The sequence below is a fragment of the Phyllobates terribilis genome, unplaced genomic scaffold (genome assembly GCF_046119375.1).
Source record: "Phyllobates terribilis strain yellow unplaced genomic scaffold, ASM4611937v1 Scaffold_4__5_contigs__length_816908805, whole genome shotgun sequence".
Lineage (NCBI taxonomy): Eukaryota > Metazoa > Chordata > Amphibia > Anura > Dendrobatidae > Phyllobates > Phyllobates terribilis.
Window position 1 is genome coordinate 586,629,453 of NW_027362764.1, and position 72,089 is coordinate 586,701,541.

Here is a 72,089-nt window from a genome sequence, read left to right on the forward strand (position 1 = left end):
TGCAACCTGATGGAGGTCAGTATAGATGGACTAATAGAGAAAGTCCCACACACTGCTAGAAGGCCAAATATTTTTTCAGAGCTAGATGCAGACAAAAAATTATTTTGAATGTGCAACCTGATGGAGGTCAGTATAGATGGACTAATAGAGAAAGTCCCACACACTGCTAGAAGGCCAAATATTTTTTCAGAGCTAGATGCAGATAAAAATTATTTTTAATTTGCAACCTGATGGAGGTCAGTATAGATGGACTAATAGAGAAAGTCCCACACACTGCTAGAAGGCCAAATATTTTTTCAGAGCTAGATGTAGAAAAAAATTATATTCAATTTGCAACCTGATGGAGGTCAGTATAGATGGACTAATAGAACAAGTCGCACACACTGCTAGAAGGCCAAATATTTTTTCAGAGCTAGATGTGACTCGCCCCCTGGGCCATGGGGCACTCGGATCCGGGCAATAGGGGGACGATGGGAGTAGTAGTGGCAACCCGGTTCCGTGGCTCAGGGTGGTCAGACCAGTGGTAGTCCGTTATGTGCTATTGATAATGTCCGACTACGCCACCCGTGGATTTGCGGTCATTAGGTCCCGCCGCTGCAAGGCAGACCGCTGGGGCTGATGAGGTGTGCAGCTGGGATGGTGTGACTCCCCACGGGAAGAGTGCGGCCCCAGGGCAGTGTAGTGGATGGTGGGAGTGATGGTGGTGAGAGTCCCGGTACCGGTAGTGCTGGAGGCGCGAAGGAGCACACAGACAATAGGTTGCAGTCCAGGGTCTTTACTGAAACAGGTAAACTGACCCATAAACAGTCCCAGCTAGGAGGGGACCTGGATGTCTGAGAGCAATGGGGAAATTGGCCCTGGTCAGGGTGAGGGTGTAGGCCTACCGTGCTTTCTGCGCTCCTTCTGGCTATCTCCTCGTTATAGGGTAACAGCCCACGCTTCCAAGCTTTCCGTGGCTTCTCGCCTGTATGGCCTGCGACGTGGGTTCCTTTCTGCTCCCAGCCTTGTACGGCTTTACTGGTCCCTTCGGTTGTGGCAGGGCCTCCAGGCTTCTTAGGCCAAGGAATATACAGTCCCTTGCGGACTGGTTCTCTGCTGGAGGATGTAGAATCCTCCCAGCCTCAGACACCAAAGTCTGGTAAAGTCAGTCTCTTATCTGCCAAGACAGCCTTGCTTCGCCTCTTGTCTCTGGCTTGTGGCTCTCCTCCTGCCACACTTCCTCTTAGGTGCAGTGCAACTGTCTGTCCCTGCTCCGCTCTGGGACAAGTCTCAGTGCTGAGACAGGCCATCAAGTTCTCTCTAACCCTGCCCGCAGCACCAGCTTTTATAGGGGCAGCCAGCTCTCCCTACTGGCCTGAGACAGGAGGATTGCATGCTAATGTTCCCCTGACTAGAGAACCTCCCCCTTGCTCTCAGACACAGCTTTAATTACACTTGTGGCATCCAGGCGCGCGCTCGGGACTTGGCGGCTGTGATGCGTGCGGCGGGGGGCGCGGCTCTGGGTACACGCGCCGCTCCACACCAATGAACTGCGTCCCTACCCACCATGTGACTAGCGGTGGGCGTATATATTCAGGTCCTGTTAGGTACACTTCACAGCGCCTCTTGAAAAAGAAGAGCGAAACGCGCGTCGGGGCGCGCTTCCACTTGTAAGCACTCCTTGTGATTCCCCTGGCATCCTGCGGGCTTTCTGTCACCCGGTGATTTGTATCGGGGTGAGTGATTTTTTCTACTTCTTGGGTATTCCTTGTGTACTTATGCATTTCACTCTATGGGCATATGGCAGCTAGTATTTTCTATTCTGGCTTTGCATTTCCTCCTCATGTTACCATTTTACATTTTGCGATTTTTGCACATTATGTTGTCCATTTTGTCTATCAAAATGACTTGCGCCCTATAAAGGGTGATTCTTTATAATCATGTACTGCTATAATGTGGGGCTATACATGTATGGAGTGTCCTTTTGCATGTACAGTTGATTATGCCCTTTTCTTTTAGATTGTCCCGCATTTTTGTTGCCATGGGTCACTCTGTTTTCTGGCACTACCTTCCTAGATCCTCTTGCCTTGTCATTATTATTTTTGTATAACCCTCTATCATTATGGTGATGAATTACAAATAAAAATATACTTTTTCTTTTGCTATACTACTCTTGTTTTCTCCTGTTTTTTCATATTGAATGTGAGTAGGCAATTTGAACCTGGTGCCGGACAATATGTCATAGCACCATGTTCCATACCATAGTATTTATTTGGCCAGCCTTGTTCTTATGTATGTCTTTCTGTATTTTTACAGTTCCCATTTGGCCTACAATGGATTTTCGTGCGCGAGATACCACGTGGCTCGCGCAGTTAGATGAGTTATCTGGCAATGGGGGTTTGGTGGTGCCGGATACAGATCGGACGCTGAGGGAGAGCATTGCCAATTTTAAGGCCCTAATTAAACGGAGATGTCGCACCTGGTGGAACCACGCTTTCCTTACCAAATACATTGAGAAATCTCTGATTCCTAGAGGTTTAAGGATACAGATTTTTCCTTCTTTTAAAATAGAAGATGAACACTTTAAAAATAACTGGGAATCCCTGGCAAACGAGTGTTCACTTGGCTTCTTGGGTCTTCTTAGGGAGCAAAGTGACAAACCCCTTAGGGATTTGGAATCAGAGATTGATCTTCTACAGGTACAACTGAAGAAGGACTTACCCAGTGATGATCTTAAGAAACTGCAGGAGGAAATTGACCTTGATTGTCAGAAACTTGTCAAAGAGATTCAAGTTCTGAAAACAAAAAAATTTCAACGTGATACACTGGATAAGTCCAACCATAGAGTGTACCGGTGGAGATCACCGGTTGCTAATGTAAGACCGAGATCTCGTAATAATTCCTTTGCACGATCTAGGTCCACCTCGATTGCCTCGGGAACCTCGAGTGAGGGCCAACTACCTGCTACTAGCGTGGATTCTCAGGGGGGCTCCGCTATTCAATCTACTGTTCAAACGAGACCGAATAATAGGAGGAAACAGACGGTCCCGTTTCAGGTTGGTGATCCCTGTGGGGGGCTCCGTGTCATGAACCTTACCAATCATATCCTGACCGGGACACAGATGGAGGTCCTTGGTATGGGCCTGTCATTTTCTCCTACTAGTTCATTTGACTACTTTACGGCCCTCAAGGACCTCCACCTGTTTGCTCGGAAATTGATTTTAAAAAAACTCCATTTCAGGTCGGATGGTGATCAGGCCCCAGCGGTGACGGAGGAGGAGGCTTTGCAACATCTGGAGGATCTCTTAGCTGAACAAACAACTCCTCCCTCAGGTGGGTTACCACAGGCTAGGCATCCTAAGTCAACGAGGTTCCCTCCCTTGTCTATTTGTCCGGCAGTGGAGATTTTTGTGAAATTAGTGGCGGAGGATTTCAAGAAACTTTCCACACGAAGAAGGTTAGATAATCTAACCTCCGCCCAACGTTTGGCGATTCAACAACTACAAACACTTAAGGATACAGTCATTAAGCCGGCTGACAAGGGAGGAAACATCGTCCTGTGGCCCCACCACAAATATGAGAGGGAGGCCCTGAGACAGTTGAGAGATAAGGACACTTATTCTAAGTTGTCATATAATCCCACTGCCTCCTTCTCTGCCACCCTGCAGGGTATTTTGGCCCGGGCCTGTGAGAGGGGTATCATAGACAAGAAGACTGTGGGGGCTTTGACTGTACGGTCTCCCAAAACAGCTACTTTTTATCTACTCCCCAAAGTACATAAGGATGCCACTAACCCTCCTGGACGTCCGATCGTGTCCGGTTTGGGAGGTCTTTGTGGTCCAATTTCTCAATATGTTGACAGTCATCTTAGACCACTTGTAGGGACTCTCCCCTCTTATGTGCGGGACACGACGGACGTCCTTACTAGGGTTGATGGCATCTCTTTGGAACCAGGCACTATTATGGTCACGGCCTATGTTGAGAGTCTGTACACCTGTATTGATCATAATCTTGGTCTGACCTCCGTCGAGCTCTTTCTTGGGGGTTCTGACCTGGACGGCCCTTCACGGGAATTTATCCTCGAGCTCCTCCGCTTCATCCTCTGCCATAATTATTTTTTTTTTAAAGACACGGTGTACCTGCAGCGTCGTGGCACGGCCATGGGGGCGGCCTGTGCACCATCGTATGCAAACCTCTTCCTTGGTGCCTGGGAGAGGGTAATTTTTGGGGACGATGGTGTCCGGGGCGCCGACCGGGTCGTGGCATGGCTCAGGTACATCGATGATGTCCTATTTTTTTGGCGGGGGTCGGCGGAGGAGCTTGATGACTTCATGAGGCGGCTTAACATCAATGAGTGGGGTATTAAACTAACGTATACCCATAGCCTTACACGCCTGGACTTCCTGGACGTCACTCTGGTGGTGGACTCACACTCCCTCATTCAGACTGACGTCTACAGGAAGCCCACGGCTGTGAACTCTTTGGTGCACGCTGCCTCTGGTCATACTCCTTCTACAATTAGGGCCGTTCCGGTCGGACAATTCCTCAGGATTAAGCGCATCTGCTCGACGGAGGCCAATTTTGAAAAGCAGGCGGCAGTTTTGACTCAACGCTTCAAACAGAGAGGCTATAGTAACCGTTGCATCGGCCGTGGCTATGGTAGGGCCCGTAGCACCCCCCGCAGCAGTCTACTATACCCCCCTCCAGGATCGCCACCGTCTGAGTATCCTGGGAGGACCCGCTTCATTTCCACTTATAATCATGAGTGGGATTCTATGAGGCGGGTCCTCTCACGACATTGGAGTGTTCTTGGGGCGGAGCCATCTCTGAGGGATGTGGTGGGACAATTTCCACTTATGACTGCCAGACGAGCCAGGAATCTGGGTGATCTGGTTACTTCAAGTCATTATGTCCCACCAGCACCTAACCCTTTTGGGTCGCGCGGTCCCAGGGTTGGATCCTATCCATGTGGCCACTGTGTAGCTTGCGCTAACGTGCTTCGTTGTTCTACCTTTATGAACTCAGATGGCTCCCGGACATACCGAATTCTCAGATATATTTCCTGTAGTACAACACACGTGGTTTATTATGCCACGTGTGGGTGTCAAAAGATTTACGTGGGTCTTACTACAAGGGAATTGAGGATTCGGGTGCGGGAGCATGTTCGGGACATTAGCGCGGCTAGATCTGTGTCGGATCCCCGGGTGCTCAGAACTTTACCACGACATTTTAAACAAGTTCATGATTGTGATCCACACAGCTTGATGGTGCGTGGAATAGATGTGGTGCATCTGGGCTCTCGGGGTGGTGACTATAAATTGTGCCTTGCACAAAAAGAGGCCAGATGGATCAGCACCCTGGATACCCTGGTACCGCGCGGCCTTAATGAAAATTTGAATTTTTCCTCATTTTTATGATTGGGTCCTTTTGCTTGGTGATGCTCTCCCTCAGCGCTTACTTCTTCTGATCTTTAGTCCGTGCTTCAGTTTTTAGCCTATTTTTAATTGTGTGTTCTTTACTTTTTCTTTTTCTTACTTTTTTAGATCCGTGGCTATGAACCCCTTACTATTGTGCACCTTATGGACCCTTTTTTATCTACTGTTCAAGATATCCTACAGCCGATAACCCGGATCATTTCCCAAGAGCCTTTAGATGATTATCACCTTTCCTGTTTATGTGGGAAATGGTTCTATGTTGACTTGTATCCATGTATTTATCTTGTGATTTATATCCACTTTGGGAATTTATCTTAATTATTTATGTGACTGTTTTTGGATCCTTGTCGTATTGATGCCCCATTAGGTTATCATATTTATTGTTCTGTGACAGAGAGTATTTGATCTCATTTGATGTTTTTTATTATATGCTCTCTGTCCCTTGTGCATATTTCTATCCATTACCTTTATTCATACATTGGTGGTGCGCGTGTCCTCCGGTCCTGGGCTGGCCCGCGCCCGTGTCCGGCTGCCTCCTGCCCCCGGCGCGCTCCTGGGGGCGTTTCCTAGGCACGCCCCCGGGCGCGCGCTCGGGACTTGGCGGCTGTGATGCGTGCGGCGGGGGGCGCGGCTCTGGGTACACGCGCCGCTCCACACCAATGAACTGCGTCCCTACCCACCATGTGACTAGCGGTGGGCGTATATATTCAGGTCCTGTTAGGTACACTTCACAGCGCCTCTTGAAAAAGAAGAGCGAAACGCGCGTCGGGGCGCGCTTCCACTTGTAAGCACTCCTTGTGATTCCCCTGGCATCCTGCGGGCTTTCTGTCACCCGGTGATTTGTATCGGGGTGAGTGATTTTTTCTACTTCTTGGGTATTCCTTGCGTACTTATGCATTTCACTCTATGGGCATATGGCAGCTAGTATTTTCTATTCTGGCTTTGCATTTCCTCCTCATGTTACCATTTTACATTTTGCGATTTTTGCACATTATGTTGTCCATTTTGTCTATCAAAATGACTTGCGCCCTATAAAGGGTGATTCTTTATAATCATGTACTGCTATAATGTGGGGCTATACATGTATGGAGTGTCCTTTTGCATGTACAGTTGATTATGCCCTTTTCTTTTAGATTGTCCCGCATTTTTGTTGCCATGGGTCACTCTGTTTTCTGGCACTACCTTCCTAGATCCTCTTGCCTTGTCATTATTATTTTTGTATAACCCTCTATCATTATGGTGATGAATTACAAATAAAAATATACTTTTTCTTTTGCTATACTACTCTTGTTTTCTCCTGTTTTTTCATATTGAATGTGAGTAGGCAATTTGAACCTGGTGCCGGACAATATGTCATAGCACCATGTTCCATACCATAGTATTTATTTGGCCAGCCTTGTTCTTATTCAGGGTGACACAGATGCAGATAAAAATTATTTTTAATTTGCAACCTGATGGAGGTCAGTATAAATGGACTAATAGAGAAAGTACCACACACTGCTAGAAGGCCAAATATTTTTTCAGAGCTAGATGCAGATAAAAATTATTTTTCATTTGCAACCTGATGGAGGTCAGTATAGATGGACTAATAGAGAAAGTCCCACACACTGCTTGAAGGCCAAATATTTTTTCAGAGCTAGATGCAGACAAAAAATTATTTTGAATTTGCAACCTGATGGAGGTCAGTATAGATGGACTAATAGAGAAAGTCCCACACACTGCTAGAAGGCCAAATATTTTTTCAGAGCTAGATGTAGAAAAAAATTATATTCAGTTTGCAACCTGATGGAGGTCAGTATAGATGGACTAATAGAACAAGTCCCACACACTGCTAGAAGGCCAAATATTTTTTCAGAGCTAGATGCAGATAAAAAATATTTTGAATTTGCAACCTGATGGAGGTCAGTATAGATGGACTAATAGAGAAAGTCCCACACACTACTAGAAGGCCAAATATTTTTTCAGAGCTAGATGCAGACAAAAAATTATTTTGAATTTGCAACCTGATGGAGGTCAGTATAGATGGACTAATAGAGAAAGTCCTACACACTGCTACAAGGCCAAATATTTTTTCAGAGCTAGATGCAGATAAAAATTATTTTTCATTTGCAACCTGATGGAGGTCAGTATAGATGGACTAATAGAGAAAGTCCCACACACTGCTAGAAGGCCAAATATTTTTTCAGAGCTAGATGCAGACAAAAAATAATTTTTAATTTGCAACCTGATGGAGGTCAGTATAGATGGACTAATAGAGAAAGTCCCACACACTGCTAGAAGGCCAAATATTTTTTCAGAGCTAGATGCAGATAAAAATTATTTTTCATTTGCAACCTGATGGAGGTCAGTATAGATGGACTAATAGAGAAAGTCCCACACACTGCTAGAAGGCCAAATATTTTTTCAGAGCTAGATGCAGACAAAAAATTATTTTGAATTTGCAACCTGATGGAGGTCAGTATAGATGGACTAATAGAGAAAGTCCCACACACTGCTAGAAGGCCAAATATTTTTTCAGAGCTAGATGTAGAAAAAAATTATATTCAGTTTGCAACCTGATGGAGGTCAGTATAGATGGACTAATAGAACAAGTCCCACACACTGCTAGAAGGCCAAATATTTTTTCAGAGCTAGATGCAGATAAAAATTATTTTGAATTTGCAACCTGATGGAGGTCAGTATAGTTGGACTAATAGAGAAAGTCCCACACACTACTAGAAGGCCAAATATTTTTTCAGAGCTAGATGCAGACAAAAAATTATTTTGAATTTGCAACCTGATGGAGGTCAGTATAGATGGACTAATAGAGAAAGTCCTACACACTGCTACAAGGCCAAATATTTTTTCAGAGCTAGATGCAGATAAAAATTATTTTTAATTTGCAACCTGATGGAGGTCAGTATTGATGGACTAATAGAGAAAGTCCCACACACTGCTGGAAGGCCAAATATTTTTTCAGAGGTAGATGCAGAAAAAAATTATATTCAGTTTGCAACCTGATGGAGGTCAGTATAGATAGACTAATAGAACAAGTCCCACACACAGCTAGAAGGCCAAATATTTTTTCAGAGCTAGATGCAGAAAAAAATTATATTCAATTTGCAACCTTATGGAGGTCAATATAGATGGACTAATAGAATGATGCTTTGCCCAAAAGGCTCTACTTCACTAGGTGCAGTAAAAAAATTGGTATTCTATACACAGGTGGTGTATCTTGCAACACAGATAGGCTACTCCACTGACTAACACACTCTGCAATAGGCCAAAAAGGATTAGCTTTGCTAGATTCAGCCAAATGCTGTGAAAAAAACTTGCACAGCACTGGCACAGACCTGCCTGGCAAAAAGTGATAGGAACTGATGTAACCTAGCCCTGAAAAGGACTGCAATTACAATTAGTCTTTACTCCCAACCTATCTATTTAAGAGCACAGACCTGCCTGATAAAAGTCGTAAGAAATGATGTAACGTAGTCCTTAAAAGGACTGCAATCACAACTATTCCCTACTCCCAAGCTATCTGTATATTTGTGCGAAAATTGGCTTGAAATTAACAAGGTATAGCGCACACAGCAACAGCGGTGCTGTCTATCACGCAGCTGCAGCAGTGAGAAAATGGTGGCGACGGGGAAAATGGCTGGGTCTTATAGGGCAAGGACATGTGACATACACTGCCAATGACACATGCCCTTGCTTGTGTGAAAAAAAGCACTTCGCTCCGTGTGTGCGCTGCTGATAGGCTGACAGATTGCACCTCCCCACTGTAAATGCGGGAAAGAGAAAAAAAAATGGACATCTTCATTATTCCTGCAGAGATCCATCCCCTGCCCCTCCCCCCGCCCCGCTGTACACTCAAACTGCGTATTAACATTAATTTTCATCATTACTGAGAAAAAATCCAGTTATGATTTTGGTGCACGAACAGTTATCGAACATAACCTCGAACAGCCGAATTTTTCTCAAATCGTTCGTGTTCGCCGAACGGCTCGAACACCGCCCAAAACAGCTAGAATTTGAGATTGGCAAACAGTTCGAGTCGAACAACGCTCATCTCTACTCAAGAGCCCCATAGCAGCTGCAAAGTTAGCGCTATTATGAACTCTCCTGAGGTATAAGCCAAGGCACACCAGAGGATTCTCTGGTGGGACCGTCCAACCCTGCCAAGAAGCAGTCCTGGCTAAGAAAAGTGTGTGGAAAGGTTGCCGAACACTCTATGGCTGCTTTTTTACTGAGGAGGAAACACACGCAAACACGGGGAGAACATACAAAGTCCTTGCAGATGTTGTCCTTGCTGGGATTTGAACCCAGGATCCCAGCGCTGCAAGGCTTCAGTGCTATCCACTGATCTAACAGGCAGGAGAAACATGCACCTACTGCCACTCTATCTTCATCTCCTTTGTGAGAAAATGTATTTGGGCAGCCACTCAGTCTACCAAATTAAATTCCTGAGAAGGAAATTGGGGATGGCTTCGCTACTGGTACTGGGGGTAGCGCTAATACCATGGCGTCGTACCATAGTTTTCTGGAAATATTCCAGGCTGGTAGGAGGCAAGCAAATTCCCACAGAAAAGTACCAGCAGTAATGCTCAGGGACCCGCACTTGTAGAAGACGGAGACAACACCGGGAGAAATAGTGACGGCTGGGGACCGAGTATGGACACGAGGCATGAGGCATGTGGTTGTGAATAGCTTCCGCCTCCACATGCCTAAAAGGCCACATTTCAAGTGAAAGCAGCTTTACAGGACTTCCTCTGAGAAATGACATGCAGGGTAGATAGGGGTTCCCTCTATGCCAGTCCTTTCACTGAGCTAAATACAACTGTCAGCAAAAAAAGTTGTGGACTGTCTCCGTACTGTCCCTGGCCACATTCACCACGTGTTTGTGGTTAGGCGGTCCTTCCCAGTAAGTGCGCTGGGGAGGACACGGGTAATGTTGTGGGACCTCCGCTTGTGGAAGGCAGAGGCGATACCGGGAAACATAGTGGCGGCTGGGGACCGAGTGTGGACACCCAGCTGCCACCGGCATGAGGTTGTGAAAAGCTTCCGCCTCCACGAGCTTAAAAATCCATATTTCAAGTTCAAAAAGCTGCCCAGAAATCTGGCAGTTTAGTGTTGCGGCCTGTGGGTGGGTGCCTGTCTGCATACTTGCACTTGCATTCCAAGTAACAGAAAACTAAGCAGATTGTGGCCTCTATCATCATCATGGCCTCATCTCGGCACTATGAACTCTCCTGAACGAGAAGCCAGGGCCCGCCGGAGGAGTCTCCGGTTCTGTGGTGGGCTCGTGCAACCCTGCCGAAAAGCAGCCCTGGCTAAGAAAAGTGTGGGGGAAGGTTCCTGGACACTCTATGGCTGCTTTTTTAATGTGGATCGGCCATGCTTATGCATGTTATTTCTCAAACCGCATTACAGATCAGGCCATTGTCTAACTCTGTATTCAAGAAATTAAATGCGCAAAGAAAGATGTGTGTGTGTCAAAGCACCACCGACAAGGGCTAATTGATGGTGGACGGGCTGCCATTGCTTCTGCAACAAGCTCAATTACAGGACTTCCTGTGAGAAATGACATGCAGGGTAGATAGGGTTTCCCTCTATGCCAGTCCTTTCACCGAGCTAAATACAACTGTCAGCAAAAAAATTTGTGGACTGGCTCCGTACCGTCCCTGGCCACATTCACCTGTCCACGTGTTTGTGGTTAGGCGGTCCTTCCCAGTAAGTGCACTGGGGAGGGCACGGGTAATGTTGTGGGACCCGTGCTTGTGGAAGGCGGAGGCGATACCGGGAAATATAGTGGCGGCTGCGGACCGAGTATGGACACCCGGCATGAGGTTATGAAAAGCTTCCGCCTCCACGAGCCTAAAAGGCCACATTTCAAGTGCATTGCATTGCAAGGAATGGGGTAAGGACAACTGAACGCTGCAGTGGGACAAGGACGTGGACGGTGATTGTTGCAAGTCTGCAACGACAGGTTCATGGCGGAGGCATCTTCGCATGCGCCATGGATCACTTATGATGGGCACACTTTTAGGCAGTGACCTGGGAGTGAGAGATGCTTCCAGAGGTCTTCCCCATGCTGTTCCCATGACTTTTCAGCACTGTATGCACGTGTCTGATGATGTGTCCCACACCACATGGCCAGATAAGGTTGTAAAATGTTAAAATGAAATTTCCTGGTGAATGCATTTGTCTTGGTTGAAAGCAATGCAAAAGTGCAAAAACGCCTCAAAAGCGCTACGTGTGAACATAGCCCATGGTGTGGAGGAGTATTTTTGTTTTTGGTTATTTATTTTGCTTTATATACAGTACAGACCAAAAGTTTGGACACACCTTCTCATTTAAAGATTTTTCTGTATTTTTATGACTATGAAAATTGTACGTTCACACTGAAGGCATCAAAACTATGAATTAACATATGTGGAATTATATACTTAACAAAAAAGTGTGAAACAACTGAAAATTTGTCTTATATTCTAGGTTCTTCAAAGTAGCCACCTTTTGCTTTGATGACTGCTTTGCATACTCTTGGAATTCTCTTGATGAGCTTCAAGAAGTAATCACAGGAAATGGTTTTCACTTCACAGGTGTGCCCTGTCAGGTTTAATAAGTGGGATTTCTTGCCTTTTAAATGGGGTTGGGACCATCAGTTGTGTTGTGCAGAAGTCAGGTGGATAACAGCTGATAGTCCTACTGAATAGACTGTTAGAATTTGTATTATGGCAAGAAATAAGCAGCTAAGTAAAGAAAAATGAGTGGCCATCATTACTTTAAGAAATGAAGGTCAGTCAGTCCGAAAAATTGGGCAAACTTTGAATGTGTCCCCAAGTGCAGTTGAAAAAACCATCAAGCGCTACAAAGAAACTGACTCACATGAGGACCGCCCCAGGAAAGGAAGACCAAGAGTCACCTCTGCTTCTGAGGATAAGTTTATCCGAGTCACCAGCCTCAGAAATCGCAGGTTAACAGCAGCTCAGATTAGAGACCAGGTCAATGCCACACAGAGTTCTAGCAGCAGACACACCTCTTCAACAACTGTTAAGAGGAGACTTTGTGCAGCAGGCCTTCATGGTAAAATAGCTGCTAGTAAACCACTGCTAAGGACAGGCAACAAGCAGAAGAGACTTGTTTGGGCTAAAGAACACAAGGAATGGACATTAGACCAGTGGAAATCTGTGCTTTGGTCTGATGAGTCCAAATTTGAGACCTTTGGTTCCAACCACCGTGTCTTTTGCGACGCAGAAAAGGTGAACGGATGGACTTTACATGCATGGTTTGCACCGTGAAGCATGGAGGAAGAGGTGTGATGGTGTGGGGGTGCTTTGCTGGTGACACTGTTGGGGATTTATTCAAAATTGAAGGCATACTGAACCAGCATGGCTACCACAGCATCTTGCAGCGACATGCTATTCCATCCAGTTTGCGTTTAATTGGACCATCATTTATTTTTCAACAGGACAATGACCCCAAACACACCTCCAGGCTGTGTAAGGGCTATTTGACCAAGAAGGAGAGTGATGGGGTCACAGTCACCAGACCTGAACCCAATCGAGATGGTTTGGGGTGAGCTGGACTGTAGATTGAAGGCAAAAGGGCCAACAAGTGCTAAGCATCTCTGGGAACTCCTTCAAGATTGTTGGAAGACCATTTCTGGTGACTACCTCTTGAAGCTCATCAAGAGAATGCCAAGAGTGTGCAAAGCAGTCATCAAAGCAAAATGTGGCTACTTTGAAGAACCAAGAATATAAGACATATTTTCAGTTGCTTCACACTTTTCTGTTAAGTATATAATTCCACATGTGTTAATTCATAGTTTTGATGCCTTCAGTGTGAATGTACAATTTTCAAAGTCATGAAAATACAGAAAAATCTTTAATTGAGAAGGTGTGTCCAAACTTTTGGTCTGTACTGTACATTGTACATGTCATGGAAAGGATGTTCCTTAACATATTTCCCAGGAAAATCCATTTTGGTTTTGTTTTGGTATGTTTTATTGTGAGTCCATAAAAGTGGCGTAATACCGCTGACAACGTTGTTGACAGAAGTGACCTGGGAGTCAGAAATGCTTCCAGGGTCTTCCCCATGCTGTCCCCATGTCATGTCAGCACGGTTTCCATCGATTTGAGCAATTTTTAGGCCCTCTGCACCCCGCCGGGGTGAGCCGCCTGAAAAATGCTCGAGTTTCCCATAGACTTACAATGGGCTCTTTGCTTGGGTCGAGCACCCGAGTATTGCAATTTGCTCGATCCGATCAACGAGTACCCGAGCATTTTAATGCTCGCTCATCACTACTCATCACTAATGTACAGCAGTATGTGAAACAGATTAATTTTTGTGATTTTCCCAAGTTTAAATCATAATGTCTTGGTATGGTCACCTGAGATGGCTGTTAGGATTAGTACAGTTTAATTAAATTAGTGATGTGTGGAAAGTAAACATTGGATGAGCAAGGCGTGAAATTAAACAATGCCTGAGCAACTCAATGGCTAACCAATGTGTGAAAGTGTCCTACAAACTCAATGCTCTGCCAATGTCTTAAGTAAACTATTCCTGACCAATTCACCTTCCCCCGCTGTAACATTTGTAATATTTATTTTTTATGAACATACAGTACAGACCAAAAGTTTGGACACACCTTCTCATTTAAAGATTTTTCTGTATTTTCATGACTATGAAAATTGTACATTCACACTGAAGGCATCAAAACTATGAATTAACATATGTGGAATTATATACTTAACAAAAAAGTGTGAAACAACTGAAAATTTGTCTTATATTCTAGGTTCTTCAAAGTAGCCACCTTTTGCTTTTATGACTGCTTTGCATACTCTTGGAATTCTCTTGATGAGCTTCAAGAAGTAGTCACAGGAAATGGTTTTCACTTCACAGGTGTCCCCTATCAGGTTTAATAAGTGGGATTTCTTGCCTTGTAAATGGTGTTGGGACCATCAGTTGTGTTGTGCAGAAGTCAGGTGGATACACAGCTGATAGTCCTACTGAATAGACTGTTAGAATTTGTTTTATCACAAGAAAAAAGCAGCTAAGTAAAGAAAAACAAGTGGCCATCATTACTTTAAGAAATGAAGGTCAGTCCGATAAAGTGGGCAAACTTTGAAAGTGTCCCCAAGTGCAGTTGCAAAAACCATCAAGCGCTACAAAGAAACTGGCTCACATGAGGACCGCCCTAGGAAAGGAAGACCAAGAGTCACCTCTGCTTCTGAGGATAAGTTTATCCGAGTCACCAGCCTCAGAAATCGCAGGTTAACAGCAGCTCAGATTAGAGACCAGGTCAATGCCACACAGAGTTCTAGCAGCAGACACACCTCTTCAACAACTGTTAAGAGGAGACTTTGTGCAGTAGGCCTTCATGGTAAAATAGCTGCTAGTAAACCACTGCTAAGGACAGGCAACAAGCAGAAGAGACTTGTTTGGGCTAAAGAACACAAGGAATGGACATTAGACGAGTGGAAATCTGTGCTTTGGTCTGATGAGTCCAAATTTGAGACCTTTGGTTCCAACCACCGTGTCTTTTGCGACGCAGAAAAGGTGAACGGATGGACTTTACATGCATGGTTTCCACCGTGAAGCATGGAGGAGGAGGTGTGATGGTGTGGGGGTGCTTTGCTGGTGACACTGTTGGGGATTTATTCAAAATTGAAGGCATACTGAACCAGCATGGCTACCACAGCATCTTGCAGCGACATGCTATTCCATCCAGTTTGCGTTTAATTGGACCATCATTTATTTTTCAACAGGACAATGACCCCAAACACACCTCCAGGCTGTGTAAGGGCTATTTGACCAAGAAGGAGAGTGATGGGGTCACAGTCACCAGACCTGAACCCAATCGAGATGGTTTGGGGTGAGCTGGACTGCAGAGTGAAGGCAAAAGGGCCAACAAGTGCTAAGCATATATGGGAACTCCTTCAAGATTGTTGGAAGACCATTTCTGGTGACTACCTCTTGAAGCTCATCAAGAGAATGCCAAGAGTGTGCAAAGCAGTCATCAAAGCAAAAGGTGGCTACTTTGAAGAACCAAGAATATAAGACATATTTTCAGTTGCTTCACACTTTTTTGTTAAGTATATAATTCCACATGTGTTAATTCATAGTTTTGATGCCTTCAGTGTGAATGTACAATTTTCAAAGTCATGAAAATACAGAAAAATCTTTAATTGAGAAGGTGTGTCCAAACTTTTGGTCTGTACTGTACATTGTACATGTCATGGAAAGGATGTTCCTTAACATATTTCCCAGGAAAATCTATTTTGGTTTTGTTTTGGTATGTTTTATTGTGAGTCCATAAAAGTGGCGTAATACCGCTGACAACGTTGTTGACAGAAGTGACCTGGGTGTCAGAAATGCTTCCAGGGTCTTCCCTATGCTGTCCCCATGTCATTTCAGCACGGTTTCCATCGATTTGAGCAATTTTTAGGCCCTCTGCACCCCGCCGGGGGGAGCCGCCTGAAAAATGCTCGAGTTTCCCATAGACTTACATTGGGCTCTTTGCTTGGGTCGAGCACCCGAGTATTGCAATTTGCTCGATCCGAGCAACGAGTACCCGAGCATTTTAGTGCTCGCTCATCACTACTCATCACTAATGTACAGCAGTATGTGAAACAGATTTATTTTTGTGATTTTCCCAAGTTTAAATCATAATGTCTTGGTATGGTCACCTGAGATGGCAGTTAGGATTAGTACAGTTTAATTAAATTAGTGATGTGTGGAAAGTAAACATTGGATGAGCACGGCGTGAAATTAAACAATGCCTGAGCAACTCAATGGCTAACCAATGTGTGAAAGTGTCCTACAAACTCAATGCTCTGCCAATGTCTTAAGTAAACTATTCCTGACCAATTCACCTTCCCCCGCTGTAACATTTGTAATATTTATTTTTTATGAACATACAGTACAGACCAAAAGTTTGGACGCACCTTCTCGTTTAAAGATTTTTCTGTATTTTCATGACTCTGAAAATTGTACATTCACACTGAAGGCATCAAAACTATGAATTAACATATGTGGAATTATATACTTAACAAAAAAGTGTGAAACAAACTGAAAATTTGTCTTATATTCTAGGTTCTTCAAAGTAGCCACCTTTTGCTTTGATGACTGCTTTGCATACTCTTGGAATTCTCTTGATGAGCTTCAAGAAGTAGTCACAGGAAATGGTTTTCACTTCACAGGTGTCCCCTATCAGGTTTAATAAGTAGGATTTCTTGCCTTCTAAATGGTGTTGGGACCATCAGTTGTGTTGTGCAGAAGTCAGGTGGATACACAGCTGATAGTCCTACTGAATAGACTGTTAGAATTTGTTTTATGGCAAGAAAAAAGCAGCTAAGTAAAGAAAAACAAGTGGCCATCATTACTTTAAGAAATGAAGGTCAGTCCGATAAATTGGGCAAACTTTGAAAGTGTCCCCAAGTGCAGTTGCAAAAACCATCAAGTGCTACAAAGAAACTGGCTCACATGAGGACCGCCCTAGGAAAGGAAGACCAAGAGTCACCTCTGCTTCTGAGGATAAGTTTATCTGAGTCACCAGCCTCAGAAATCGCAGGTTAACAGCAGCTCAGATTAGAGACCAGGTCAATGCCACACAGAGTTCTAGCAGCAGACACACCTCTTCAACAACTGTTAAGAGGAGACTTTGTGCAGCAGGCCTTCATGGTAAAATAGCTGCTAGTAAACCACTGCTAAGGACAGGCAACAAGCAGAAGAGACTTGTTTGGGCTAAAGAACACAAGGAATGGACATTAGATGAGTGGAAATCTGTGCTTTGGTCTGATGAGTCCAAATTTGAGACCTTTGGTTCCAACCACCGTGTCTTTTGCGACGCAGAAAAGGTGAACGGATGGACTTTACATGCATGGTTTCCACCGTGAAGCATGGAGGAGGAGGTGTGATGGTGTGGGGGTGCTTTGCTGGTGACACTGTTGGGGATTTATTCAAAATTGAAGGCATACTGAACCAGCATGGCTACCACAGCATCTTGCAGCGACATGCTATTCCATCCAGTTTGCGTTTAATTGGACCATCATTTATTTTTCAACAGGACAATGACCCCAAACACACCTCCAGGCTGTGTAAGGGCTATTTGACCAAGAAGGAGAGTGATGGGGTCACAGTCACCAGACCTGAACCCAATCGAGATGGTTTGGGGTGAGCTGGACTGTAGATTGAAGGCAAAAGGGCCAACAAGTGCTAAGCATCTCTGGGAACTCCTTCAAGATTGTTGGAAGACCATTTCTGGTGACTACCTCTTGAAGCTCATCAAGAGAATGCCAAGAGTGTGCAAAGCAGTCATCAAAGCAAAATGTGGCTACTTTGAAGAACCAAGAATATAAGACATATTTTCAGTTGCTTCACACTTTTCTGTTAAGTATATAATTCCACATGTGTTAATTCATAGTTTTGATGCCTTCAGTGTGAATGTACAATTTTCAAAGTCATGAAAATACAGAAAAATCTTTAATTGAGAAGGTGTGTCCAAACTTTTGGTCTGTACTGTACATTGTACATGTCATGGAAAGGATGTTCCTTAACATATTTCCCAGGAAAATCCATTTTGGTTTTGTTTTGGTATGTTTTATTGTGAGTCCATAAAAGTGGCGTAATACCGCTGACAACGTTGTTGACAGAAGTGACCTGGGAGTCAGAAATGCTTCCAGGGTCTTCCCCATGCTGTCCCCATGTCATGTCAGCACGGTTTCCATCGATTTGAGCAATTTTTAGGCCCTCTGCACCCCGCTGGGGGGAGCCGCCTGAAAAATGCTCGAGTTTCCCATAGACTTACATTGGGCTCTTTGCTTGGGTCGAGCACCCGAGTATTGCAATTTGCTCGATCCGATCAACGAGTACCCGAGCATTTTAATGCTCGCTCATCACTACTCATCACTAATGTACAGCAGTATGTGAAACAGATTAATTTTTGTGATTTTCCCAAGTTTAAATCATAATGTCTTGGTATGGTCACCTGAGATGGCTGTTAGGATTAGTACAGTTTAATTAAATTAGTGATGTGTGGAAAGTAAACATTGGATGAGCAAGGCGTGAAATTAAACAATGCCTGAGCAACTCAATGGCTAACCAATGTGTGAAAGTGTCCTACAAACTCAATGCTCTGCCAATGTCTTAAGTAAACTATTCCTGACCAATTCACCTTCCCCCGCTGTAACATTTGTAATATTTATTTTTTATGAACATACAGTACAGACCAAAAGTTTGGACACACCTTCTCATTTAAAGATTTTTCTGTATTTTCATGACTATGAAAATTGTACATTCACACTGAAGGCATCAAAACTATGAATTAACATATGTGGAATTATATACTTAACAAAAAAGTGTGAAACAACTGAAAATTTGTCTTATATTCTAGGTTCTTCAAAGTAGCCACCTTTTGCTTTGATGACTGCTTTGCATACTCTTGGAATTCTCTTGATGAGCTTCAAGAAGTAGTCACAGGAAATGGTTTTCACTTCACAGGTGTCCCCTATCAGGTTTAATAAGTGGGATTTCTTGCCTTGTAAATGGTGTTGGGACCATCAGTTGTGTTGTGCAGAAGTCAGGTGGATACACAGCTGATAGTCATACTGAATAGACTGTTAGAATTTGTTTTATCACAATCAAAAAGCAGCTAAGTAAAGAAAAACAAGTGGCCATCATTACTTTAAGAAATGAAGGTCAGTCCGATAAAGTGGGCAAACTTTGAAAGTGTCCCCAAGTGCAGTTGCAAAAACCATCAAGCGCTACAAAGAAACTGGCTCACATGAGGACCGCCCTAGGAAAGGAAGACCAAGAGTCACCTCTGCTTCTGAGGATAAGTTTATCCGAGTCACCAGCCTCAGAAATCGCAGGTTAACAGCAGCTCAGATTAGAGACCAGGTCAATGCCACACAGAGTTCTAGCAGCAGACACACCTCTTCAACAACTGTTAAGAGGAGACTTTGTGCAGTAGGCCTTCATGGTAAAATAGCTGCTAGTAAACCACTGCTAAGGACAGGCAACAAGCAGAAGAGACTTGTTTGGGCTAAAGAACACAAGGAATGGACATTAGACGAGTGGAAATCTGTGCTTTGGTCTGATGAGTCCAAATTTGAGACCTTTGGTTCCAACCACCGTGTCTTTTGCGACTCAGAAAAGGTGAACGGATGGACTTTACATGCATGGTTTCCACCGTGAAGCATGGAGGAGGAGGTGTGATGGTGTGGGGGTGCTTTGCTGGTGACACTGTTGGGGATTTATTCAAAATTGAAGGCATACTGAACCAGCATGGCTACCACAGCATCTTGCAGCGACATGCTATTCCATCCAGTTTGCGTTTAATTGGACCATCATTTATTTTTCAACAGGACAATGACCCCAAACACACCTCCAGGCTGTGTAAGGGCTATTTGACCAAGAAGGAGAGTGATGGGGTCACAGTCACCAGACCTGAACCCAATCGAGATGGTTTGGGGTGAGCTGGACTGCAGAGTGAAGGCAAAAGGGCCAACAAGTGCTAAGCATATATGGGAACTCCTTCAAGATTGTTGGAAGACCATTTCTGGTGACTACCTCTTGAAGCTCATCAAGAGAATGCCAAGAGTGTGCAAAGCAGTCATCAAAGCAAAAGGTGGCTACTTTGAAGAACCAAGAATATAAGACATATTTTCAGTTGCTTCACACTTTTTTGTTAAGTATATAATTCCACATGTGTTAATTCATAGTTTTGATGCCTTCAGTGTGAATGTACAATTTTCAAAGTCATGAAAATACAGAAAAATCTTTAATTGAGAAGGTGTGTCCAAACTTTTGGTCTGTACTGTACATTGTACATGTCATGGAAAGGATGTTCCTTAACATATTTCCCAGGAAAATCTATTTTGGTTTTGTTTTGGTATGTTTTATTGTGAGTCCATAAAAGTGGCGTAATACCGCTGACAACGTTGTTGACAGAAGTGACCTGGGTGTCAGAAATGCTTCCAGGGTCTTCCCTATGCTGTCCCCATGTCATTTCAGCACGGTTTCCATCGATTTGAGCAATTTTTAGGCCCTCTGCACCCCGCCGGGGGGAGCCGCCTGAAAAATGCTCGAGTTTCCCATAGACTTACATTGGGCTCTTTGCTTGGGTCGAGCACCCGAGTATTGCAATTTGCTCGATCCGAGCAACGAGTACCCGAGCATTTTAGTGCTCGCTCATCACTACTCATCACTAATGTACAGCAGTATGTGAAACAGATTTATTTTTGTGATTTTCCCAAGTTTAAATCATAATGTCTTGGTATGGTCACCTGAGATGGCAGTTAGGATTAGTACAGTTTAATTAAATTAGTGATGTGTGGAAAGTAAACATTGGATGAGCACGGCGTGAAATTAAACAATGCCTGAGCAACTCAATGGCTAACCAATGTGTGAAAGTGTCCTACAAACTCAATGCTCTGCCAATGTCTTAAGTAAACTATTCCTGACCAATTCACCTTCCCCCGCTGTAACATTTGTAATATTTATTTTTTATGAACATACAGTACAGACCAAAAGTTTGGACGCACCTTCTCGTTTAAAGATTTTTCTGTATTTTCATGACTCTGAAAATTGTACATTCACACTGAAGGCATCAAAACTATGAATTAACATATGTGGAATTATATACTTAACAAAAAAGTGTGAAACAAACTGAAAATTTGTCTTATATTCTAGGTTCTTCAAAGTAGCCACCTTTTGCTTTGATGACTGCTTTGCATACTCTTGGAATTCTCTTGATGAGCTTCAAGAAGTAGTCACAGGAAATGGTTTTCACTTCACAGGTGTCCCCTATCAGGTTTAATAAGTAGGATTTCTTGCCTTCTAAATGGTGTTGGGACCATCAGTTGTGTTGTGCAGAAGTCAGGTGGATACACAGCTGATAGTCCTACTGAATAGACTGTTAGAATTTGTTTTATGGCAAGAAAAAAGCAGCTAAGTAAAGAAAAACAAGTGGCCATCATTACTTTAAGAAATGAAGGTCAGTCCGATAAATTGGGCAAACTTTGAAAGTGTCCCCAAGTGCAGTTGCAAAAACCATCAAGTGCTACAAAGAAACTGGCTCACATGAGGACCGCCCTAGGAAAGGAAGACCAAGAGTCACCTCTGCTTCTGAGGATAAGTTTATCTGAGTCACCAGCCTCAGAAATCGCAGGTTAACAGCAGCTCAGATTAGAGACCAGGTCAATGCCACACAGAGTTCTAGCAGCAGACACACCTCTTCAACAACTGTTAAGAGGAGACTTTGTGCAGCAGGCCTTCATGGTAAAATAGCTGCTAGTAAACCACTGCTAAGGACAGGCAACAAGCAGAAGAGACTTGTTTGGGCTAAAGAACACAAGGAATGGACATTAGATGAGTGGAAATCTGTGCTTTGGTCTGATGAGTCCAAATTTGAGACCTTTGGTTCCAACCACCGTGTCTTTTGCGACGCAGAAAAGGTGAACGGATGGACTTTACATGCATGGTTTCCACCGTGAAGCATGGAGGAGGAGGTGTGATGGTGTGGGGGTGCTTTGCTGGTGACACTGTTGGGGATTTATTCAAAATTGAAGGCATACTGAACCAGCATGGCTACCACAGCATCTTGCAGCGACATGCTATTCCATCCAGTTTGCGTTTAATTGGACCATCATTTATTTTTCAACAGGACAATGACCCCAAACACACCTCCAGGCTGTGTAAGGGCTATTTGACCAAGAAGGAGAGTGATGGGGTCACAGTCACCAGACCTGAACCCAATCGAGATGGTTTGGGGTGAGCTGGACTGTAGATTGAAGGCAAAAGGGCCAACAAGTGCTAAGCATCTCTGGGAACTCCTTCAAGATTGTTGGAAGACCATTTCTGGTGACTACCTCTTGAAGCTCATCAAGAGAATGCCAAGAGTGTGCAAAGCAGTCATCAAAGCAAAATGTGGCTACTTTGAAGAACCAAGAATATAAGACATATTTTCAGTTGCTTCACACTTTTCTGTTAAGTATATAATTCCACATGTGTTAATTCATAGTTTTGATGCCTTCAGTGTGAATGTACAATTTTCAAAGTCATGAAAATACAGAAAAATCTTTAATTGAGAAGGTGTGTCCAAACTTTTGGTCTGTACTGTACATTGTACATGTCATGGAAAGGATGTTCCTTAACATATTTCCCAGGAAAATCCATTTTGGTTTTGTTTTGGTATGTTTTATTGTGAGTCCATAAAAGTGGCGTAATACCGCTGACAACGTTGTTGACAGAAGTGACCTGGGAGTCAGAAATGCTTCCAGGGTCTTCCCCATGCTGTCCCCATGTCATGTCAGCACGGTTTCCATCGATTTGAGCAATTTTTAGGCCCTCTGCACCCCGCTGGGGGGAGCCGCCTGAAAAATGCTCGAGTTTCCCATAGACTTACATTGGGCTCTTTGCTTGGGTCGAGCACCCGAGTATTGCAATTTGCTCGATCCGATCAACGAGTACCCGAGCATTTTAATGCTCGCTCATCACTACTCATCACTAATGTACAGCAGTATGTGAAACAGATTAATTTTTGTGATTTTCCCAAGTTTAAATCATAATGTCTTGGTATGGTCACCTGAGATGGCTGTTAGGATTAGTACAGTTTAATTAAATTAGTGATGTGTGGAAAGTAAACATTGGATGAGCAAGGCGTGAAATTAAACAATGCCTGAGCAACTCAATGGCTAACCAATGTGTGAAAGTGTCCTACAAACTCAATGCTCTGCCAATGTCTTAAGTAAACTATTCCTGACCAATTCACCTTCCCCCGCTGTAACATTTGTAATATTTATTTTTTATGAACATACAGTACAGACCAAAAGTTTGGACACACCTTCTCATTTAAAGATTTTTCTGTATTTTCATGACTATGAAAATTGTACATTCACACTGAAGGCATCAAAACTATGAATTAACATATGTGGAATTATATACTTAACAAAAAAGTGTGAAACAACTGAAAATTTGTCTTATATTCTAGGTTCTTCAAAGTAGCCACCTTTTGCTTTGATGACTGCTTTGCATACTCTTGGAATTCTCTTGATGAGCTTCAAGAAGTAGTCACAGGAAATGGTTTTCACTTCACAGGTGTCCCCTATCAGGTTTAATAAGTGGGATTTCTTGCCTTGTAAATGGTGTTGGGACCATCAGTTGTGTTGTGCAGAAGTCAGGTGGATACACAGCTGATAGTCATACTGAATAGACTGTTAGAATTTGTTTTATCACAATCAAAAAGCAGCTAAGTAAAGAAAAACAAGTGGCCATCATTACTTTAAGAAATGAAGGTCAGTCCGATAAAGTGGGCAAACTTTGAAAGTGTCCCCAAGTGCAGTTGCAAAAACCATCAAGCGCTACAAAGAAACTGGCTCACATGAGGACCGCCCTAGGAAAGGAAGACCAAGAGTCACCTCTGCTTCTGAGGATAAGTTTATCCGAGTCACCAGCCTCAGAAATCGCAGGTTAACAGCAGCTCAGATTAGAGACCAGGTCAATGCCACACAGAGTTCTAGCAGCAGACACACCTCTTCAACAACTGTTAAGAGGAGACTTTGTGCAGTAGGCCTTCATGGTAAAATAGCTGCTAGTAAACCACTGCTAAGGACAGGCAACAAGCAGAAGAGACTTGTTTGGGCTAAAGAACACAAGGAATGGACATTAGACGAGTGGAAATCTGTGCTTTGGTCTGATGAGTCCAAATTTGAGACCTTTGGTTCCAACCACCGTGTCTTTTGCGACGCAGAAAAGGTGAACGGATGGACTTTACATGCATGGTTTCCACCGTGAAGCATGGAGGAGGAGGTGTGATGGTGTGGGGGTGCTTTGCTGGTGACACTGTTGGGGATTTATTCAAAATTGAAGGCATACTGAACCAGCATGGCTACCACAGCATCTTGCAGCGACATGCTATTCCATCCAGTTTGCGTTTAATTGGACCATCATTTATTTTTCAACAGGACAATGACCCCAAACACACCTCCAGGCTGTGTAAGGGCTATTTGACCAAGAAGGAGAGTGATGGGGTCACAGTCACCAGACCTGAACCCAATCGAGATGGTTTGGGGTGAGCTGGACTGTAGATTGAAGGCAAAAGGGCCAACAAGTGCTAAGCATCTCTGGGAACTCCTTCAAGATTGTTGGAAGACCATTTCTGGTGACTACCTCTTGAAGCTCATCAAGAGAATGCCAAGAGTGTGCAAAGCAGTCATCAAAGCAAAATGTGGCTACTTTGAAGAACCAAGAATATAAGACATATTTTCAGTTGCTTCACACTTTTCTGTTAAGTATATAATTCCACATGTGTTAATTCATAGTTTTGATGCCTTCAGTGTGAATGTACAATTTTCAAAGTCATGAAAATACAGAAAAATCTTTAATTGAGAAGGTGTGTCCAAACTTTTGGTCTGTACTGTACATTGTACATGTCATGGAAAGGATGTTCCTTAACATATTTCCCAGGAAAATCCATTTTGGTTTTGTTTTGGTATGTTTTATTGTGAGTCCATAAAAGTGGCGTAATAACGCTGACAACGTTGTTGACAGAAGTGACCTGGGAGTCAGAAATGCTTCCAGGGTCTTCCCCATGCTGTCCCCATGTCATGTCAGCACGGTTTCCATCGATTTGAGCAATTTTTAGGCCCTCTGCACCCCGCCGGGGGGAGCCGCCTGAAAAATGCTCGAGTTTCCCATAGACTTACAATGGGCTCTTTGCTTGGGTCGAGCACCCGAGTATTGCAATTTGCTCGATCCGATCAACAAGTACCCGAGCATTTTAATGCTCGCTCATCACTACTCATCACTAATGTACAGCAGTATGTGAAACAGATTAATTTTTGTGATTTTCCCAAGTTTAAATCATAATGTCTTGGTATGGTCACCTGAGATGGCTGTTAGGATTAGTACAGTTTAATTAAATTAGTGATGTGTGGAAAGTAAACATTGGATGAGCAAGGCGTGAAATTAAACAATGCCTGAGCAAGTCAATGGCTAACCAATGTGTGAAAGTGTCCTACAAACTCAATGCACTGCCAATGTCTTAAGTAAACTATTCCTGACCAATTCACCTTCCCCCGCTGTAACATTTGTAATATTTATTTTTTATGAACATACAGTACAGACCAAAAGTTTGGACACACCTTCTCATTTAAAGATTTTTCTGTATTTTCATGACTATGAAAATTGTACATTCACACTGAAGGCATCAAAACTATGAATTAACATATGTGGAATTATATACTTAACAAAAAAGTGTGAAACAACTGAAAATTTGTCTTATATTCTAGGTTCTTCAAAGTAACCACCTTTTGCTTTGATGACTGCTTTGCATACTCTTGGAATTCTCTTGATGAGCTTCAAGAAGTAGTCACAGTAAATGGTTTTCACTTCACAGGTGTCCCCTATCAGGTTTAATAAGTGGGATTTCTTGCCTTGTAAATGGTGTTGGGACCATCAGTTGTGTTGTGCAGAAGTCAGGTGGATACACAGCTGATAGTCCTACTGAATAGACTGTTAGAATTTGTTTTATCACAAGAAAAAAGCAGCTAAGTAAAGAAAAACAAGTGGCCATCATTACTTTAAGAAATGAAGGTCAGTCCGATAAAGTGGGCAAACTTTGAAAGTGTCCCCAAGTGCAGTTGCAAAAACCATCAAGCGCTACAAAGAAACTGGCTCACATGAGGACCGCCCTAGGAAAGGAAGACCAAGAGTCACCTCTGCTTCTGAGGATAAGTTTATCAGAGTCACCAGCCTCAGAAATCGCAGGTTAACAGCAGCTCAGATTAGAGACCAGGTCAATGCCACACAGAGTTCTAGCAGCAGACACACCTCTTCAACAACTGTTAAGAGGAGACTTTGTGCAGTAGGCCTTCATGGTAAAATAGCTGCTAGTAAACCACTGCTAAGGACAGGCAACAAGCAGAAGAGACTTGTTTGGGCTAAAGAACACAAGGAATGGACATTAGACGAGTGGAAATCTGTGCTTTGGTCTGATGAGTCCAAATTTGAGACCTTTGGTTCCAACCACCGTGTCTTTTGCGACGCAGAAAAGGTGAACGGATGGACTTTACATGCATGGTTTCCACCGTGAAGCATGGAGGAGGAGGTGTGATGGTGTGGGGGTGCTTTGCTGGTGACACTGTTGGGGATTTATTCAAAATTGAAGGCATACTGAACCAGCATGGCTACCACAGCATCTTGCAGCGACATGCTATTCCATCCAGTTTGCGTTTAATTGGACCATCATTTATTTTTCAACAGGACAATGACCCCAAACACACCTCCAGGCTGTGTAAGGGCTATTTGATCAAGAAGGAGAGTGATGGGGTCACAGTCACCAGACCTGAACCCAATCGAGATGGTTTGGGGTGAGCTGGACTGCAGAGTGAAGGCAAAAGGGCCAACAAGTGCTAAGCATCTCTGGGAACTCCTTCAAGATTGTTGGAAGACCATTTCTGGTGACTACCTCTTGAAGCTCATCAAGAGAATGCCAAGAGTGTGCAAAGCAGTCATCAAAGCAAAAGGTGGCTAATTTGAAGAACGAAGAATATAAGACATACTTTCAGTTGTTTCACACTTTTTTGTTAAGTATATAATTCCACATGTGTTAATTCATAGTTTTGATGCCTTCAGTGTGAATGTACAATTTTCAAAGTCATGAAAATACAGAAAAATCTTTAAATGAGAAGGTGTGTCCAAACTTTTGGTCTGTACTGTACATTGTACATGTCATGGAAAGGATGTTCCTTAAGATATTTCCCAGGAAAATCCATTTTGGTTTTGTTTTGGTATGTTTTATTGTGAGTCCGTAAAAGTGGCGTAATACCGCTGGCAACGTTGTTGACAGAAGTGACCTGGGAGTCAGAAATGCTTCCAGGGTCTTCCCCATGCTGTCCCCATGTCATTTCAGCACTGTTTCCATCGATTTGAGCAAATTTTAGGCCCTCTGCACCCCGCCGGGGGGAGCCGCCTGAAAAATGCTCGAGTTTCCCATAGACTTACATTGGGCTCTTTGCTTGGGTCGAGCTCCCGGATATTCCAATTTGCGCGACCCGAGCAACGAGTACCCGAGCATTTTAGTGCTCGCTCATCACTACTCATCACTAATGTACAGCAGTATGTGAAACAGATTTATTTTTGTGATTTTCCCAAGTTTAAATCATAATGTCTTGGTATGGTCACCTGAGATGGCAGTTAGGATTAGTACAGTTTAATTAAATTAGTGATGTGTGGAAAGTAAACATTGGATGAGCAAGGCGTGAAATTAAACAATGCCTGAGCAACTCAATGGCTAACCAATGTATGAAAGTGTCCTACGAACTCAATGCTCTGCCAGTGTCTTAAGTAAACTATTCTTGACCAATTCACCTTCCCCCGCTGTAACATTTGTAATATTTATTTTTTTTGAACATACAGTACAGACCAAAAGTTTGGACACACCTTCTCATTTAAAGATTTTTCTGTATTTTCATGACTATGAAAATTGTACATTCACACTGAAGGCATCAAAACTATGAATTAACATATGTGGAATTATATACTTAACAAAAAAGTGTGAAACAACTGAAAATTTGTCTTACATTCTAGGTTCTTCAAAGTAGCCACCTTTTGCTTTGATGACTGCTTTGCACACTCTTGGAATTCTCTTGATGAGCTTCAAGAAGTAGTCACAGGAAATGGTTTTCACTTCACAGGTGTCCCCTATCAGGTTTAATAAGTGGGAGTTCTTGCCTTGTAAATGGTGTTGGGACCATCAGTTGTGTTGTGCAGAAGTCAGGTGGATACACAGCTGATAGTACTACTGAATAGACTGTTAGAATTTGTTTTATGGCAAGAAAAAAGCAGCTAAGTAAAGAAAAACAAGTGGCCATCATTACTTTAAGAAATGAAGGTCAGTCCGATAAATTGGGCAAACTTTGAAAGTGTCCCCAAGTGCAGTTGCAAAAACCATCAAGCGCTACAAAGAAACTGGCTCACATGAGGACCGCCCTAGGAAAGGAAGACCAAGAGTCACCTCTGCTTCTGAGGATAAGTTTATCCGAGTCACCAGCCTCAGAAATCGCAGGTTAACAGCAGCTCAGATTAGAGACCAGGTCAATGCCACACAGAGTTCTAGCAGCAGACACATCTCTTCAACAACTGTTAAGAGGAGACTTTGTGCAGCAGGCCTTCATGGTAAAATAGCTGCTAGGAAAACACTGCTAAGGACAGGCAACAAGCATAAGAGACTTGTTTGGGTTAAAGAACACAAGAAATGGACATTAGACCAGTGGAAATCTGTGCTTTGGTCTGATGAGTCCAAATTTGAGACCTTTGGTTGCAATCACTGTGTCTTTGTGCGACGCAGAAAAGGTGAACGGATGGACTCTACATGCCTGGTTCCCACCGGGAAGCATGGAGGAGGAGGTGTGATGGTGTGGGGGTGCTTTGCTGGTGACACTGTTGGGGATTTATTCAAAATTGAAGGCATACTGAACCAGCATGGCTACCACAGCATCTTGCAGCGGCATGCTATTCCATCCGGTTTGCGTTTAGTTGGACCATCATTTTTTTTTCAACAGGACAATGACCCCAAACACACCTCCAGACTGTGTAAGGCCTATTTGACCAAGAAGGAGAGTGGTGGGGTGCTACGCCAGATGACCTGGCCTCCACAGTCACCAGACCTGAACCCAATCGAGATGGTTTGGGGTGAGCTGGACTGCAGAGTGAAGGCAAAAGGGCCAACAAGTGCTAAGCATCTCTGGGAACTCCTTCAAGATTGTTGGAAGACCATTTCCGGTGACTAACTCTTGAAGCTCATCAAGAGAATGCCAAGAGTGTGCAAAGCAGTCAGCAAAGCAAAAGGTGGCTACTTTGAGGAACCTAAAATATAAGACATATTTTCAGTTGTTTCACACTTTTTTGTTAAGTATATAATTCAACATGTGTTAATTCATAGTTTTGATGCCTTTAGTTTGAATGTACAATTTTCATAGTCATGAAAATACAGAAAAATCTTTAAATGAGAAGGTGTGTCCAAACTTTTGGTCTGTACTGTATGTCTTGCATTTGTGACCTGTGTTCATGCTTCTCTGGTAGAAGCAAAGCTGAACTTTGGGATTTTGAAAAACACAGAAAAAACGCATCAAAATCTGTTTTTTTGTAAACAGCTTCTTTACTGCCAAGAGAGCAGGCTTTGCCTGCAGAAAAAAAACGCAGCAAAAGCGCAATGTGTGAACATAGCCTAACACATCACACTGTTAACTCCCTTTTCATGTAAAATAAGCCCTGGAGGCAGATTCCCCTGGAGATCAATGTCCTCCCTATAATCTGGAACAGCCCATTTACATATAAGAAAAACGTGGATTGCTCTGGAATAAGACATAAGATTGCAGATATCAAGGTATCATTTCATTCATCTTCCTATAACGTACATGCCCATATAGACGGATAAAAAGGGTTGATCCTACTAATGGATTCCTTTTAAGGGGGCACTAAGTAGGCATTATTACATGCTAAAAGGGGGGGGCAAAAGGCACATTATTTGTTTTAGGGGATCAATTAGTGGCATTAGTACTGGGTTAGGGGGTGCAATACTTTTGTTGCCTCAAGGGCAGGCAACCCACGTTACTTTACAGTTGAGAATTGGGTGTTGTTCAAACTGTGAATATTGGGAAGTGCTGTGGAGGCTTTAGTGACTGGAGAAATCGGAAGCCTGCTTGACTATTAGAATGACCTGCTGTCACTGTAAAAGACAGACTTGGTTGCCTGGCGGAACTACTGAAAAAAATGTCATTCCTGCTGTGACTACTTGAGAAGTGTAGGGGACTTTTTCCTGTCTGGAACTGCTTATACGACTTTTAGTGCCAAAAGTCCCAAATTGATGCCAAAAGTAGCAAAAAATGCTCTAAATTTGGGCATAGTCAAAAACACACCCTGGGAGGACTGGAATGAAATTGGACCAAATTTTGTGACTTTGAATCTGGAATCACTTAACTTCACCCACAAAGCGGAAAACACAAAAAAACAGTCTGGCACATATAAAATACACTTAAGAAAAGGTGCAAATAGAATAATGACGCACAGGCAATGATGAATCAAGGCCTGAGAATCGAAAAATTTCAATTATTTGTAAGGCCGCAATTATTGGCCTCAATTTGTATCTGGCCCTACATCTTGCCCTTGCTGTTATTTTTTTGTATATTCTTCATTTTTGAATGTTCAATAACATAATAACAATTTGGTTTAATCACATTAATCGTTTCCAACTTTCAATAAAGAAAACTAACTTAGCTATCTCCGAGAACTTTCTAATAGTTGTTTAGCCATGAAGTTGGCAAACTCCTGCCATGCAAAAGGGTACTATAAGATGGCAGAGCCTGAAGAATATTTTATCTGTGAAAATAATGCTAACATGTTGCAGATGGAATATTTTTTATACATATCACATCAACTCTAGAAAACCTTTATTTTATTAACCAGTTTAAATAAGTGATAATATTTAATAACTACTGGTTATACTAGTGGGAACTTTCTGTTTGGTTGCACACAGGTCACTAGTGCTTAACAATTAACTGGTTTAAAATACAACATAAAGCAAAATTAATACGATAAGACATTCATATCCATCACTATACTATGCCCTCTGAAGGAGAATAAACTTCCTTGACCACTTGGTTTAGTTTATCTATATATTACCTATAGCTTAATCTGCTATAATATAACTGTGCCTGCTCTGACAACGATATGTAATATATCACATTTTTAATATATATATAATACATTTGTATGTATATATATATACGATGGGGGAAATAAGTATTTGATCCCTTGCTGTTTTTGTAAGTTTGCCCCGTGACAAAGACATGAACAGTCTATAATTTTAAGGGTAAGTTAATTTTAACATTGAGAGATAGAATATCCCCCCCCCAAAAAAATCAAGAAAATCACATTGTATAAATTAGATAAATTTATTTGCATTTTGCAATGAAAAATACGTTTTTGATCCCCTACAAACCATTATGAGCTCTGGCTCCTACAGACTAGTTAGACGCTCCTAATCAACTCGTTACCTGCATTAAAGACAGCTGTCTTACATAGTCACCTGTATAAAAGACTCCTGTCCACAGACTCAATTAATCAGTCAGACTCTAACCTCTACAACATGGGCAAGACCAAAGACCTCTCTAAGGATGTTAGGGACGAGATCATAGACCTGCACAAAGCGGGAATGGGCTACAAAACCATAAGTAAGATGCTGGCTGAGAAGGAGACAACTATTGGTGCAATAGTAAGAAAATGGAAGAAATACAAAATGACTGTCAATCGACATTGATCTGGAGCACCATGCAAAATCTCACCTCGTGGTGTATCCTTGATCATGAGGAAGGTGAGAGATCAGCCTTAAACTACACGGGGGGATCTTGTTAATGATCTCAAGGCAGCTGGGACCACAGTCACCAAGAAAACCATTGGTAACACATTACGCCTTAAAGGTTTAAAATTCTGCAGTGCCCACAAGGTCCCCCTGGTCAAGAAAGTACATGAGCAGGCCCATCTGAAGTTTGACAATGAACACCTGGATGATTCTGTGAGTTATTGGGAGAAGGTGCTGTGGTCAGATGAGACAAAAATTGATCTATTCGGCATTAACTCAACTCGCCTTGTTTGGAGGAAGAGAAATGCTGCCTATGACCCAAAGAACACCATCCCCACTGTCAAGCATGGAAGTGGAAACATTATGTTTTGGGGTTGTTTCTCTGCTAAGGGCACAGGACTACTTCACTGCATCAATGGGAGAATGGATGGAGCCATGTACCGTAAAATCCTGAGTGACAACCTCCTTCCCTCCGCCAGGACATTAAAAATAGGTCGTGGCTGGGTCTTCCAGCAAGACAATGACCCAAAACATATAGCCAAGGCAACAAAGGAGTGGCTCAAAAAGAAGCACATTAAGGTCATGAAGTGGCTTAGTCTGTCTCCAGACCTTAATCCCATAGAAAACTTATGGAGGGAGTTGAAGCTCCGAGTTGCCAAGTGACAGCCTCAAAATCTTAATGATTTAGAGATGATCTGCAAAGAGGAGTGGACCAAAATTCCTCCTGACATGTGCGCAAACCTCATCATTAACTACAAAAAACGTCTGACTGCTGTGCTTGCCAACAAGGGTTTTGCCACCAAGTATTAAGTGTTGTTTGCCAGAGGGATCAAATACTTATTTCTCACTGCAAAATGAAAACTAATTATCTAATTTATACAATGTGATTTTCTTGATTTTTTTTGGATATTCTATCTCTCAATGTTAAAATTAACCTACCCTTAAAATTATAAACTGTTCATGTCTTTGTCAGTGGGCAAACTTACAAAAACAGCAAGGGATCAAATACTTATTTCCCCCACTGTATATACAGTGCTGGCCAAAAGTATTGGCACCCCTGCAATTCTGTCAGATAATACTCAGTTTCTTCCTGAAAATGATTGCAATCACAAATTCTTTGGTATTATTCTCTTCATTTAATTTGCTTGCAAGGAAAAAACACAAAAGAGAATGAAGCAAAAATCAAATCATTGATCATTTCACACAAAACTCCAAAAAAGGGCCGGACAAAAGTATTGGCACCCTCAGCCTAATACTTGGTTGCACAACCTTTAGCCAAAATAACTGCGAACAACCGCTTCCGGTAACCATCAATAAGTTTCTTACAATGCTGGAATTGTAGACCATTCTTCTTTGGCAAACTGCTCCAGGTCCCTGATATTTGAAGGGTGCCTTCTCCAAACTGCCATTTTGAGATCTCTCCACAGGTGTTCTATGGGATTTAGGTCTGGTCTCATTGCTGGCCACCTTAGAAGTCTCCAGTGCTTTCTCTCAAACCATTTTATAGTGCTTTTCGAAGTGTGTTTTGGGTTATTGTCCTGCTGGAAGACTCATAACCTCTGAGGGAGACCCAGCTTTCTCACACTTGGCCCTACATTATGCTGCAAAATTTGTTGGTAGTCTTCAGACTTCATAATGCCATGCACACGGTCAAGCAGTCCAGTGCCAGAGGCAGCAAAGCAACCCCAAAACATCAGGGAACCTCCGCCATGTTTGACTGTAGGGACCGTGTTCTTTTCTTTGAATGCCTCTTTTTTTTTCCTGTACACTCTATGTTGATGCTTTTTCCCAAAAAGCTCTACTTTTGTCTCATCTGACCAGAGAACATTCTTCCAAAACGTTTTAGGCTTTCTCAGGTAAGTTTTGGCAAACTCCAGCCTGGCTTTTTTATGTCTCGGGGTAAGAAGTGGGGTCTTCCTGGGTATCCTACCATACAGTCCCTTTTCATTCAGACGTCGACAGATAGTACGGGTTGACACTGTTGTACCCTCGGACTGCAGGGCAGCTTGAACTTGTTTGGATGTTAGTCGAGGTTCTTTATCCACCATGCGGACAATCTTGCATTGAAATCTCTCGTCAATTTTTGTTTTCCATCCACATCTAGGGAGGTTAGCCACAGTGCCATGGGCTTTAAACTTCTGGATGACACTGCGCATGGAAGACACAGGAACATTCAGGTCTTTGGAGATGGACTTGTAGCCTTGAGATTGCTCATGCTTCCTCACAATTTGGTTTCTCAAGTCCTCAGGCAGCGCTTTGGTCTTCTTTCTTTTCTCCATGCTCAATGTGGTACACACAAGGACACAGGACAGAGGTTGAGTCAACTTTAATCCATGTTTACTGGCTGCAAGTGTGATTTAGTTATTGCCAACACCTGTTAGGTGCCACAGGTAAGTTACAGGTGCTGTTAATTACATGAATTCGAGAAGCATCACATGATTTTTCAAAGGGTGCCAATACTTTTGTCCACCCCCTTTTTTAGGTTTGGTGTGGAATTATATCCAATTTGGCTTTAGGACAATTCTTTTTGTGTTTTTTTCATTGAAGACAAATTAAATGAAGAGAATAATACCAAAGAATTTGTAATTGCAATCATTTTCAGGAAGAAACTGAGTATTATCTGACAGAATTGCAGGGGTGCCAATACTTTTGGCCAGCACTGTATATACATTGCTTTGAAAAATTCAGGGGACGAAGTGAATAAAAAATTCCTGAGTAACATATGAGTAAAACATCCCTGAAGTAACATAAGACTACATGTCAAAGTTTATTGCAATTTCTAATGGAACATATATGTCAAATCAGACTCTTCCTCAGAAAGCATACCACTCATTCCATCCTATTGTTATATGTTTTTTCGTTCTCCTATATATTTCTGAGTAGAAGATCATTTTATTCTATAATATTCTCACCAATTTATTATTCTTCTGTTACATTCCCAGTGTAATAACTCACTAGCCTGGTGCCTCCACTCATGTTTTCTTAACAGTTCCCTGTCCACTCCGGCTTATAGAGAAGAAATACAGCTCCTACAAATGTACTCCAACATTCTCCTTTTTTAATTAGCTCCCAGGAAAATCTAACCAACAGTGTAATATATATGACAACTATAGCAATTAATTCCTTCACAGCTTCCATTAGTGACCACGCATAGTGGGAGCAGTTATATGCATTTTAATTAATCAAGGAAAGTCTTCCATAGGTTCACACGGGAAAAGATACTATAAATCCAGCTCCGAAGTTTCATTTTTTCGCAAACTTAAAACTGGAAATATTGTTAACGAGTGATGAGGGTTATTGTTCCATTATCAATGAAATTTGAGTCACTTTTAAGTTTATGTGGAATTGTGAATCCCATTGTGAAACCAAAGCATCCCGTATCAAAGGTTTAAAGCTGCAATGAGCGGAGTTGCACACAGCACTGCACAGTCACACATTACACTGAAATACAAGAATCAAAAAAATCTGAATATTTCATTAAAAATGATATTACCACTTCTTTACAAAAATAAAGGGGCTACATTTTACAGTTTCCAGTATTTTTATGCATGCATCTTGAGCCAAATCCTAGAAGAAGATTAATTCTATTAATATATTAATTAATTCTGACTCCAGCCACTACCCATTACTACTGAGATTCCTAGAATCCACCATGAGAATGGATGAAACCTTTTTTTCATGCATGACCCAATTTCCTAAAAATTCTTCCACAACTTTTAAAGGATAGAATGGGTTATACCAGGTCACACCTAATTTTAGTTAATAAAATAGATAGCTAAAGCTTGCCTTATAGTATTTATATCAACCTATTTTATATAATGTATTCAAATCTATACAGTCCTATTGTAGAGGTGGTGTTTGATCACATTTGACATTCAAAACTGATACAGCTTCAGCAGAGGCATAGCTCGGGGTTCAGCTCAGAAGGGGGCGAAATATCTGAGTGGGCCCCTAACCCCTGATTACAACAATGGTGGCTCACTCTAATCGTGGTTATAGGGGAATCTCAGCAGAAGACTGCACTGTTGCTAAAAAAAAATCTCCACAAAGACCAACACTGATATTACCCCTATATAGTGACCATATAGTGGTAGCTATCTGTGCCGCAGAACATACAAAATATTACAGTACAGTTAGATATAGTGACTTACAGGTGATGTTCTTTCTTATAGTCCTTTACTTTTCCATCTGGCCCAGACCTACATGACAACTTCTTCCAGCCAGGACTCTTCTGCAGAGATTACAACAAAGACACATTAGGCTTCTTACGTTTCCAGCACCGTCCCCATCTATCCCCAATTTGCACAAACTCCTCATCCTGCTAATACCCCAATATTGTGCCACTGCTGCTGTACGTGTCCCTATTACTGCACCTGCTGTGTTGTACAAAAGCAAGTATCCTCTTACTGCCTCACATACTAATGCCACCATGGTGCCCCTTACATAGTAAAATGTCTTTTTTGTGCCCTCACAGTAGCTCCCACACCATATATAAGCCCCCACAGTTTATGATAGCCCCCCACAGTAACTCACACACTGTATGATGGCCCCCACAGTATACTCCGAACTGTATAATGGCCCTTGCATTAACTTCAACACTGTATAATGGCCCTCACATTAGCTCCCATGCTGCAGAATGATCCCCACGTTAGCTCCCATGCTGTATAATGACCCCCCGCATTAGCTCCCACACCTTTTATTCTGGTCTCTGTCTGTCCCTTTCTGTGGGCTGCAACTTGCACTGCCCTGATATATATATAACAAAGAGCTAAATAGAAGAAAATAGAAACAGCTAGTAGGTGCGTATAGAGTTAAGCATATGGGCATAGCTCCCTGAATGTATCCAGGTACCCCTAAAAGGAATACTCTTATCTGGGCAAGACCCCAAAGAGGGGAATGGAGTGAAAGAAGGAATCAGAAGAGGGGGAGGTAGAATATTACACATGTAAAGAAGAAAGTGCACCCCTTGGTCTTCTCCTCTTGTTTTCATTCTCTTCCCTTGGGGGTCTTGTTGTCCAGACTGAGTATATGTTCAGGGGCCTGCTGCTATATGTGTTTCTCTATATGCACCTACTGGCTGTTTCTAGTTGGCTCTTTATCATGTAAATTCATCCTCAACTTTGTGGGGATTTTTTCTTTTAATAAAAGGTTTTATAATGAAGTTTTCATGTTTGTCACCCTGGATTTACAATATGAGACGATTCAGACACTGGACTGATAGGACCCTGACCCTGGCTAACAAAGTATTGCTACACTGTGTTACCCTCATCCTGTGTTGTCTGAGTAGTATATGCCCACAGGGAAGGAGAACGGGTGTTCAGTGGGATGAGCCCTGGTCCATGTGGTCTTTCTAAATACAGCCAGGCCAGTGGACGAGAGTACTCAATGACCCTTATATCTCCACAGTAACCATATAAAATGGGTCATGCACACAGTGTAACAATTAACACAATTTATTATGAGAATAAATAATCCTTATACAAATAATCCATGTGGCAAAAATGTATTAAGATCATTGAAAAAGTACATAACAGCACAAAACTAAATACAACACCTAACAAAACACCAAGATAAAGGTTGAGGTCAAAAGTACCATTTGAAAAGGAAAACATGCTCACATAGAAAATACAGCATGTTACATACTGTGTAAAGTGCCAAGTGCAAAGAAAATCTGTGCAATATACAGTATGTAGGTCAAAGATGATGAATAAACCAAAACATGTATACAAATAAACAATATAACAGTAAATGAATAAATATATAAATAAGTATAACTATCACCAAAGAGAATGCTACAAAAAAAAAGGAAAGAAGGGCTGCTAAAGGAAAATAAGGAGTATGTGTTAACCCTAGTGTTGAGCGAGCATGCTCGACACTGCTCGGTACTCGCCCCAGCATCACGCTACTCGGGATGTTCGGCGAGCACCGAGCATTTCCGGGTTACTCGGGCGAGAGCTCGGGTCTCCGCCCTGCATGTTTGGCGCTCTTTACAGAGCCAATGAACATGCAGGGATTGCCAGCCAGTCACTGTAATGCTGCAGCCATGTTGGTTGTGGGCATTACTGTGATTGGCTGGCCGCACAGCGTCACCTCGAGTATTTAAAACCGGGTGCGGCCATCTTGGACACAGTCGCTCCAGATTAGACAGTGTAGGGACAGCGCTGCTGATTTAGGGACAGATATAAACTGCGAAATAGTTAGTGTAGGGTCTGTAAAGGCTGCCAGAACAAACAAACAGTCCTTTTCAGGACTAATATCCATCCCAGATACCAGGCAGGCAGGCTGTATAGGAAACACAGTGGTTATACCAGCAAACGCTGCATTACAGTCCTGTGTGCTCCTGTTGCTGAAATTGCTGGACTTAGCACCAGGTGTCGGGGGCCAGGAAAAATCCTTTTTTTTTTCATCTAAATCCTCCTTTTTTTTTCCTCCTTCACACTGTACAAATACCCGTCTTATTAACCTTTTGGTGTGTCCCCCCCCCCCCAAAAAAAAAGCGTGTCTCTGATTTTTCAGACACAAATATAACTGTTGAAAATAGTCTGGTGTAGGCTAGAGAAACAGAAGTGTCGTTTTGCACTTTCATGGTTCAAACCTCTGTATTATCCATTTTGGGCCATTTGTATCTTAAAAAAAAAAAAAAAAAAATGAGTGTGTCGCTCACTGTTCAGCCGCAAATCTATTTATTTAAAAAAGTCTGGTATACCCCAGTAAACAATAACTGTGGTTTTGCCATCCCACGGTAAAAAATCTCTATTCTTCAGGTTTTGGTATATTTTCCGTAAAGAAAAACAGTAGTGTCTCCTGACTGTTGTGACACAAAAATATATCTGTTGAAAATAGTCTTGTGTAGGCCCGACATCCCAGTGTGGTTTCGCAGTTCCACGGGTCAAATCGCTGTACTATCCAGTTTTGGGCCTTTGGTATCTAAAAAAAAAGCAGTTTGAGTGTGTCGCTCACTGTTCAGCCGCAAATATCTCTATTTAAAAAAGTGTGGTATACCCCAGTAAACAATAACTGTGGTTTTGCCATCCCATGGTAAAAAATCTCTATTATTCAGCTTTTGGTAGTTTTTTCCGTAAAGAAAAACAGTAGTGTCTCCTGACTGTTGTGACACAAAAATATATCTGTTGAAAATAGTCTTGTGTAGGCCCGACATCCCAGTGTGGTTTCACAGTTCCACGGGTCAAATCGCTGTACTATCCAGTTTTGGGCCTTTGGTATCTAAAAAAAAAGCAGTTTGAGTGTGTCGCTCACTGTTCAGCCGCAAATATCTCTATTTAAAAAAGTGTGGTATACCCCAGTAAACAATAACTGTGGTTTTGCCATCCCACGGTAAAAAATCTCTATTATTCAGCTTTTGGTAGTTTTTTCCGTAAAGAAAAACAGTAGTGTCTCCTGACTGTTGTGACACAAAAATATATCTGTTGAAAATAGTCTTAGAATCATAGAATGGTAGAGTTGGAAGGGACCTCCTGGGTCATCTGGTCCAACCCCCTGCTCAAAGCAGGATTCACTAGATCATCTCAGACAGATGTCTGTCCAGCCTCTGTTTGAAGACGTCCATTGAAGGGGAACTCACCACCTCTCGTGGCAGCCTGTTCCACTCATTAATCACCCTAACTGTCAAAAAGTTTTTTCTAATATCTAATCTGTGTCTCCTCCCATTTAGTTTCATCCCATTGCTTCTAGTCTTTCCTTGTGCAAATGAGAATAAAGATGATCCTTCTACAATGGGACAGCCCTTGACATATTTGTAGACAGCTATTAAGTCTCCTCTCAGTATTCTTTTTTGCAAGCTAAACATTCCCAAATCCTGCAACCGTTCCTCATAGGACATGGTTTGCAGACCAGTCACCATTCTGGTCGCTCTTCTCTGAACTTGCTCCAGTTTGTCTATGTCTTTTTTAAAATGTGGTGCCCAAAACTGTACACAGTATTCCAGATGAGGTCTGACCAAAGAGGAGTAAAGACCGATAATGACTTCACGTGATCTAGACTGTATGCTTCTGTTAATACATCCCAGAATTGTATTTGCCTTTTTTGCTGCTGCATCACACTGTTGACTCATGTTCAGTCTATGATCTATTAGTATACCTAAGTCTTTTTCACATGTACTGTTGCCTAGCTCTATTCCTCCCATTTTGTATATGCTTTTTTCATTTTTATTGCCCAGATGTAGTACTTTGCATTTTTCCCTGTTAAAAACCATTCTGTTGGTTGCTGCCCACTGCTCCAGTTTATTTAGGTCTTTTTGAATCCTCTCTCTCTCTTCTCTAGTATTAGCTATCCCTCCTAGCTTTGTGTCATCAGCAAATGTAATCAGTTTACCCTCAATTCCTTCATCTAAATCATTGATAAAGATGTTGAACAATACAGGTCCCAGGACGGAGCCCTGTGGTACCCCACTTGAGACATTCATCCAGCTGGATGTAAAGCCATTTACAACCACCCTTTGAGTCCGATCACTAAGCCAGTTATGAATCCACCTAACAGTTGCCTGGTCCATTGCATACTTGGTCATTTTTTCAATAAGGATGGTGTGAGATACTTTGTCAAATGCTTTGCTGAAGTCAAGATATACTATATCTACAGCATTTCCCTGATCCACCCAGTCAGTGATTCTGTCATAGAAGGAAATTAAGTTAGTCTGACATGACTTGTTAGTTACAAACCCATGCTGACTCTGGTTAATCACTTCATTCTTATCCATGTACTTACATACATGTTGTTTAATAATTTGTTCAAAGATCTTTCCTGGTATAGAAGTCAGACTCACCGGCCTATAGTTCCCTGGGTCCACCTTCTTCCCCTTTTTGAAGATAGGAAAAACATTTGCTCTTCTCCAGTCTTCTGGGACTTCTCCTGTTCTCCAAGAATTTTCAAAAATTATGGAGAGTGGTTCTAAAATTTCTTCTACGATCTCCTTCAGTACTCTGGGGTGTAATTCATCTGGACCTGGAGACTTGAACTCATTTATGTTAGCTAAATATTCCCTCACAATCTTTCTGTTTACAGATAACTTGGATTCCTCTATTCCTTTAAAAGGACAGTGAAGATCAGTTGATGTTACATTTTCTTTCTGAGAGAAAACAGATGCAAAATAGGAATTAAAAAGTTCGGCCTTCTCAACATCCTCTCTTACCATTTCTCCATTTTCATCCTGTAAAAATCCTATAGCATCTTTGACTTTTCTTTTACTTTTGACATACCCCCAAAATCCTTTTTTATTGCTTTTGACATCTCTTGCAAGCCTTAATTCATTGTCAGCTTTAGCTAACCTAATACGTGCCCTGCAGGATCTGCAGACTGCATTATAATCTTCTTTAGATATGCCTCCCTCTTTCCATTTAATAAACATTTCTTTCTTTCTTTTTAGCATGTGTTTAAGTTCTGTGTTCATCCATCCTGGTTTCCTTAAATGCTTCCCATTCTTCCTACTTTTCGGGATTGTTAACAATTGTGCTTTGAGAATCTCATTTTTAAAAATTTCCCATCCTTCCTGGACATTTTTGTCCTTAAGGACATCCAGCCATTGGATCCCTCCTATTCTCTTTCTGAGTCTCTTAAAATCTGCCTTTCTAAAATCTAACCTTGAAGTTTGAGTCTTCACATGTCTTCCTCCTCTAGTTATCCAAAATTCTATCATAGCATGATCGCTGCCTCCTAGGGTCCCAGCCACCTTTACCTCCTCAACCATTTCTTCCCTGTTTATAAGGATTAGATCCAAAGTAGCAGATCCCCTTGTTTTCTCCCCTACCTTTTGGAAGATAAAGTTGTCAGCAAGAGAGGATAAGAATTTGCTTGACCTGTTAGTTTTACTCGAGAGAGATTCCCAACAAATGTCTGGATAGTTGAAATCTCCCATGACCACTACGTCATATTTTTTGGAGAACTTGGTCATTTGATACATAAAGAGTTCATCCATATCTTCAGCTTGCCCAGGTGGCCTGTAGTAAATGCCTATAATGGTGTCCTTTCCGTTGTTCTCTCCTTGTATTCTTACCCAAACAGTTTCCACAGAACTCCCAGTCTCTGAAGCTTCAATCTCTGTGCAGATATACGCTTTTCTAACATATAATGCAACACCTCCTCCTCGTTTATCAAGTCTGTTTCTTGCAAATAAGTTGTATCCTTTTAGCCTTTTATTCCAATCATGTGTATCGTCCCACCAAGTTTCAGTGATTCCAATGACATCATATTCCTTTTCCTGCATTAGTAGTTCCAATTCTCCTTGTTTGTTGCCCATGCTTTGTGCATTTGTATAAAAACATTTTAGTTTGTGATTGGTTTCTCTTCCTCCCATATTTTTATTATTTAAATTGTTTTGTCTTTGTTCTTCTTTTCCGCTTCCAGTAGCAGAGATCTCAATAGTATTTGTCAGCTGTATGGCTTTTTCTGGCCTTTTGCTTCCCTTCCCACATTGTTCTAGTTTAAAGCTCTTCTGATGAGTGTAGCAAGGCGACTTCCAAATACATGTTTTCCAGTCTTCGTAAGGTGCACCCCATCTCTAGCAAGTAGTCCATCGTATAGGTAATTCATTCCGTGATCCAGAAATCCAAATCCTTCTTGACGGCACCATCGACGTAGCCAGTTGTTCACCTGTAGAGGTGAACAACACTGGGATGTGTAGGCCCGACATCCCAGTGTGGTTTCGCAGTTCCACGGGTCAAATAGCTGTACTATCCAGTTTTGGGCCTTTGGTATCTAAAACAAAAACAGGTTGAGTGTGTGGCTCACTGTTCAGCGGCAAATATCTCTATTTAAAAAAGTGTGGTATACCCCAGTAAACAATAACTGTGGTTTTGCCATCCCACGGTAAAAAATCTCTATTATTCAGCTTTTGGTAGTTTTTTCCGTAAAGAAAAACAGTAGTGTCTCCTGACTGTTGTGACACAAAAATATATCTGTTGAAAATAGTCTTGTGTAGGCCCGACATCCCAGTGTGGTTTCACAGTTCCACAGGTCAATTCGCTGTACTATCCAGTTTTGGGCCATTGGTATCTAAAAAAAAAAAGCAGTTTGAGTGTGTCGCTCACTGTTCAGCCGCAAATATCTCTATTTAAAAAAAGTGTGGTACACCCCAGTAAACAATAACTGTGGCTTTGCCATCCCACGGTAAAAAATCTCTATTATTCAGCTTTTGGTAGTTTTTTCCGTAAAGAAAAACAGTAGTGTCTCCTGACTGTTGTGACACAAAAATATATCTGTTGAAAATAGTCTTGTGTAGGCCCGACATCCCAGCGTGGTTTCGCAGTTCCACGGGTCAAATCGCTGTACTATCCAGTTTTGGGCCTTTGGTATCTAAAAAAAAGCAGTTTGAGTGTGTCGCTCACTGTTCAGCCGCAAATATCTATATTTAAAAAAGTGTGGTATACCCCAGTAAACAATAACTGTGGTTTTGTCATCCCACAGTAAAAAATCTCTATTATTCAGCTTTTGGTAGTTTTTTCCGTAAAGAAAAACAGTACTGTCTCCTGACTGTTGTGACACAAAAATATATCTGCTGAAAATAGTCTTGTGTAGGCCCGACATCCCAGTGTGGTTTCGCAGTTCCACAGGTCAAATCTCTGTACTATCCAGTTTTGGGCCTTTGGTATCTAAAAAAAAGCAGTTTGAGTGTGTCGCTCACTGTTCAGCCGCAAATATCTCTATTTAAAAAAGTGTGGTATACCCCAGTAAACAATAATGGTGGTTTTACCATCCCACAGTAAAAAATCTCTATTATTCAGCTTTTGGTAGTTTTTTCCGTAAAGAAAAACAGTAGCGTCTCCTGACTGTTGGGACACAAAAATATATCTGTTGAAAATAGTCTTGTGTAGGCCCGACATCCCAGTGTGGTTTCGCAGTTCCACGGGTCAAATCGCTGTACTATCCAGTTTTGGGCCTTTGGTATCTAAAAAAAAAGCAGTTTGAGTGTGTCGCTCACTGTTCAGCGGCAAATATCTCTATTTAAAAAAGTGTGGTATACCCCAGTAAACAGTAACTGTGGTTTTGCCATCCCACGGTGAAAAATCTCTATTATTCTGCTTTTGGTAGTTTTTTCCGTAAAGAAAAACAGTAGTGTCTCCTGACTGTTGTGACACAAAAATATATCTGTTGAAAATAGTCTTGTGTAGACCCGACATCCCAGTGTGGTTTCGCAGTTCCACGGGTCAAATCGCTGTACTATCCAGTTTTGGGCCTTTGGTATCTAAAAAAAAAAGCGGTTTGAGTGTGTCGCTCACTGTTCAGCCGCAAATATCTCTATTTAAAAAAAGTGTGGTATACCCCAGTAAACAATAACTGTGGCTTTGCCATCCCACGGTAAAAAATCTCTATTATTCAGCTTTTGGTAGTTTTTTCCGTAAAGAAAAACAGTAGTGTCTCCTGACTGTTGTGACACAAAAATATATCTGTTGAAAATAGTCTTGTGTAGGCCCGACATCCCAGCGTGTTTTCGCAGTTCCACGGGTCAAATCGCTGTACTATCCAGTTTTGGGCCTTTGGTATCTAAAAAAAAAAGCAGTTTGAGTGTGTCGCTCACTGTTCAGCCGCAAATATCTCTATTTAAAAAAAGTGTGGTATACCCCAGTAAACAATAACTGTGGCTTTGCCATCCCACGGTAAAAAATCTCTATTATTCAGCTTTTGGTAGTTTTTTCCGTAAAGAAAAACAGTAGTGTCTCCTGACTGTTGTGACACAAAAATATATCTGTTGAAAATAGTCTTGTGTAGGCCCGACATCCCAGCGTGGTTTCGCAGTTCCACGTGTCAAATCGCTGTACTATCCAGTTTTGGGCCTTTGGTATCTAAAAAAAAGCAGTTTGAGTGTGTCGCTCACTGTTCAGCCACAAATATCTCTATTTAAAAAAGTGTGGTATACCCCAGTAAACAATAACTGTGGTTTTGCCATCCCACAGTAAAAAATCTCTATTATTCAGCTTTTGGTAGTTTTTTCCGTAAAGAAAAACAGTACTGTCTCCAGACTGTTGTGGCACAAAAATATATCTGCTGAAAATAGTCTTGTGTAGGCCCGACATCCCAGAGTGGTTTCGCAGTTCCACGGGTCAAATCGCTGTACTATCCAGTTTTGGGACTTTGGTATCTAAAAAAAAGCAGTTTGAGTGTGTCGCTCACTGTTCAGCCGCAAATATCTCTATTTAAAAAAGTGTGGTATACCCCAGTAAACAATAACGGTGGTTTTACCATCCCACGGTAAAAAATCTCTATTATTCAGCTTTTGGTAGTTTTTTCCGTAAAGAAAAACAGTAGCGTCTCCTGACTGTTGGGACCCAAAAATATATCTGTTGAAAATAGTCTTGTGTAGGCCCGACATCCCAGTGTGGTTTCGCAGTTCCACAGGTCAAATCGCTGTACTATCCAGTTTTGGGCCTTTGGTATCTAAAAAAAAAGCAGTTTGAGTGTGTCGCTCACTGTTCAGCCGCAAATATCTCTATTTAAAAAAGTGTGGTATACCCCAGTAAACAGTAACTGTGGTTTTGCCATCCCACGGTGAAAAATCTCTATTATTCTGCTTTTGGTAGTTTTTTCCGTAAAGAAAAACAGTAGTGTCTCCTGACTGTTGTGACACAAAAATATATCTGTTGAAAATAGTCTTGTGTAGGCCCGACATCCCAGTATGGTTTCGCAGTTCCACAGTTCAAATCGCTGTACTATCCAGTTTTGGGCCTTTGGTATCTAAAAAAAAAAGCAGTTTGAGTGTGTCGCTCACTGTTCAGCCGCAAATATCTCTATTTAAAAAAAGTGTGGTATACCCCAGTAAACAATAACTGTGGCTTTGCCATCCCACGGTAAAAAATCTATATTATTCAGCTTTTGGTAGTTTTTTCCGTAAAGATAAACAGTAGTGTCTCCTGACTGTTGTGACACAAAAATATATCTGTTGAAAATAGTCTTGTGTAGGCCCGACATCCCAGCGTGGTTTCGCAGTTCCACGGGTCAAATCGCTGTACTATCCAGTTTTGGGCCTTTGGTATCTAAAAAAAAAGCAGTTTGAGTGTGTCGCTCACTGTTCAGCCGCAAATATCTCTATTTAAAAAAGTGTGGTATACCCCAGTAAACAGTAACTGTGGTTTTGCCATCCCACGGTGAAAAATCTCTATTATTCTGCTTTTGGTAGTTTTTTCCGTAAAGAAAAACAGTAGTGTCTCCTGACTGTTGTGACAAAAATATATCTGTTGAAAATAGTCTTGTGTAGGCCCGACATCCCAGTATGGTTTCGCAGTTCCACAGTTCAAATCGCTGTACTATCCAGTTTTGGGCCTTTGGTATCTAAAAAAAAAAGCAGTTTGAGTGTGTCGCTCACTGTTCAGCCGCAAATATCTCTATTTAAAAAAAGTGTGGTATACCCCAGTAAACAATAACTGTGGCTTTGCCATCCCACGGTAAAAAATCTATATTATTCAGCTTTTGGTAGTTTTTTCCGTAAAGATAAACAGTAGTGTCTCCTGACTGTTGTGACACAAAAATATATCTGTTGAAAATAGTCTTGTGTAGGCCCGACATCCCAGTGTGGTTTCACAGTTCCACAGGTCAATTCGCTGTACTATCCAGTTTTGGGCCATTGGTATCTAAAAAAAAAAAGCAGTTTGAGTGTGTCGCTCACTGTTCAGCCGCAAATATCTCTATTTAAAAAAAGTGTGGTACACCCCAGTAAACAATAACTGTGGCTTTGCCATCCCACGGTAAAAAATCTCTATTATTCAGCTTTTGGTAGTTTTTTCCGTAAAGAAAAACAGTAGTGTCTCCTGACTGTTGTGACACAAAAATATATCTGTTGAAAATAGTCTTGTGTAGGCCCGACATCCCAGCGTGGTTTCGCAGTTCCACGGGTCAAATCGCTGTACTATCCAGTTTTGGGCCTTTGGTATCTAAAAAAAAGCAGTTTGAGTGTGTCGCTCACTGTTCAGCCGCAAATATCTATATTTAAAAAAGTGTGGTATACCCCAGTAAACAATAACTGTGGTTTTGCCATCCCACAGTAAAAAATCTCTATTATTCAGCTTTTGGTAGTTTTTTCCGTAAAGAAAAACAGTACTGTCTCCTGACTGTTGTGACACAAAAATATATCTGCTGAAAATAGTCTTGTGTAGGCCCGACATCCCAGTGTGGTTTCGCAGTTCCACAGGTCAAATCTCTGTACTATCCAGTTTTGGGCCTTTGGTATCTAAAAAAAAGCAGTTTGAGTGTGTCGCTCACTGTTCAGCCGCAAATATCTCTATTTAAAAAAGTGTGGTATACCCCAGTAAACAATAATGGTGGTTTTACCATCCCACAGTAAAAAATCTCTATTATTCAGCTTTTGGTAGTTTTTTCCGTAAAGAAAAACAGTAGCGTCTCCTGACTGTTGGGACACAAAAATATATCTGTTGAAAATAGTCTTGTGTAGGCCCGACATCCCAGTGTGGTTTCGCAGTTCCACGGGTCAAATCGCTGTACTATCCAGTTTTGGGCCTTTGGTATCTAAAAAAAAAGCAGTTTGAGTGTGTCGCTCACTGTTCAGCGGCAAATATCTCTATTTAAAAAAGTGTGGTATACCCCAGTAAACAGTAACTGTGGTTTTGCCATCCCACGGTGAAAAATCTCTATTATTCTGCTTTTGGTAGTTTTTTCCGTAAAGAAAAACAGTAGTGTCTCCTGACTGTTGTGACACAAAAATATATCTGTTGAAAATAGTCTTGTGTAGACCCGACATCCCAGTGTGGTTTCGCAGTTCCACGGGTCAAATCGCTGTACTATCCAGTTTTGGGCCTTTGGTATCTAAAAAAAAAAGCGGTTTGAGTGTGTCGCTCACTGTTCAGCCGCAAATATCTCTATTTAAAAAAAGTGTGGTATACCCCAGTAAACAATAACTGTGGCTTTGCCATCCCACGGTAAAAAATCTCTATTATTCAGCTTTTGGTAGTTTTTTCCGTAAAGAAAAACAGTAGTGTCTCCTGACTGTTGTGACACAAAAATATATCTGTTGAAAATAGTCTTGTGTAGGCCCGACATCCCAGCGTGTTTTCGCAGTTCCACGGGTCAAATCGCTGTACTATCCAGTTTTGGGCCTTTGGTATCTAAAAAAAAAAGCAGTTTGAGTGTGTCGCTCACTGTTCAGCCGCAAATATCTCTATTTAAAAAAAGTGTGGTATACCCCAGTAAACAATAACTGTGGCTTTGCCATCCCACGGTAAAAAATCTCTATTATTCAGCTTTTGGTAGTTTTTTCCGTAAAGAAAAACAGTAGTGTCTCCTGACTGTTGTGACACAAAAATATATCTGTTGAAAATAGTCTTGTGTAGGCCCGACATCCCAGCGTGGTTTCGCAGTTCCACGTGTCAAATCGCTGTACTATCCAGTTTTGGGCCTTTGGTATCTAAAAAAAAGCAGTTTGAGTGTGTCGCTCACTGTTCAGCCACAAATATCTCTATTTAAAAAAGTGTGGTATACCCCAGTAAACAATAACTGTGGTTTTGCCATCCCACAGTAAAAAATCTCTATTATTCAGCTTTTGGTAGTTTTTTCCGTAAAGAAAAACAGTACTGTCTCCAGACTGTTGTGGCACAAAAATATATCTGCTGAAAATAGTCTTGTGTAGGCCCGACATCCCAGAGTGGTTTCGCAGTTCCACGGGTCAAATCGCTGTACTATCCAGTTTTGGGACTTTGGTATCTAAAAAAAAGCAGTTTGAGTGTGTCGCTCACTGTTCAGCCGCAAATATCTCTATTTAAAAAAGTGTGGTATACCCCAGTAAACAATAACGGTGGTTTTACCATCCCACGGTAAAAAATCTCTATTATTCAGCTTTTGGTAGTTTTTTCCGTAAAGAAAAACAGTAGCGTCTCCTGACTGTTGGGACCCAAAAATATATCTGTTGAAAATAGTCTTGTGTAGGCCCGACATCCCAGTGTGGTTTCGCAGTTCCACAGGTCAAATCGCTGTACTATCCAGTTTTGGGCCTTTGGTATCTAAAAAAAAAGCAGTTTGAGTGTGTCGCTCACTGTTCAGCCGCAAATATCTCTATTTAAAAAAGTGTGGTATACCCCAGTAAACAGTAACTGTGGTTTTGCCATCCCACGGTGAAAAATCTCTATTATTCTGCTTTTGGTAGTTTTTTCCGTAAAGAAAAACAGTAGTGTCTCCTGACTGTTGTGACACAAAAATATATCTGTTGAAAATAGTCTTGTGTAGGCCCGACATCCCAGTATGGTTTCGCAGTTCCACAGTTCAAATCGCTGTACTATCCAGTTTTGGGCCTTTGGTATCTAAAAAAAAAAGCAGTTTGAGTGTGTCGCTCACTGTTCAGCCGCAAATATCTCTATTTAAAAAAAGTGTGGTATACCCCAGTAAACAATAACTGTGGCTTTGCCATCCCACGGTAAAAAATCTATATTATTCAGCTTTTGGTAGTTTTTTCCGTAAAGATAAACAGTAGTGTCTCCTGACTGTTGTGACACAAAAATATATCTGTTGAAAATAGTCTTGTGTAGGCCCGACATCCCAGCGTGGTTTCGCAGTTCCACGGGTCAAATCGCTGTACTATCCAGTTTTGGGCCTTTGGTATCTAAAAAAAAAGCAGTTTGAGTGTGTCGCTCACTGTTCAGCCGCAAATATCTCTATTTAAAAAAGTGTGGTATACCCCAGTAAACAGTAACTGTGGTTTTGCCATCCCACGGTGAAAAATCTCTATTATTCTGCTTTTGGTAGTTTTTTCCGTAAAGAAAAACAGTAGTGTCTCCTGACTGTTGTGACAAAAATATATCTGTTGAAAATAGTCTTGTGTAGGCCCGACATCCCAGTATGGTTTCGCAGTTCCACAGTTCAAATTGCTGTACTATCCAGTTTTGGGCCTTTGGTATCTAAAAAAAAAAGCAGTTTGAGTGTGTCGCTCACTGTTCAGCCGCAAATATCTCTATTTAAAAAAAGTGTGGTATACCCCAGTAAACAATAACTGTGGCTTTGCCATCCCACGGTAAAAAATCTATATTATTCAGCTTTTGGTAGTTTTTTCCGTAAAGATAAACAGTAGTGTCTCCTGACTGTTGTGACACAAAAATATATCTGTTGAAAATAGTCTTGTGTAAGCCCGACATCCCAGTATGGTTTCGCAGTTCCACACTTCAAATCGCTGTACTATCCAGTTTTGGGCCTTTGGTATCTAAAAAAAAAAGCAGTTTGAGTGTGTCGCTCACTGTTCAGCCGCAAATATCTCTATTTAAAAAAAGTGTGGTATACCCCAGTAAACAATAACTGTGGTTTTGCCATCCCACGGTAAAAAATCTCTATTATTCAGCTTTTGGTAGTTTTTCCCGTAAAGAAAAACAGTAGTGTCTCCTGACTGTTGTGACACAAAAATATATCTGTTGAAAATAGTCTTGTGTAGGCCCGACATCCCAGTGTGGTGTCGCAGTTCCACGGGTCAAATCGCTGTACTATCCAGTTTTGGGCCTTTGGTATCTAAAAAAAAGCAGTTTGAGTGTGTCGCTCACTGTTCAGCCACAAATATCTCTATTTAAAAAAGTGTGGTATACCCCAGTAAACAATAACTGTGGTTTTGCCATCCCACAGTAAAAAATCTCTATTATTCAGCTTTTGGTAGTTTTTTCCGTAAAGAAAAACAGTACTGTCTCCAGACTGTTGTGACACAAAAATATATCTGCTGAAAATAGTCTTGTGTAGGCCCGACATCCCAGTGTGGTTTCGCAGTTCCACGGGTCAAATCGCTGTACTATCCAGTTTTGTGACTTTGGTATCTAAAAAAAAGCAGTTTGAGTGTGTCGCTCACTGTTCAGCCACAAATATCTCTATTTAAAAAAGTGTGGTATACCCCAGTAAACAATAACGGTGGTTTTACCATCCGACGGTAAAAAATCTCTATTATTCAGCTTTTGGTAGTTTTTTCCGTAAAGAAAAACAGTAGCGTCTCCTGACTGTTGGGACCCAAAAATATATCTGTTGAAAATAGTCTTGTGTAGGCCCGACATCCCAGTGTGGTTTCGCAGTTCCACAGGTCAAATCGCTGTACTATCCAGTTTTGGGCCTTTGGTATCTAAAAAAAAAGCAGTTTGAGTGTGTCGCTCACTGTTCAGCCGCAAATATCTCTATTTAAAAAAGTGTGGTATACCCCAGTAAACAGTAACTGTGGTTTTGCCATCCCACGGTGAAAAATCTCTATTATTCTGCTTTTGGTAGTTTTTTCCGTAAAGAAAAACAGTAGTGTCTCCTGACTGTTGTGACACAAAAATATATCTGTTGAAAATAGTCTTGTGTAGGCCCGACATCCCAGTATGGTTTCGCAGTTCCACAGTTCAAATCGCTGTACTATCCAGTTTTGGGCCTTTGGTATCTAAAAAAAAAAGCAGTTTGAGTGTGTCGCTCACTGTTCAGCCGCAAATATCTCTATTTAAAAAAAGTGTGGTATACCCCAGTAAACAATAACTGTGGCTTTGCCATCCCACGGTAAAAAATCTATATTATTCAGCTTTTGGTAGTTTTTTCCGTAAAGATAAACAGTAGTGTCTCCTGACTGTTGTGACACAAAAATATATCTGTTGAAAATAGTCTTGTGTAGGCCCGACATCCCAGCGTGGTTTCGCAGTTCCACGGGTCAAATCGCTGTACTATCCAGTTTTGGGCCTTTGGTATCTAAAAAAAAAGCAGTTTGAGTGTGTCGCTCACTGTTCAGCCGCAAATATCTCTATTTAAAAAAGTGTGGTATACCCCAGTAAACAGTAACTGTGGTTTTGCCATCCCACGGTGAAAAATCTCTATTATTCTGCTTTTGGTAGTTTTTTCCGTAAAGAAAAACAGTAGTGTCTCCTGACTGTTGTGACACAAAAATATATCTGTTGAAAATAGTCTTGTGTAGGCCCGACATCCCAGTATGGTTTCGCAGTTCCACAGTTCAAATCGCTGTACTATCCAGTTTTGGGCCTTTGGTATCTAAAAAAAAAAGCAGTTTGAGTGTGTCGCTCACTGTTCAGCCGCAAATATCTCTATTTAAAAAAAGTGTGGTATACCCCAGTAAACAATAACTGTGGCTTTGCCATCCCACGGTAAAAAATCTATATTATTCAGCTTTTGGTAGTTTTTTCCGTAAAGATAAACAGTAGTGTCTCCTGACTGTTGTGACACAAAAATATATCTGTTGAAAATAGTCTTGTGTAAGCCCGACATCCCAGTATGGTTTCGCAGTTCCACACTTCAAATCGCTGTACTATCCAGTTTTGGGCCTTTGGTATCTAAAAAAAAAAGCAGTTTGAGTGTGTCGCTCACTGTTCAGCCGCAAATATCTCTATTTAAAAAAAGTGTGGTATACCCCAGTAAACAATAACTGTGGTTTTGCCATCCCACGGTAAAAAATCTCTATTATTCAGCTTTTGGTAGTTTTTCCCGTAAAGAAAAACAGTAGTGTCTCCTGACTGTTGTGACACAAAAATATATCTGTTGAAAATAGTCTTGTGTAGGCCCGACATCCCAGTGTGGTGTCGCAGTTCCACGGGTCAAATCGCTGTACTATCCAGTTTTGGGCCTTTGGTATCTAAAAAAAAGCAGTTTGAGTGTGTCGCTCACTGTTCAGCCACAAATATCTCTATTTAAAAAAGTGTGGTATACCCCAGTAAACAATAACTGTGGTTTTGCCATCCCACAGTAAAAAATCTCTATTATTCAGCTTTTGGTAGTTTTTTCCGTAAAGAAAAACAGTACTGTCTCCAGACTGTTGTGACACAAAAATATATCTGCTGAAAATAGTCTTGTGTAGGCCCGACATCCCAGTGTGGTTTCGCAGTTCCACGGGTCAAATCGCTGTACTATCCAGTTTTGTGACTTTGGTATCTAAAAAAAAGCAGTTTGAGTGTGTCGCTCACTGTTCAGCCACAAATATCTCTATTTAAAAAAGTGTGGTATACCCCAGTAAACAATAACGGTGGTTTTACCATCCCACGGTAAAAAATCTCTATTATTCAGCTTTTGGTAGTTTTTTCCGTAAAGAAAAACAGTAGCGTCTCCTGACTGTTGGGACCCAAAAATATATCTGTTGAAAATAGTCTTGTGTAGGCCCGACATCCCAGTGTGGTTTCGCAGTTCCACAGGTCAAATCGCTGTACTATCCAGTTTTGGGCCTTTGGTATCTAAAAAAAAAGCAGTTTGAGTGTGTCGCTCACTGTTCAGCCGCAAATATCTCTATTTAAAAAAGTGTGGTATACCCCAGTAAACAGTAACTGTGGTTTTGCCATCCCACGGTGAAAAATCTCTATTATTCTGCTTTTGGTAGTTTTTTCCGTAAAGAAAAACAGTAGTGTCTCCTGACTGTTGTGACACAAAAATATATCTGTTGAAAATAGTCTTGTGTAGGCCCGACATCCCAGTATGGTTTCGCAGTTCCACAGTTCAAATCGCTGTACTATCCAGTTTTGGGCCTTTGGTATCTAAAAAAAAAAGCAGTTTGAGTGTGTCGCTCACTGTTCAGCCGCAAATATCTCTATTTAAAAAAAGTGTGGTATACCCCAGTAAACAATAACTGTGGCTTTGCCATCCCACGGTAAAAAATCTATATTATTCAGCTTTTGGTAGTTTTTTCCGTAAAGATAAACAGTAGTGTCTCCTGACTGTTGTGACACAAAAATATATCTGTTGAAAATAGTCTTGTGCAGGCCCGACATCCCAGCGTGGTTTCGCAGTTCCACGGGTCAAATCGCTGTACTATCCACTTTTGGGCCTTTGGTATCTAAAAAAAAAGCAGTTTGAGTGTGTCGCTCACTGTTCAGCCGCAAATATCTCTATTTAAAAAAGTGTGGTATACCCCAGTAAACAGTAACTGTGGTTTTGCCATCCCACGGTGAAAAATCTCTATTATTCTGCTTTTGGTAGTTTTTTCCGTAAAGAAAAACAGTAGTGTCTCCTGACTGTTGTGACACAAAAATATATCTGTTGAAAATAGTCTTGTGTAGGCCCGACATCCCAGTATGGTTTCGCAGTTCCACAGTTCAAATCGCTGTACTATCCAGTTTTGGGCCTTTGGTATCTAAAAAAAAAAGCAGTTTGAGTGTGTCGCTCACTGTTCAGCCGCAAATATCTCTATTTAAAAAAAGTGTGGTATACCCCAGTAAACAATAACTGTGGCTTTGCCATCCCGCGGTAAAAAATCTATATTATTCAGCTTTTGGTAGTTTTTTCCGTAAAGATAAACAGTAGTGTCTCCTGACTGTTGTGACACAAAAATATATCTGTTGAAAATAGTCTTGTGTAGGCCCGACATCCCAGTATGGTTTCGCAGTTCCACACTTCAAATCGCTGTACTATCCAGTTTTGGGCCTTTGGTATCTAAAAAAAAAAGCAGTTTGAGTGTGTCGCTCACTGTTCAGCCGCAAATATCTCTATTTAAAAAAAGTGTGGTATACCCCAGTAAACAATAACTGTGGTTTTGCCATCCCACGGTAAAAAATCTCTATTATTCAGCTTTTGGTAGTTTTTCCCGTAAAGAAAAACAGTAGTGTCTCCTGACTGTTGTGACACAAAAATATATCTGTTGAAAATAGTCTTGTGTAGGCCCGACATCCCAGTGTGGTGTCGCAGTTCCACGGGTCAAATCGCTGTACTATCCAGTTTTGGGCCTTTGGTATCTAAAAAAAAGCAGTTTGAGTGTGTCGCTCACTGTTCAGCCACAAATATCTCTATTTAAAAAAGTGTGGTATACCCCAGTAAACAATAACTGTGGTTTTGCCATCCCACAGTAAAAAATCTCTATTATTCAGCTTTTGGTAGTTTTTTCCGTAAAGAAAAACAGTACTGTCTCCAGACTGTTGTGACACAAAAATATATCTGCTGAAAATAGTCTTGTGTAGGCCCGACATCCCAGTGTGGTTTCGCAGTTCCACGGGTCAAATCGCTGTACTATCCAGTTTTGTGACTTTGGTATCTAAAAAAAAGCAGTTTGAGTGTGTCGCTCACTGTTCAGCCGCAAATATCTCTATTTAAAAAAATGTGGTATACCCCAGTAAACAATAACGGTGGTTTTACCATCCGACGGTAAAAAATCTCTATTATTCAGCTTTTGGTAGTTTTTTCCGTAAAGAAAAACAGTAGCGTCTCCTGACTGTTGGGACCCAAAAATATATCTGTTGAAAATAGTCTTGTGTAGGCCCGACATCCCAGTGTGGTTTCGCAGTTCCACAGGTCAAATCGCTGTACTATCCAGTTTTGGGCCTTTGGTATCTAAAAAAAAAGCAGTTTGAGTGTGTCGCTCACTGTTCAGCCGCAAATATCTCTATTTAAAAAAGTGTGGTATACCCCAGTAAACAGTAACTGTGGTTTTGCCATCCCACGGTGAAAAATCTTTATTATTCTGCTTTTGGTAGTTTTTTCCGTAAAGAAAAACAGTAGTGTCTCCTGACTGTTGTGACACAAAAATATATCTGTTGAAAATAGTCTTGTGTAGGCCCGACATCCCAGTATGGTTTCGCAGTTCCACAGTTCAAATCGCTGTACTATCCAGTTTTGGGCCTTTGGTATCTAAAAAAAAAAGCAGTTTGAGTGTGTCGCTCACTGTTCAGCCGCAAATATCTCTATTTAAAAAAAGTGTGGTATACCCCAGTAAACAATAACTGTGGCTTTGCCATCCCACGGTAAAAAATCTATATTATTCAGCTTTTGGTAGTTTTTTCCGTAAAGATAAACAGTAGTGTCTCCTGACTGTTGTGACACAAAAATATATCTGTTGAAAATAGTCTTGTGTATGCCCGACATCCCAGCGTGGTTTCGCAGTTCCACGGGTCAAATCGCTGTACTATCCAGTTTTGGGCCTTTGGTATCTAAAAAAAAAGCAGTTTGAGTGTGTCGCTCACTGTTCAGCCGCAAATATCTCTATTTAAAAAAGTGTGGTATACCCCAGTAAACAGTAACTGTGGTTTTGCCATCCCACGGTGAAAAATCTCTATTATTCTGCTTTTGGTATTTTTTTCCGTAAGGAAAAACAGTAGTGTCTCCTGATTGTTGTGACACAAAAATATATCTGTTGAAAATAGTCTTGTGTAGGCCCGACATCCCAGTATGGTTTCGCAGTTCCACAGTTCAAATCGCTGTACTATCCAGTTTTGGGCCTTTGGTATGTAAAAAAAAAAGCAGTTTGAGTGTGTCGCTCACTGTTCAGCCGCAAATATCTCTATTTAAAAAAAGTGTGGTATACCCCAGTAAACAATAACTGTGGCTTTGCCATCCCACGGTAAAAAATCTATATTATTCAGCTTTTGGTAGTTTTTTCCGTAAAGATAAACAGTAGTGTCTCCTGACTGTTGTGACACAAAAATATATCTGTTGAAAATAGTCTTGTGTAGGCCCGACATCCCAGTATGGTTTCGCAGTTCCACACTTCAAATCGCTGTACTATCCAGTTTTGGGCCTTTGGTATCTAAAAAAAAAAGCAGTTTGAGTGTGTCGCTCACTGTTCAGCCGCAAATATCTCTATTTAAAAAAAGTGTGGTATACCCCAGTAAACAATAACTGTGGCTTTGCCATCCCACGGTAAAAAATCTATATTATTCAGCTTTTGGTAGTTTTTTCCGTAAAGATAAACAGTAGTGTCTCCTGACTGTTGTGACACAAAAATATATCTGTTGAAAATAGTCTTGTGTAGGCCCGACATCCCAGCGTGGTTTCGCAGTTCCACGGGTCAAATCGCTGTACTATCCAGTTTTGGGCCTTTGGCATCTAAAAAAAATGCAGTTTGAGTGTGTCGCTCACTGTTCAGCCGCAAATATCTCTATTTAAAAACGTGTGGTATACCCCAGTAAACAATAACTGTGGTTTTGCCATCCCACGGTGAAAAATCTCTATTATTCAGCTTTTGGTAGTTTTTTCCGTAAAGAAAAACAGTAGCGTCTCCTGACTGTTGTGACACAAAAATATATCTGCTGAAAATAGTCTTGTGTAGGCCCGACTTCCCAGTGTGGTTTCGCAGTTCCACGGGTCAAATCGCTGTACTATCCAGTTTTGGGCCTTTGGTATCTAAAAAAAAAGCAGTTTGAGTGTGTCGCTCACTGTTCATCCGCAAATATCTCTATTTAAAAAAGTGTGGTATACCCCAGTAAACAATAACTGTGGTTTTCCTCTTCCACGGTTCTAATCTAGTCTTTATTACTCTTTTTCCATTGATAGTGCAAGTGTAAGCTATTTTACTTCATTTACATTGGGCAAGGCGCGTGGCAAGGGACGTGGAAGTGGACGTTCTGGTGATGGTTCGTGCAGAGGACGGGGCCGTGGCCAAGGTGAAAATGTGCCACAACCAACAGCCACATCTTCTTGACCGAATTACTAGGGAAGCACAGATCAACACCAGTATTGAGAACTGATCAGTGTGAACAGGTTATTAATTGGATAGCAGATAATACTTCCAGTTACCTGGGCACCACCACCTCCGGTCTGTCTTCCACGCAGTCAACTCTTAGTAGCCGTGAGTCTCGACCGCATACTCCTCCTCATCCTGATGCTCCTTCCTCCCACCATGCCGAGTGTCGCCAGACAGCAAGTGATCCCACACTTGGACACTCTGAATAGCTGTTCACTGGTCCATTTCCATATTTGGGCCCCTGGCCTGATACGCTTGAAGTGGTGTTAGAGGAGATCCCATGTTGCGATCCCCAAATATTTAAACAGCCACGGCCACAGGAAGTCGACGTTGGCAATCTGTTACAAGAGGTGAACGATGACGAGACACAATTGCCAGGAAGTGAGGAGGAGGATCGTGGTGCGCAAGTGGAAGAGGAGGAGGTGGTGGATGATCTAGTAACTGACCCAACGTGGAAGGAGGACATGCAGAGTGAGGCCAGCAGCACAAAGGGGGAGGGAGGCAGAGTACCCCAACAGGCAGGAGGAAGCAGTGTGGTGGCCGCAGACAGAAGGCAGGCAACCTTTCCCCGTAAAACCAACACGAGGGACGTTGCCAGTACAAGCGGTAGGTCTTCCAGAGTCTGGAATTTTTTTAAAGACTGCTGATAACCCCAAAAAGGCCATATGTTCCACCTGCCATGCCAGCATCAGCAGAGGTGACAAAACTACCAGCCTGACCACCACCAGCATGATCAGGCACATGGCAGCAAAGCACCCGACTTTGTGGGACGAAACCCAGGGTCCACGACCAGTGTCAGCGGGTGTCACCACTGCTTCTTCCACTGTTGTACGTGCAATAGAACCCCCTGTTGTGTGTGCAAGGCAATCCCCTGTCCATACTGCATGTAAAGATACCCCCTCCTCTCAGTCTTCACTTGTTATGGCAGTTTCTCAAGAAACAGCATCAACGTCCACGTCCACGTCCCACCGCAGCGTTCAATTGTCCATATCCCAGACCTTTGAACGAAAGCGGAAATTCGCAGCTAACGCCCCACAGGCCACAGTCCTAAATTCGCACATTTCACGACTGCTTGCATTGGAAATGCTGCCTTTTAGGCTGGTGGAGACAGAATCCTTCCGCAATCTTATGGCGGTGGCCGTCCCTCGGTACTCAGTCCCCAGCCGACACTATTTTGCCCGGTGTGCCATCCCCGCACTACACAAGCACGTGTCCCAAAGCATCTGCCGTGCCCTCAACAACGCAGTTACTAGGAGAGTCCACCTGACAACGGACACGTGGACTAGTGCTTGTGGCCAGGGATGGTACATCTCTCTGACGGCACACTGGGTAAATATAGTGGAAGCCGGGACCCAGTCGGACCTTGGGACGGAACACATCCTCCCCACACCGAGGATTGCGGGCCCTATGTCAGTCAGAGTTGCCCCCACAGTGTACAGCTCCTGCGCATTCTCCTTCTCCTCCTCCTCATGTTCAGCCTCCATCTCAGATATCACCACATCAGTTACAAGCTGGAAGCATTGCAGTACTGCCTCCAACAAGCGGCAACAGGCTGTGCTGAAACTCATAAGCTTAGGTGATAAATCTCACACTGCTTGTGACTTGTGGACAGCTGTGAAAGAGCAGGCAGATCTGTGGCTGAGACCGCTGAACCTACATCCCGGCATGGTCGTGTGTGACAATAGCCGTAACCTGGTGGCGGCTCTGAGGCGAGGTGAGATCACACACGTACCATGCCTGGCTTATGTGCTTAACCTCGTGGTTCAGCGGTTTCTTAAATCGTACCCCGAGTTGCCAGATCTGCTCGTGAAAGTACGCCGCCTGTCAGCTCATTTTCGCACGTCGGCTACAGCTTCCACCACCCTTGCTGTGTTGCAGCAGCGTTTGCAGCTTCTGGCACACCAACTGGTGTGTGATGTCCCCACACATTGGAACTCTACCCTCCACATGTTTCAAAGGATTTGTGAGCAGAAGAGAGCAGTTGTGGAGTACCAGCTGCAACAAGGCCGTCGATATTCAGGTCAGACTCCACACATAAGACCTCAGGAGTGGACCTGGATGTCTGACATATGTACCATCCTGACAAACTTTGTGGAGGCCACCAAGATGGTGAGTGGCGATGACGTCATCATTAGTGTCAGCATCTTACTTGTCTGTCTTTTGCAACGCTCTCTGCAGAGAATTAAAGAGGAGGCATTGCAGCAAGAGTATGATGAGATGGATCAAGAAGCCATAGCGGGCGATTACACACAGCCCAGCCTCATCTCATCCCAACATGCATTGGGGGACAATGAGGGAGAGGAGGAGGAGGAAGAAGAACAGGAGCTGCTATCATGCGTTGTAGATGGTAGTACCTGTACAAGTGTCATATCGTCGGTTCAGCGTGGGTGGCCTGAGGGCAGGGGGGAGGAGGAAGAGGAGGAGGAGGAGGAGAGCATGGTCAGTCGTCATCTTGGTGAGGACACGGAAATCTTGTCCGTTACCAGTCTGGCACGCATGGCTGACTTTATGTTATGCTGCCTTAACCGTGACCCTCACGTTGTCAAAATGTTGGGTGACAGTCATTACTGGTTGGGGACACTTGTAGACCCCCGCTACAAGGAGAACTTTCACTCTCTTATTGCTGAGGTGGAGAGGTCTACAAAAATGGGGCAGTACCAGAAGGCCCTTGCTGCAGAACTCTTAAAAAAATTCCCATCTGAACACGCTAGCGGCAGAGGTCACAGTTCGTTGCCCAAACAAGGCGTACAGGCGAGAGAGATGCAAATCCAATCCAGCAGAGGCAGGGGAACACTGTCAACGTTCTGGGACAGTTTTCTGACACCCGCCCAGCTTACAGGCCCTGAGGCGCGGGGTACTCTTACAAGGAGTGGAAAGTTTCAAAAGATGGTGAGGGAGTACCTTGCCAACCGTACCAGCTTCCTCCGTGATTCCTCTGTGCCTTTTAATTATTGGGTATCCAAGCTGGACACTAGAGATGAGCGTTGTTCTACTCGAACTGTTCGCCAATCTCAAATTCGAGCTGTTTTGGGCGGTGTTCGAGCCGTTCGGCGAACACGAACAATTTGAGAAAAATTCGGCTGTTCGAGGTTATGTTCGATAACTGTTCGTGCACCAAAATCATAACTGGATTTTTTCTCAGTAATGATGAAAATTAATGTTAATACGCAGTTTGAGTGTACAGCGGGGTGGGGGGAGGGGCAGGGGATGGATCTCTGCAGGAACAATGAAGATCTCCATTTTTTTTTCTCTTTCTCGCATTTGCAGTGGGGAGGTGCAATCTGTCAGCCTATCAGCAGCGCACACACGGAGCGAAGTGCTTTTTTTCACACAAGCAAGGGCATGTGTCATTGGCAGTGTATGTCACATGTCCTTGCCCTATAAGACCAAGCCATTTTCCCCGTCGCCACCATTTTCTCACTGCTGCAGCTGCATGTTAGACGGCACCGCTGTTGCTGTGTGCGCTATACCTTGTTAATTTCAAGCCAATTTTCGCACAAATCTACAGATAGCTTGGGAGTAGGGAATAGTTGTGATTGCAGTCCTTTTAAGGACTAGGTTACAGCATTTCCTGCTACTTTTATCAGGCAGGTCTGTGCTCTTAAATAGATAGATTGTGGGAGTAAAGACTAATTGTAATTGGAGTCCTTTTCAGGACTGGGTTACATCAGTTCCTATCAGTTTTTGCCAGGCAGGTCTGTGCCAGTGCTGTGCAATTTTTTTTCACAGCATTTGGCTGAATCTAGCAAAGCTAATCCTTTTTGGCCTATTGCAGAGTGTGTTAGTCAGTGGAGTAGCCTATCTGTGTTGCAAGATATACCACCTGTGTATAGAATACCAATTTTTTTACTGCACCTAGTGAAGTAAAATCTTTTGGGCATAGCATCATTCTATTAGTCCATCTATACTGACCTCCATTAGGTTGCAAATTGAATATAATTTTTTTCTGCATCTAGCTCTGAAAAAATATTGGGCTTCTAGCTGTGTGTGGGACTTGTTCTATTAATCCATCTATACAGACCTCCATCAGGTTGCAAACTGAATATATTTTTTTCTGCATCTACCTCTGAAAAAATATTGGGCTTCTAGCTGTGTGTGGGACTTGTTCTATTAATCCATCTATACAGACCTCCATCAGGTTGCAAACTGAATATATTTTTTTCTGCCTCTACCTCTGAAAAAATATTGGGCTTCTAGCTGTGTGTGGGACTTGTTCTATTAATCCATCTATACAGACCTCCATCAGGTTGCAAACTGAATATATTTTTTTCTGCATCTACCTCTGAAAAAATATTGGGCTTCTAGCTGTGTGTGGGACTTGTTGTATTAGTCCATCTATACTGACCTCCATCAGGTTGCAAACTGAATATATTTTTTTCTGCATCTACCTCTGAAAAAATATTGGGCTTCTAGCTGTGTGTGGGACTTGTTCTATTAATCCATCAATACAGACCTCCATCAGGTTGCAAACTGAATATATTTTTTTCTGCATCTACCTCTGAAAAAATATTGGGCTTCTAGCTGTGTGTGGGACTTGTTCTATTAATCCATCTATACAGACCTCCATCAGGTTGCAAACTGAATATATTTTTTTTTGCATCTACCTCTGAAAAAATATTGGGCTTCTAGCTGTGTGTGGGACTTGTTCTATTAATCCATCTATACAGACCTCCATCAGGTTGCAAACTGAATATAATTTTTTTCTGCATCTACCTCTGAAAAAATATTTGGGCTTCTAGCTGTGTGTGGGACTTGTTCTATTAGTCCATCTATACTGACCTCCATAAGGTTGCAAACTGAATATAATTTTTTTCTGCATCTACCTCTGAAAAAATATTTGGCCTTTTAGCTGTGTGTGGGACTTGTTCTATTAGTCCATCTATACTGACCTCCATCAGGTTGCAAATTGAATATAATATTTTTCTGCATCTAGCTCTGAAAAAATGTTTGGCCTTCTAGCAGTGTGTGGGACTTGTTCTATTAGTCCATCTATACTGACCTCCATCAGGTTGCAAACTGAATATAATTTTTTTCTGCATCTACCTCTGAAAAAATATTTGGGCTTCTAGCTGTGTGTGGGACTTGTTCTATTAGTCCACCTATACTGACCTCCATCAGGTTGCAAATTGAATATAATATTTTTCTGCATCTAGCTCTGAAAAAATGTTTGGCCTCCTAGCAGTGTGTGGGACTTGTTCTATTAGTCTATCTATACTGACCTCCATCAGGTTGCAAACTGAATATATTTTTTTCTGCATCTACCTCTGAAAAAATATTGGGTTTCTAGCTGTGTGTGGGACTTGTTCTATTAATCCATCTATACAGACCTCCATCAGGTTGCAAATTGAATATAATATTTTTCTGCATCTAGCTCTGAAAAAATGTTTTTCCTCCTAGCAGTGTGTGGGACTTGTTCTATTAGTCCATCTATACTGACCTCCATCAGGTTGCAAACTGAATATAATTTTTTTCTGCATCTACCTCTGAAAAAATATTTGGGCTTCTAGCTGTGTGTGGCACTTGTTCTATTAGTCCATCTATACTGACCTCCATAAGGTTGCAAACTGAATATAATTTTTTTCTGCATCTACCTCTGAAAAAATATTTGGCCTTCTAGCTGTGTGTGGGACTTGTTCTATTAGTCCATCTATACTGACCTCCATCAGGTTGCAAATTGAAAATAATATTTTTCTGCATCTAGATCTGAAAAAATGTTTGGCCTTCTAACAGTGTGTGGGACTTGTTCTATTAGTCCATCTATACTGACCTCCATCAGGTTGCAAACTGAATATATTTTTTTCTGCATCTACCTCTGAAAAAATATTGGGCTTCTAGCTGTGTGTGGGACTTGTTCTATTAATCCATCTATACAGACCTCCATCAGGTTGCAAACTGAATATAATTTTTTTCTGCATCTACCTCTGAAAAAATATTTGGGCTTCTAGCTGTGTGTGGGACTTGTTCTATTAGTCCATCTATACTGACCTCCATAAGGTTGCAAACTGAATATAATATTTTTCTGCATCTACCTCTGAAAAAATATTTGGCCTTCTAGCTGTGTGTGGGACTTGTTCTATTAGTCCATCTATACTGACCTCCATCAGGTTGCAAATTGAATATAATATTTTTCTGCATCTAGCTCTGAAAAAATGTTTGGCCTTCTAGCAGTGTGTGGGACTTGTTCTATTAGTCCATCTATACTGACCTCCATCAGGTTGCAAACTGAATATAATTTTTTTCTGCATCTACCTCTGAAAAAATATTTGGGCTTCTAGCTGTGTGTGGGACTTGTTCTATTAGTCCATCTATACTGACCTCCATCAGGTTGCAAATTGAATATAATATTTTTCTGCATCTAGCTCTGAAAAAATGTTTGGCCTTCTAGCAGTGTGTGGGACTTGTTCTATTAGTCCATCTATACTGACCTCCATCAGGTTGCAAACTGAATATATTTTTTTCTGCATCTACCTCTGAAAAAATATTGGGCTTCTAGCTGTGTGTGGGACTTGTTCTATTAATCCATCTATACAGACCTCCATCAGGTTGCAAATTGAATATAATATTTTTCTGCATCTAGCTCTGAAAAAATGTTTGGCCTCCTAGCAGTGTGTGGGACTTGTTCTATTAGTCCATCTATGCTGACCTCCATCAGGTTGCAAACTGAATATAATTTTTTTCTGCATCTACCTCTGAAAAAATATTTGGGCTTCTAGCTGTGTGTGGCACTTGTTCAATTAGTCCATCTATACTGACCTCCATAAGGTTGCAAACTGAATATAATTTTTTTCTGCATCTACCTCTGAAAAAATATTTGGCCTTCTAGCTGTGTGTGGGACTTGTTCTATTAGTCCATCTATACTGACCTCCATCAGGTTGCAAATTGAATATAATATTTTTCTGCATTTAGCTCTGAAAAAATGTTTGGCCTTCTAATAGTGTGTGGGACCTGTTCTATTAGTCCATCTATACTGACCTCCATCAGGTTGCAAACTGAATATATTTTTTTCTGCATCTACCTCTGAAAAAATATTGGGCTTCTAGCTGTGTGTGGGACTTGTTCTATTAATCCATCTTTACAGACCTCCATCAGGTTGCAAACTGAATATATTTTTTTCTGCATCTACCTCTGAAAAAATATTGGGCTTCTAGCTGCGTGTGGGACTTGTTCTATTAATCCATCTATACAGACCTCCATCAGGTTGCAAACTGAATATAATTTTTTTCTGCATTTACCTCTGAAAAAATATTTGGGCTTCTAGCTGTGTGTGGGACTTGTTCTATTAGTCCATCTATACTGACCTCCATAAGGTTGCAAACTGAATATAATTTTTTTCTGCATCTACCTCTGAAAAAATATTTGGCCTTCTAGCTGTGTGTGGGACTTGTTCTATTAGTCCATCTATACTGACCTCCATCAGGTTGCAAATTGAATATAATATTTTTCTGCATCTAGCTCTGAAAAAATGTTTGGCCTTCTAGCAGTGTGTGGGACTTGTTCTATTAGTCCATCTATACTGACCTCCATCAGGTTGCAAACTGAATATATTTTTTTCTGCATCTACCTCTGAAATAATATTGGGCTTCTAGCTGTGTGTGGGACTTGTTCTATTAATCCATCTATACAGACCTCCATCAGGTTGCAAACTGAATATATTTTTTTCTGCATCTACCTCTGAAAAAATATTGGGCTTCTAGCTGTGTGTGGGACTTGTTCTATTAATCCATCTATACAGACCTCCATCAGGTTGCAAACTGAATATAATTTTTTTCTGCATCTACCTCTGAAAAAATATTTGGGCTTCTAGCTGTGTGTGGGAGTTGTTCTATTAGTCCATCTATACTGTCCTCCATAAGGTTGCAAACTGAATATAATTTTTTTCTGCATCTAGCACTGAAAAAATATTTGGCCTTCTAGCAGTGTGTGGGACTTGTTCTATTAGTCATCTATACTGACCTCCATCAGGTTGCAAATTCAAAATAATTTTTTGTCTGCATCTACCTCTGAAAAAATATTTGGCCTTCTAGCAGTGTGTGGGACTTGTTCTATTAGTCCATCTATACTGATCTCCATCAGGTTGCAAACTGAATATAATTTTTTTCTGCATCTAACTCTGAAAAAATATTTGGCCTTCTAGCAGTGTGTGGGTCTCATTGTATTAGGCCATCTATACCAAGCTCCACCAGCTTTTCAATTAATAATAATTTTTCGCTGCATCTAGCCCTGAAAATAATTTTTCTTCCCAATAGTGGTAGCAATAGAAATATGGGGCGCGCTCCTGGCTTACAAAAATATACGCTTCATAACAAAAAACACCAGCTTAGCGCACTGCATTAATAAGATGGCATCATCGTCTCTCCCAGTGCTAGGCCTACTACCCAGGCTAGCATTCCTGTGCCTAAAACACAATGTATGGGTCCGCGCTAGCCACTATGCTGAGGGGTCTAAAGCTGCTGCTAACGCTTTATAACAATTCAATTGGCAGATTTTCACAGAGCTCTTCCACAATGCCCACCCATCGGGACAACAGTTGCCCACCTTCCCTATGGGATCTAGTGGCGAATAGTTGATGCCATTAATCAGAGCGTCAGTTGCCCCGTCGACGTGGCAAGCATACGGTAAGGCATGGGAAGAGTGGACACGACTAGTAGCAGGCAGACGGGTTGACCAATGTGAACAAGCCAGATCACAAGTCACCATAGAATTTCTCCACCAGCTAATGATGAGGGGCATATCAGGGGCGTCAGCGCAGTGGTGTCTGACCGGAGTAGCATTTCACTTCCAACTACTGAATTGGGGAGATGTGACAAAGATTCATCATCAGACAATCCATAAAAGGGTGGAAAAGGGGTCAGCCAAGTCAGGAGTGTAGACGTCCCGTCCCGTGTCACTAAAACTGATTTCTCACATCATATCCCTAACACCATTAACATGACACTCACAATTTGAAGCAACACTACTGTCTACTGCATTTGTGATCGCCTTCTTCGGGGCGCTATGCATAAGCGAATTAGTCCCTCAATCCAAAATTAGCACCAGTGGAGGCTTATTACACCAGGACGTAGTCATAGGCAATAATGCAATACGTCTACGCATACACAAATCGAAAATGGTTCCAGCGGGCAGGGGCACTTGGGTACTTCTACAACCCACAAACGGTACACTGAGTCGGGTAACAATAGTAAAACCATATCTAACCATCAGATCACAAAGAAATTTGTTCCTATCACACATTGATGGGACGCCATTATCAAGATACCAGTTCCAAGCTATATTTAATAAATGCATAACATCGGCAGGGAACCACCCCAAAGATTACGGGACACACTCATTCCGCATAGGCGCGGCCACAGAAGCAGCAAGAGCAGGACTGTCAGAAACGGAAGTTCAGAGGATAGAGAGATGGTGATCCACGTGTTTGGCAAGATACATAAGACCGGACTTGTTATCCTAACGTGGTTTGTTTCTTTTACAGGTGACGCTAAGCCAACAGTATGGGTGATAGGCCACTCGTATATATATTGGGCAGATTAAAGGGCGAAAGTCCGCCCAGGCGGAGGAAATTAGAGTTTCATAACACATATTTCAACTGGAGAGGTATTAGAGGCCTGCTATGGCCACAGGTACTAATGGAGGTAATCAAGGTAGGGAGAGAGGCAAGATGTCTGGTCATCTTAGTTATACAGGCCGGGGGAAACAACCTAGGTCATCACAAGAGCGCATAACTAATGGCAATAATGAAACTAGACACAGAGCGCTTCAGAGAATTTTTCACAAAACTAGCTATAGTATGGTCAGAGATTGTTCCTATAGCGGTATGGCAAGGTGCGCGAGACATCACGGCCATCGAACGAACAAGGCGGGTAATAAATATTCGGATGGCAAAATTTAGAAGAGACAGAGGCGGTGTAGTGGTACGACACCGACAACTGGAAGGAGATAAAGCAGGCCTCATATGGCCCGACGGTGTTCACTTAATGGATATTGGACTGGACATATTCCTGTCAGGACTCCAGGACGGAGTGGAACAAGCGTTAAGAGTGATGGGTGGGGGTCAGAGTCCTGCATACGAGTACGCAGGATCCTCCGTGGCCTGGAAATAGAAAGGACATGTTGGAGAGTTACACTTGTTGGCCAAGTTGCCGGAGTGGAGACCCAGGGCATGCTGCAACAAGCTGAATTATTTTAGAAATAAAATGTCTTTCTAATGGAATGAGTATAAAGAGTTAATAAAGCTGTGACCGATCCTCACCCATCCAGTTGTAAGAGTTACATTATTTTATTGTCAAGGAAAGGGGGGCGGTAGGGGGGCTGAGCGTCTGGGTTTGGTTGGGGGTCCCCACAGTCTGCCTAGGCTAGATGCATTTAAAAATTCTTATTAGATACACAGGCGATGCAGCTTGCTTCGCAGCTGGGCTACTACGCCCAAAGTATTGCCTAGGCTAGATGCAGTTAAAAATTCTACGCTGACTAGCAGACACTGAAGATTTGGAGCAGACCTCTGAGTAAACAGCTCTTCAGACTCAATCATCTGTGTTACCCCAAGCCATAGTGTATGTAGTTTCTTACAGTTAAAAGGGGGGGGGGGAGCGACCCAACCCACCTGGAATTGACGATGCCAACGTCACGTAAGACACAGCAAGGGGACTCCAAAAAGAGTTTCCATTTTTTCCCAAAATTGTGGCACAGACACCACTTAACCCTAGAACGCATACCTGGGGCCTCGCAGTCCCGCCCTGTTAATTGTTTTCTATTTTCTGCAAGATTTCTTTAGTTAGAATTTTGAAACTCTAGGTATTCTTCATGTATATAGTTGTTTGTCATTTGAGTTTGAGTTTTTCAATGTTATTTGCACACGGGCCTAAAAGGCCCCAGGTATATGAAAGTGTAGATTTTTATGGTCATGCGTTCTAGGGTTAAGTGGCATCAATTGCCCCACAGTTGCTTAAAACGGTTGGTGAGGTGATATTACCAAATCCTCAAGCTTTTAGCCTCCCAAGGATAACACAGGATTAGAAAAGTCCTTGCGAATCCATGATTTGTTCATCTTTATGAACGTGAGTCTGTCTACATTCTCAGTGGACAGCCGCGTGCGCTTATCTGTCAGCACACCATCAGCAGCGCTGAACACACGTTCAGAGAGAACACTGGCTGCAGGGCATGACAAGATCTCCAAGGCGTGAGTGGCGAGCTCCGGCCATTTTTCCAGATTGGAATACCAAAATGAGCAAGGGTCCAGTGACACAGTCATGGCTTCGATGTTCACTTGGAGATACTCCTGCACCATCCTCTCTAGGCATTGACTATGTGTCAGACTTCTTGTCTCCTGTGGCCTTGCAAAGGATGGTCTAAAAAACTGGTGAAACGATTTCACAAAATTGCTGTTACCAGCAGATACTGTGTTACTGTTACGGTTTGAGTGATGAAGACTCGACAGTCCCGCGGTTGGCAAGTTAGAACTGTGAGATTCACTTCGTGCACCACTGGTGTTTTGTGGAAAAGCACATGTAAGATTCTGCAACAGCGTCTGCAGATACTCCTGCATGCGTCAATCCCTTTTTATGGCAGGAATTATTTCGGCAAATTTACTTTTGTACCGGGGATCTAAGAGTGTGGCAACCCAGTAGTCGAGATTACTTCGAATTCTGCAATCTGAGGGTCATGTTGCAGGTAGTGCAGCAAGAAGGCACTCATGTGTCTTGCGCATCCAGGAGGACCAAGTCCTTGTTGTGTTGGTAGCGAGGTAAGAATCATGCTTCTTTCCTCTGCCCTCTCCCCCCAACCTCGCACAACAGAAATGTGATCAAGGTCTCCCTCATCTGATGAGTCTTCCATGCCCATCGCCAGTTCATCCTCCACTTCTTCCTCGGCTCCTGCACCTTCCTCAACAGTTTGGCTGCTACCATGCGCCCTGTTTAATCCCTCTCCCCCACCCTCCCATGCCTGCCTCCTTGGTGCTGCCAACCGTCTGGACCTTGGAGATGTTATCCCTTCCGCATACGACTCCTCCTCTACTTCCTCCACCTCCTCTTGTCCGACCACCTGACTCTGAATTCTGTTTAATGTGTGCTCCAGCATGTAAATCACCGGAATAGTTATGCTGATAATGGCATCGTCGTCAGCACTAAACATCTTCGTCGCCATTTCAAAACTGTGCAGAAAGGTGTGTGGCGCCCCTGAGGGTGCAGTCACCACAGAGTTACTGCATCTCACCCAGAGGTGTGGTATCTCGCCCTCAGGTAAGGAAGGCGTATGGCTCGGGACCCTAACACCTGCATCCAACACATACCCGCAGTGGGGTTAGGGCGAGATTGCTCCTAAGGGAGAGCACAGTCCCAGGTCCCTAGCTGGTGGGAGGATCCTATGTAGTGGGTGCTTAGGGGAGCAGCTTAGGGGAGCACATTACAGGGAGAGTATAAATAGGAAGCCATCTTAGAAAGAGCAAGCCAGTCAGAGGAGGAAAAGTGACAGGAGCAGAGGCTCGGCATGAGCTCTGCTCCGGAGGCGGGCCTAGCCTGGGAGGCCCAGGACTGAAGGAGAGAAGAGAGGAGTGGGAGCAGGAAGGCTCCAGGAACCGAAGGGACCCTAGGGCTACGGGCCGTGCAGAAGGCCACCTGTACTCCCGCTGCTACCAGGAGGTAGAGGGGTCAGGCCAGATAAGGGGAACCGGTCCCTCAACTAGAGGAGAAACAGCAAGGCTCAACTAGAAACCGGAGGCTGCAGCATTTCATGTACTGCAGGCAAAAGTCCACACCAGTCTCACTAAGAAGGTAGCCACATAGGACCCAGGGGACGGAACACAAGTCGCCCGCCAAGGCCCGAGGATACCGGATAGAAGTGTCACTGGGTGTGAGGTGCAGGGAGAAGGCCAGAGAAAGGACACACAGAAGGGGGTCCTGCTAAGTACTCCAGAGCTATCTGGGGGTGGACTGAGCCCCTCACTGAGTACGCACAGCACGACGGGTGAGATAGCTCTGGTACCTGTAATCTGGACTGCAACAACTGTGAGTAAAGATCTTGGGACTGCATCACACGGACTCTGTGTTCATTACTGACTCCCTGCACTACAACCACCATCATCCACCCACACTGCCCTGAAGCTACACTCTTCCTGTGGTGAGTAATAATACCATTGCAGCAAAACCACCAGCTTCAGAGGACTGTTCCGCAGCGGCGGCCCCTTTGGCCGCACTCCACAGGTGGCGTAGTCGGACATTATAAAATCCATATATACAAATTACCGTTGGATTGACCGCCCTGGGTCACGGACCGGGTCACCGCCACAGTGACTACAACGCCCAGCGTCTACCGGCCCGGCTCCGGGTACCCCACGGCCCAGGGGGCGCGTCAACTTCATAGGTCCCTGATCTGAGACCACTCCTGCTGTGTGATTTGCCCCACCTCTGGATCTCGTTGGCCCAGGCTATACGTCAGAAACTATTGCACCAGGGCTTGTCGGTGCTGCCACAGTCGCTGCAACATGTGCAGAGTTGAATTCCACCGTGTCGGCACATCGCATTTCAGCCGGTGAACTGGCAGACCCATCGACTTCTGTAGAGATGTAAGTCGTTGAGCTGCGGGATGCGAACGGCGGAAGTGAGCACACAGCGACCGTGCCCTCTGCAGAAGGCCATCTAGTCCGGGATAGTGGGCTAAAAATTTATGGACAACCAGGTTCAACACGTGAGCCATACAAGGCACGTGTGTAACATTGCCCCGGCGAAGGGCCGCACCCAGGTTTGCAGCATTGTTGCACACGGCCTTCCCTGGTTGCAGGTCCAGTGGAGACAACCATTCATGAAACTGGGTCTCCAGAGCTGACCACAAGTCCTCAGCTGTGTGACTCACATTTCCCAGACATTTCAAAGTAAACACTGATGCCGTTGAGCCCTGCTGCCAGCATAGTAAGGAGGTGCGCAGTTAGAAAGCAGGTGGCATTACCAGACAGGCTTTGGGTGCAGGTGGAGGACCGAGAGGAGGTTGAGGAGGCAGAAGCAGTGGAGGAACTTCTAGATAAAGAGGATTGACGTACAACTCGCGGGGACGGCAAGACTTGGACAGCAGCCCCTTGTCCTGCTGTCACCATAGTTACCCAGTGCCCTATCAGCGACATGTAACGCCCCTGTCCATGCCTACTCGTCCAAGTGTCTGTGGTGAAATGCACCCTGTCACACACAGAGTTTCTCAAAGAAGCGGTGATGTTGTGTGCGACATGCTGGTGGAGCGCAGGCACACCTTTCTTTGAGAAGTAGTGCCGACTGGGCATCTGGTACTGGGGCACTGCGACGGACATAAGGTCTCAAAAATCCACTGTGTCCTCCAGGCGGAAAGGCAGCATTTCTGTAGCCAACAGCTTGCAGATGGTGAAATTCAACCTCTTAGCTTTCTCATGGCTAGGAGGAAATGGTCTTTTACTTGTCCACATCTGAGGGACCGAGGGCTGGCTGTTGTGCTTTGACGGGGTTGAGTAGGGATTCCCTGGCAAACTGCCGGTCTGTGAGGAAGATGCAGGCGGACATGTTAGGTTGCCTTGATCCAAAGGTGGTGCTCTCGATGTCAGAGAGCTCTCAACACCAGCAGGTGTTTCCACTTCTCAATGAACTGACGACCTGCCAATCACACTGGCTGTTGCAGGTAAAGAGGTGGCAGGTCTGCGTCCAAAAACATGTGTGACTGCTGTCCCCCCAGTCACAGAGGATGAAGAGGCCGCGGATGCACAAGATGGGGCAGACGGTGGTTGGCCCAGCCTGCTAGGCCGCATTGTAGCACAGTGAGCTTCCCACTGCAACTTATGCTTCATATCCATGTGACGGTACATGCATGAAGTACTCAAACTATGGATTTTTTGGCCTCTACTTAGCTTTTGGTGACAAATATTACAGATAACACGAGTTGGGTCATCCTTATCGATCTGAATAAATGCCCAGGCTATGCAAGGCTTAGAGCCCATGCGACCTGAACAGCCACTACGACTTGTGGTCAGAGGCGGAGTTGTGGTTGAGGATGCAG